This window comes from Mytilus trossulus, chromosome 2, assembly GCF_036588685.1.
Source record: "Mytilus trossulus isolate FHL-02 chromosome 2, PNRI_Mtr1.1.1.hap1, whole genome shotgun sequence".
Lineage (NCBI taxonomy): Eukaryota > Metazoa > Mollusca > Bivalvia > Mytilida > Mytilidae > Mytilus > Mytilus trossulus.
In genome coordinates, this window is record NC_086374.1 from 66,690,410 (window position 1) to 66,751,357 (window position 60,948).

At 32.5% G+C, this 60,948-nt stretch overlaps 3 protein-coding genes across 3 annotated transcripts in view; 2 read left to right on the top strand and 1 right to left on the bottom strand.

Moving 5' to 3' along the window:
* Window positions 1-8,309, top strand: part of LOC134705340 (galactosylgalactosylxylosylprotein 3-beta-glucuronosyltransferase 2-like) — a 10,103-nt gene extending 1,794 nt beyond the window's left edge. Inside the window, exons 2-5 of the mRNA XM_063564086.1 lie at window positions 1,597-2,063; window positions 6,837-6,923; window positions 7,402-7,605; window positions 8,220-8,309. Coding sequence (XP_063420156.1) covers window positions 1,597-2,063; window positions 6,837-6,923; window positions 7,402-7,605; window positions 8,220-8,288 — 827 coding nt within the window. The 3' untranslated portion in view covers window positions 8,289-8,309. The remainder of the gene's footprint in view (window positions 1-1,596; window positions 2,064-6,836; window positions 6,924-7,401; window positions 7,606-8,219) is intronic.
* Window positions 8,310-22,026: 13,717 nt separating this feature from the next.
* LOC134707832 (nuclear receptor subfamily 2 group E member 1-like) lies at window positions 22,027-38,231 on the bottom strand. The gene is made up of 7 exons (XM_063567908.1): window positions 37,999-38,231; window positions 32,698-32,940; window positions 28,426-28,534; window positions 25,080-25,456; window positions 23,412-23,786; window positions 22,966-23,136; window positions 22,027-22,400 (listed from the first exon to the last, which is right to left on the bottom strand). The coding sequence occupies exons 1-7, from the start codon at window positions 38,045-38,047 to the stop codon at window positions 22,159-22,161; spliced, it is 1,566 nt and encodes a 521-aa protein (XP_063423978.1). The 5' UTR covers window positions 38,048-38,231; the 3' UTR covers window positions 22,027-22,158.
* Window positions 38,232-48,614: 10,383 nt separating this feature from the next.
* Window positions 48,615-53,545, top strand: LOC134707833 (kelch-like protein 24). Its single transcript, XM_063567909.1, has 2 exons — window positions 48,615-48,681; window positions 51,540-53,545. Exon 2 carries the CDS (start codon window positions 51,586-51,588, stop codon window positions 53,377-53,379), a length of 1,794 nt encoding a protein of 597 aa, XP_063423979.1. The 5' UTR covers window positions 48,615-48,681; window positions 51,540-51,585; the 3' UTR covers window positions 53,380-53,545.
* The last annotated feature ends 7,403 nt before the right edge of the window (window positions 53,546-60,948 follow it).

The window sequence follows — 60,948 nt, forward strand, 5'->3', positions numbered from 1 at the left end:
CCGAATTAGACTATTTAACGGATTTGATATCACATAAGCAACACGACGGGTGCCACATGTAGAGCAGGATTTGCTTACCCTTCCGGAGCACCTGAGATCACCCCTACTTTTTGGTGGGGTTCGTGTTGTTTATTCTTTGGTTTTCTATGTTGTGTCATGTGTACCATTGTTTGTCTGTTTGTCTTTCTTTCATTTTTAGCCATGGCGTTGTCAGTTTGTTTTAGATTTATGAGATTGACTGTCCCTTTGGTATCTTTCTTCCCTCTTTTAAACATAACTAACATATAAAAGTAACAAAAAATTGGGCAAACATAGAAAATGTTAGAATTCTAAATTAAACTAAAAAGAAAAAAAAAACAAATACAACGACTATGATTGTAAAAAAGTTACCAAAAATAAAAACACATAGCTGCAAAATACTATCAGTCTTTTAAATGATAGTATTTTATCATGAGAAATATCTAAACAAAAATGTTGCATTGAAATAAAGACATTTTTTTAAGTATTGTCTAATGGGATGTCAGAGCGAATTTTCAGAATCTGTTCAAACAATTCTGTAAAAAAAAAAAGATTCGAAAAATTGCTTGAAGGACATTACTGACAAATTAAAAAAAATACCGTTTTGAAACGGTTTCACTTTTGGTATCCAAAATTATTACACTGTCGTCAAGAATGATAAATATTAATTAAGGGTCAGTTTTTGGAGTACAATATCGTGATTCAAATGATAATTTAACTTATTTATTTTTTTTGGGGGGGATGTGTTTATGAGAAGATTCAATTTACAAATATGAATTGAACTTTATACATAACAATTATCGTATCAGGGTGGTGTTTTTTTGGTTTTTTTTAAATCGAACACTTAATCATGCATTTAATTTTAGCCATATGTTCGTTCACCGTAATAGTGTTTTAAATTTTGAAACATTAAATAAATTTGCATGACGCTACATACCTTCATCGGCAATAATCATGGCCAAAACATAGTTGCCATACTGCTATATATCCAATGATTTCTTACCGATATAGTATGTGGTTCTTTTAATTTTTTTTATATTTTTATCAAAGGGTCAAAGATAATACTTTGTCAAAACATTAAGAGAATTAAACGAGCCAAATTAATTTTAGTCTAAGTGTTTGGTACCCCATTAACGCAAAAGTGATTGTGCTCACATGTTTCTTAGTATAATTGATCAGTAAACCCGATACTCAATAAACTCATCATAGATACCAACACTAAATTTTGTATATACGCCAGACGCGCGTTTCGTCTACAGAAGACTCATCAGTGACGCTCGAATCCAAAAATATTAAAAAAGCCAAATAAAGTACGAAGTTGAAGAGCATTGAGGACCAAAATTCTTAAAAGTTTTGCCAAATCCAGCTAAGGTTATCTATGCCTGAGGTAGAAAAGCCAATGTAACAGTTTTGTGACACGGATTTGTATCAGTTAAATCGGTGTATAACTGTTGAATAGCGATATGCTAATGTTGTCTATATTTATAAAGAAATTTGCCTTCGATCATTTGGTACTATATTTCATAATAAATAATGTCGTTTTGCCTTATGACTTCAAATGAACAAATTTATTTTCAGGAAGTCAACTTGTCAATTTGAATGTTTTACCAGCAAGGTTAAAAGAATACATGTATTTCATGGGTAGAAGACTAAAAGGGGCATATTTGTCGTCACTGAACATAGCAGATAATCACGATATTCCAATTATTTTCATAATCACACCCACATATTACAGACTTGTTCAAAAAGCCGAACTTACCCGTATGGCAAATACTCTTCGACTGGTCAAACAATTACACTGGATTATTGTAGAAGATTTTGAAGTTATCAACTTAAAAACGCAAGAATTTTTTCAATCAACTGGTGTATCATTTACCTATTTTGCTCAGAGCAAAAGAAACGAGACAAATAATCACCAATCAAAAGGTACTGATCAGAGAAATGCTGCTTTAGATTGGATTATGGTCAATCACAATCCAAGTATGCCGGCTGTGATATATTTTGCTGATGACGACAATGCGTATAGCCTCGAAATATTTGAGCAGGTAAGTGTAAAATAATTGTATATTAGACATAGAAAGATGTGGTATGAGTGCCTATGAGACAACTCTCAATCCAGGTCACAATTTATAAAAGTAAACTATTATAGGTCAAAGTACGGTTTTCACGTTAATTACATTAAGGATGTAGTTATAAGAAATAGAGTAGATAAATTAAAATACATTTAATTATGGACATACGACTTCCAAAACGAAATTGCATGTGCATTGGGAAAGACCTGAAAATGTTTTATTGTCGGTTACTGAAAAATAAATCCAAAATGATAATTATCAATTAATTGTAAAAAGGCTATAAGCTGATTTATTCATACAAACATTTAGATGCTTCATTTTCTATAGAATTATTTTTTTTCAAAAAGAGAGAGAGAAAAAAAGAAATTTGATTTGAAAATATTATATGAATTTAAATGGATTATAGGTTTTGTTAAAGATACCTTCCTGGAAGATATGTGTACAATTTACAATAGTATGTAAAAAAATGTTTTCCAACCGACATAAACAATAAAGTATAATAACTCCATTTAATGGATGGCTGTTCAATATTTGAAAAAAATGTATTATTTAAACATTTAATATTAAAAATTCACATCGACTATATTTTCACTCTTAAATATCTGCATGAAACATTTACCAAAAAAATCTCAATTGAAATTTTGATTAAGCATTGGCATGATAGTATACTTTTAATTTTAATGTCATGTAAATTCTGAAGTCAATGTTACAAAAGATAAAAAATGAAAAAAAAATCCGAGGAAAATTCAAAGATGATCTAATAGCAAAATCAAAAGCTTAAACACATAGTAAGCGAAATGATAACAACTGCTACATTCCTGACTTGGTACAGGTATTTTCTTATCTAGAAAATAGTGTATTTAATATGGTTTGTAGCAAGATAAAACATCTCACTTGTATAACAGTCGCATAACATTCCGTTCAATTGACATCCGTATCAACCCGGGAAACCAATGTGGTCCCAAGAGCTATGCTCGAGGGATTATATTGGTTGAGGGTTGATACGATGTGTGATATTGAAAAAGCCATATCATATACACTTTAATATATACATATACCTCAAGTAGATTTTTTTTATGTGACATGACGTCATACCGTTAAAAAGGTTTGAAATGACGTCATATAAATTATAGACATGACGTCATACAGATGAGGGTTTTGATGCTTTGCAACAGTGACTCCAATAGATGACGTGACTTCATACAGATTAAAGGTGTAATAAAGCTTTTGCAACCGTGCTGATATCGATATCATCACGTGTGGCTGATACAGCACGCTTGCCACTGATTGTATTTCACATACAATTTATCTGTATTTACTACTTAGTATATAATAAATGTACATGTTTGCGAACAAGTCAATATCTTTTATGTTATTTATAAATCACGTTATATAACGTTGAATGATATTTGCAAATTCTATTACTTTAAATGTATTATTATTACATTAATGGTTAACTTTAGATGAGAAATGAGAAATAAATGATATGTTCAAGAAAAAATGAACCACGCAAATGAATCATATATAAGGTAAAAAATGTAAAGTAGAGATAATAGGCTTTTCCAAGGTATATTAAGTAGCCGGGATTAGGTTGTAAGTTCAATCATATATTTTCTGGTATGTTCACTACAATAAGCCTACAAGACAAATGTCCAGACGTTAAGCAATGCAGTGTTTTATTGCAATACAAGTAAAATCGATATCATACTTCTGAAACAAAAAATCCTCCAATTGTGCCTTTGACGGAAGAACAAAAAATCCTTCAATTGAGCCTTTGACGAAAGAAAAATAAATCCTCCAATTGTGCCTTTGACGAAAGAACAAAAAATCCTCCAATTGTGCCTTTGACGAAAGAACAAAAAATCCTCCGATTGGGCTTTTGACGAAAGAACAAAAAATCCTCCAATTGTGCCTTTGACGAAAGAAGAAAAAAATCCTCCAATTGTGCCTTTGACGAAAGAACAAAAAATCCTCCAATTGTGCCTTTGACGAAAGAAAAAAAAATCCTCCAATTGTGCCTTTGACGAAAGATAAAAAAAAATCCTCCAATTGTGCTTTTGACGAAAGATATAAAAAAAAAATCCTCCAATTGTACCTTTGACGAAAGAACAAAAAATCCTCCAATTATTCCTGTGACGAAAGATAAAAAAAATCCTCCAATTGTGCTTTTGACGAAAGATAAAAAAAAATCCTCCAATTGTGCCTTTTGACGAAAGAACAAAAAATCCTCCAATTGTGCTTTTGACGAAAGATAAAAAAAATCCTCCAATTGTGGAAAGAAAAAAAAATCCTCCAATTGTGCCTTTTGACGAAAGAAAAAAAATCTTCCAATTGTGCCTTTGACGAAAGAAAAATAAATCCTCCAATTGTGCCTATGACGAAAGAAAACAAAATCCTCCAATTACTTTCTTACTTGATTTTTCATTCAATTGCCGACTGGGTATTATTGTAAAAACTATATTACCCAAATACAAAAGTGACTGGTTTCATTTTAAAGGTCCAACATGGAAATTGGTGAATTAACCAGTCGTATATAACTGTCATCCAATCGATGACGTGACTTCATACAGATTAAAGGTGTAATAAAGCTTTTGCAACCGTATTTGACGAAAGATATAAAAAAAAAATCCTCCAATTGTGCCTTTGACGAAAGAACAAAAAATCCTCCAATTATTCCTGTGACAAAGGATAAAAAAAATCCTCCAATTGTGCTTTTGACGAAAGATAAAAAAATCCTCCAATTATGCCTTTGACGAAAGAACAAACAAAAAACTCCAATTGTGCCTTTGACGAAAGAACAAAAAATCCTCCAATTGTGCCTTTTGACGAAAGAAAAAAAAATCTTCCAATTGTGCCTTTGACGAAAGAAAAATAAATCCTCCAATTGTGCCTATGACGAAAGAAAACTAAATCCTCCAATTACTTTCTTACTTGATTTTTCATTCAATTGCCGACTGGGTATTATTGTAAAAACTATATTACCCAAATACAAAAGTGACTGGTTTCATTTTAAAGGTCCAACAGTGAAATTGGTGAATTAACCAGTCGTATATAACTGTTTATCGCTATTATCTGTATTTTTCCTTTGATGTTTTTTGTGATAATTTTCATATCACTCGTGTAGAGTGAGAATGAAAATTATCGCTAGTTTCTAAGGTCCTTAGCAACAGCGTATTAATCTAATTCATGTGTTAGAGTGTCGGCCAATCAGAAAAGATTAGCCGGAACTATACAAAAAAATGTTATCGGATGACTGCGCTGAAATGTCAAAGATGATTTCTCGTTTTAATATTTTACCGTGAATTTCGCCGTTAAATAATTTATTGGAAGTTAATAAAAGTAATCAAATCATGTTTTTAACAGATACAAATGTCCTTTTTACATAAGTCTACTTCAAATCATCGCAGGTCTGTCTGCATGTACATTTCTTCATACATGTATATTTCTTCGTCTGCTTTGAAAATACATTATATATTCAACCGTTCACTTCATTTTGTTACGTAGAAACACCAAATTACAGCTTATCAACAGTGACAATGGTCATCGACATATTTGAACACGCCGGATGGTCAGATGAGACATCTTTTTTTCAAATGAATGAACTACCTGAGCGACTACATATTTATACCAAATAAGCCTACGCCAAAAAAATAGTACCACAGAAGAAAATGCATTATCATCGTATAAAATACTTTTTTTTACTGACATTGAAATTAAATGATATTCGAAAATACAAATAATAGCGATAAATAGATTATTTATGTTTTTTTAAACTCGATGCATTTTCTCATTCTCATCTCATCTCAGGGCTCCGCCCTTCGATGAGATGAGAATGAGAAAATGCATCTCGTTTAAAAAAACATAAATAATCTATAATTATCATCATGTTGTATTGCAATGTTTTGAGTAATATAACGTTGTATTAGTATTCACAAGAGATAAAAGGATAGTTGAAAATATCAAAATGAATATCATATTTTATTTAGCACATCTGTTACATTATGGAATTTCATATATCAAAAATATTTTAAATAATGGTACTACTGTACAGTTCAATTTTCTATTATGGTTATCAGTGAGGAAGCAATCATTTAACTTAAAAGGGGGTTGTGTATTGTACATGCTGATTTATCCGTATTAGGGCTGATTTGCTCATATCATTTAATGATAATAAGAAAAAGGCAAACATGCTTTTACGATGTTATCAAATAGTCCGTTATTGTGTATGTTGGGGTTTGTTCTATTTGCAGTTGTAAAAGTGTTTTTTTTTTGTTATTCATTGTTGTCCTTCTATAGTTAAAATGTTTCCCTCGGTTTGTATCCCTGAATTGTTTTTACTTTATCAATTCATGACTATGGAACGGTATACTACTGTTTCCGAGTAAACGAAGATTGTGTTTTTTTTTGTTAATTACAAAATGCTGATTGAAGGCTATCATATGTCACTTATCCGTTGGTCTGATAATCAGAAATACGCCGTTGTATTGTAAATAACCATAAGAAAACAGATGCAACTTTGGTACCTTGATGTGTCAAAATTTAGTTCTTCTGTGAAAAGATTTCAAGGGAATGTCTTCCCATTGTGTTAGCTGTACCCACCAAATAAGAAATGAATGACTATCGCACTAAAGATTGTCCTTTTTAAAGAACTATTGCCTAGTTTATATATATTTTTTTAATCAATACCGATAATAAACAATTGTAAAACGGTTTTAAATTTATCTAATCATTTTAATTCATTTGCAGATGCGATACACCAAAAAATTATCAATGTGGCCGGTAGGGTTATCAGGAGGAAGGACGTATGAAACACCTATTCTTAAAGATGGAAAAGTAAGGACTTTCAAAAGATGCAAATATATTCAGACATCAACTTTTTTTTGAGATTTTCGTTTTTGAGCAGACAACAAATGCTTTGGTTTGACAGATTGATCTAGATCATTATAAAAATAATTCCAAATACAATTATTATTATTTGTTTCAACAACGTTCAAATCACAGACAACCAAAGAGAAAAGAGAAGATGAAATTTATACAACTACACTATCTTCAGCGCAGATTTGAGAAACAACAAATTTGTGTTTGAAGTATTGTAAAAAAAAATTATCTGTGATGAGTTCATTTATAGAATGAAATTTTAGTCGTTACAGAATTAGTGACCTTATTAGAAAAAAAACATGGCATATAGAATGAGTTTTAAAAAATCAACAATCACATAATAAAAGGTGTGGCGAAATTTTCTAGTTGATATATTCAGTAAAATTTACAAAAAAGCAAATAACGTAAAACCCTGCTACTTATTTCTTTTCAGGTGATTAAATTTTTAGCTTGGAAAGCTGAGAAAAGAAAATTTCCAATTGACATGGCTGGATTTGCTTTAAATGCAAACGTGTTATGGACATACAAACCAATGAGATTCAGTACGGATGCAGATCCAGGAATGCTTGAGACAAAACTATTAGAAAGATGCTGTACGTGGGAAGAAATTGAACCACTTGCTGAAAATTGTACTAAGGTATTTTATCATCACATTCGGAGATAAATAATTCATTATACGAATTCAAATTATTATAAGTGTAACTCATATACGTAACTGTAACTTGAACTCGAACTTTATCCAAAACTCGAACGGTTTCTCGATTTTTTAACATGATTTTGAACTTGAACTCAAACTCGATCTCTAACTCGATATTAAGCCACACTCGGTGTGTTTTACCAATAGCGTCTGGGTCTTTGTTATACCGGATTTCTGTAATTCACAATTTGGAATTTGCGTTTTTGTCTTTTGTATTCTTTTTTGGCATTGCAAACTGAATTTATTGTGCCACAATACGTTAGTTTTTCACTTTTAACGAAAAACATGTTAATTTTCCTACAAATCTGATGGTTTTGTGTCAGACATGTATGTGCTACTAAAATAAAATGGTACTCGTCTGGGTTTTTGTAGGTTATTTTTTACACCTAATTCAAAAAGTTTCAAAATGTTGAAAATCTGTTGCGATAGTTGTACACATTTTTAGTACGTTAGGTGATAATTCCATGCTTCTCGAGAAAAATCAATAATGTTTCCTACCTATGTAACGTTTCTTGTAAATATTATGTTTTAATATATGATCATCTTTTCTTCAGATTATGGTATGGCATACCAGAACGGAGAAGCCAAAAGTCCGCATGTTCGACAACGTCTTAGAAGTATGATGATGATCAAAGTAAAAAGCATGGAAGTTTAAAAAAAAAAAAACCGCAATGAAAAAAACAGTCACAGTAGCAATGAAATTGCAAATAGTGGGACCTCATTTCTGAATAAAAGTTGTGATTAAACATTAAGAGAAAATAGATATATACTTTTACTGTTCAAAGTTGAAATAATCCTCAATATTGACAATTTTAATCAAAAGATGGAGAAAAACCTGGTTATTTTCATAAATTTAGGTGCACACATACATTGTTGAAAAGCAACATTCTCCTTAGCAAATGAGGAGTTGGGACTGTATACCGGTATTATAATGCTCATTTTATGTTTGTTTGTTATCCAAATGTTGTTGATGTTTTGTATTTTCTGATTGCATTATTGTATTATTACGAAAGCCGATAAGGGCCATTCAAAAAAAATAATTATGTCGTAATTACGACATAGCATGTCGTAATTTCGACATAACATGTCGTTATAACGACATCACTATGTCGTAATTTCGACATAACATGTCGTTAGAACGACATCGCTATGTCGTAATTTCGACATAACATGTCGTTATAACGACATCGCTATGTCGTAATTTCGACATATCATGTCGTAATAACGACATCACTAAGTCGTTATAACGACATCGCTATGTCGTAATAACGACATCGCTATATATAAAAGAATATGTATTATGATTGCCAAGAGACTAAATGACACAGATATTAACAACTATACGTCATCATAATGCCCCCAATAATTAGAAAAGCCCCCGTATAGTCAGCTATAAAGGAGGGAGGAAAGATACCAGAGGGAGAGTCCCCGAAATGCTGTGTGGCAGACAGTGTTATTATTCAATTATTAGCTCCCTTGGTAAAACTCCAAATTTCATATTTAATGTTTTCTGTTGTTAAATAATTTACATAAAGTTTAATAAGTATATATTTGTTAATTGCATAGCTTTTGCTATTTGAATTCATTGGTTTAAGATATTTATTTATATTGTAAAATTTAATATTTGCATCGTCGCAAAATCTTTGGTTACCTTCTATGAATACCTTCAGTGAGAAAGTTATATATTTTATAAAAAACAATAGAGGGTAATAAAATATCGATTGTCAAATGGCTAAATAGACAAAATAGGTAGATAATACTATGTGAATATGCGAGCCTAACTTGCCAGCTAAGCATCCCATCTCCCTCAGCGCATAGTACATGGCTTCTTGTAATAAGGGTGATTTAAAGTATCAATTGCTCTAATGCTACTTTCAAATGTTGGGCACAATATTCCTACAACACGATACACTTAAAATGCGACTTCGATTAATTTTTGCAAGTTTTATTCGGTTTTTTATATTGTTGGTTGATTCTGGCTCTGTTCGTTTTGTGATGACATCGGGCGGAGTCTTTAGCAACATGCACTATTTTTTTCCCGGCAGCAATCATTAACATCTTTCTCCAAATTTAATAACACGATTTGTTTTTATTATCATAAACTTTAGCACATTTAACGTTGGAAATTAGCGTCTTTAGGATTTTAGACGTTTTCAGACATTTGGAAAAATTGGCTACCGTTTTGTAATGTATGGAAGCATTTTATTCCTTTAAGACCCAAATATGTAGTTAATAAGGAAAGAATCTTGGCATTTTTTACTCTTCGTATATCTAACTTTTGTTTTGATCAATTATAAAAAAAAAATTACGCCTTAACTGCTTTGAAAAATGAAATATCAACTTGGACAAAATGGCTACCGTTTGAAAAACGACTGTGTACAGAAGATTTTATAGAATCAGCAATATTTGAACTCACATGAGGCAAATATTTGTACTTTTGTTAGATATTATTATTGTCTTACTATAATATGCAGTCGAGTCAAGTGAAATTTGGTAAAATAACGGCTTTAACGCTACAAAGAACCGACATATGTCGTTGTTCCTGTCTAGAATGAAGAAGATCAGAGAATAAGAAATAGGATCACTATACATAAGAGTTAAAACAGTTTTTCATAAATGTAACGTTGGATGGGGACATCCGTTTTTTTTCACATAGCTTTACTTTTTTTAATCCTCAAATATACTAGATATTCCTTAAGAGATGATCAAGACCTTTAAAAACATAATTCAAAACATTATATTGAATTTGTTTTAATATTGGTTCGTGTTTTCTTACATTTTTATTTTGTTTTGCGGATGAAATTTCGAAGATTCTGTTTTAAATCCTAGGGGTTGTAGGAACATAGCGCGTGCCCAACGTTTGAAAATAAAAATAGAGCTATCAATACTTCAATATACCCTTATACCAAGTAGCCATGTAGTTTGCGCTTATTTAAAGGGAGATGGAAAGCTTGGCTTGATTTGGTTGTACAAATTTCAGTCCTCTAATAATTCCGTATTTCAATCTTCTATCATGTGTGATTGCATAGCTAATCTACGACCGGTAACTTGTTAATCTAAACAAATTTTGTGAGACAGTATAGTCCTAGCACTACGGGCTATGTTAGTCTAATTTGGTATCTATAACATATATAAGTTTCTCACTGAAGGTATCCAAAGAAGGTAACCAAAGATTTTGCAACGATGCAAATATTAAACTTTACAATATAAATAAATATCTTTAACCAATGAATTCAAATAGCAAAAGCTATGCAATTAACAAATATATACTTATTAAGCTTCATGTAAATTATTTAACAATAGAAAACATTAAATATGAAATTTGGAGTTTTACCAAGGGAGCTAATAATTGAATAATAACACTGTCTGTCACACAGCATTTCGGGGACTCTCCCTCTGTTGCTTTCTTCCCTCTTTTATAGCTGACCATGCGGGGGCTTTTATAATTATCGGGGACATTATGATGATGTATAATTGTTAATTTCTTTGTCATTTAGTCTCTTGCCAATCATAATACATATTCTTTTAAATAGTTAAAACGACATAGTGATGTCGTTATTACGACATGATATGTCGAAATTACGACATAGCGATGTCGTTATAACGACATGTTATGTCGAAATTACGACATAGTGATGTCGTAATAACGACATGTTATGTCGAAATTACGACATGCTATGTCGTAATAACGACATAAAATATTACGGCTTCCGTATATTATTGGGTATTTTAAATAAAAAGTTATTTTATTTTTAAATCTGGCTTCTTGCATTTGTCATATATTCTCTGTTCATAACCGTCACTTACAGAACAGAAATAGATTGGTGCATAGTTTGATCGTTGTGTCCGTTTAATATTATTATCTGATTATAGTGTGTGCTGTTTTAGAAAATTATTGACATTTTCAACGAAGAAATGCTGTGTATATTGTATCCGGGAGTATACCTTAAATTGAAACTTTTAAAACGTTTCTATTTCATAGTGTCATAAATCTTCTGCATTCTAAAAAAAATTATCTAAACTTCTCCAATCAGACATCTATGTAAATAGAAGGTAATGGTGGATTTATATTAGTGCAGCTACAAACTAAAACAAAAGGATAACATCTACTAAAATAAAAGACATAAAGAGGTCAACATAGTAATTACTGTCTGCAACAGCAGACCAATTTCTACTTAATAATCCAGCTGTATATTGTTTCACGTTTAAATAAATGAATACATGTAATCGACTACAAATATGTACCACCAAAACTGTATTCTTTAAAGGACATAAGCCCTAAGATTCCTGACTTTCCCAACCCAACCCAAAGAAAAGTTTCTAGTCATGTTGATTCGGACTGGGGATGTTAATCTGATGTTCCGTGTTGAGATAACGTTACACATTCAATCCTCTTATAGAATTCTTACAAAAAGTTCTTACAAAGTGTCCATAGGTCTGACACTAAACTGCAGTCAAATTTAGCGAAAGGCCGTGCGACATAATCAGATAAACAAATTGTATTAGATCAACATGTTATGGACCGATCGTTATCGTTGATCAAATCACCACTTCGACCTCAAGTAAACCTTTTGTTTATATAGATTCCATTATGTTTAACATTATGAAATATAAATGAAATAGCTCGGATGTTGTTGGATAAACGCAAACAAGACAAAACTTAATAAATAGCCAAATTACATTAACATGAAATGGTATTGCACGATTTTGAGTAAAAAGAATGAGAATTAAACTGTTGTGAGCCAAGGCTCCGTGTTGAAGGCCGTACTTTGATCCATAATTGTTTACTTTACACTGTGTGACTTGATTGAAGCCTCATTGGCACTCATACAACATCGATCTTTTTAACAATTTGTTTGTCATCAGTCATATTGTGTCGTCAGTATATCATAGTCTCCTTCGGGTTTTCGGGATTCGACTTAAGAGATTGTATTTTTTTTCTAATTCAGTTTACTATTAAAAAAAATCAATAAATAATATGTAAATTGAGAGCAGGTGACTATGCTTTGTCTACATGTGAAAAAGAATTGACCGCAATAAATGGAACTGTACTATTCTAGAGGTAGCGTGAATCAGATGTGGATACTTAAAATTCCAAAGATCTTTTAGAGTACATACAATCTAACTCTCTTTCATCTTGTAACAGTATTAAAACATTTGACTTTTCTACTCTTTACACAAGTATTCCACATTCCAAATTAAAGGACAAATTAAAAGAGTTGGTATTACTTTGCTTCATAAAAAAGAATGGCCAACGTAGATACAAGTATCTTGTCTTAGGGAGGGATAAATCCTATTTTGTAAAGAATCATTCTGATTCAAATAAAAAATTCTCTGAAACCGATATTATCAAGATGATTGATTTCTTGATTGACAACATATTTGTTACGTTCGGAGGACGTGTTTTTCAACAGACTGTCGGCATCCCAATGGGAACAAACTGTGCCCCTCTACTTGCTGACTTGTTTCTTTATTATTATGAGGCTGACTTCATGCAGGAACTTCTTAGGAAGAAAGATAAGAAGTTAGCAATATCCTTTAACTCTACTTTCCGCTATATAGATGACGTTCTTTCACTAAACAATTCAAAATTTGGTGACTATGTGGATCGCATCTATCCCATCGAATTAGAGATAAAGGATACTACAGATACAGTTAAGTCGGCCTCATATCTTGACTTACATCTAGAAATTGACAATGAGGGTCGGTTGAAGACAAAACTTTACGACAAAAGAGATGATTTCAGCTTTCCAATTGTGAACTTTCCATTTCTAAGTAGCAACATTCCAGCAACACCTGCATACGGGGTATATATCTCCCAATTGATACGATATTCCCGTGCTTGCATTTCCTATCATGATTTTCTTGATACAGGGTTACTGCTCACAAGGAAGCTATTAAACCAAGAGTTCCAAATGGTGAAGTTGAAATCATCCCTTCGTAAATTTTACGGACGCCATCACGAGTTGGTTGACCGTTATGGAATAACCGTTACACAAATGATATCGGATATGTTCCTTACGTCGTAACTACAATCCCCTTCCCTTTCATGAATTTGACCTACCGAATTAGACTTTTTACCGGATTTGTAATCACATAAGCAACACGACGAGTGCCGCATGTGGAGCAGGATCTGCTTACCCTTCCGGAGCACCTGAGATCACCCCTAGTTTTTGGTGGGGTTCGTGTTGTTTATTCTTTAGTTTTCTATGTTGTGTCATGTGTACTATTGTTTTTCTGTTTGTCTTTTTCATTTTTATCCATGGCGTTGTCAGTTTGTTTTAGATTTACGAGTTTGACTGTCCCTTTGGTATCTTTGGTCCCTCTTTTATGTAACTCCGGCGATATTGGTTATGCATTTTCAATTCTTGATATATTTTCTTGTTTTCAGTTAAAAAATAAAGAACGGAAATATGAAATAAATGTTAACATATACCGAATATTATGTCAATAAACTCACTGTCATGTAAGGAAAACAATCAGTTTTAAAAAGTGTGTTTATTTATCGAAAATATCAATAAAAACCTGATCGAGTCCCTACTTATGAATGTATTTTTCCAATATTTGTCATTAATAATGATTACATAAGATCTATATTTACTGACATTGCATACATGTGTTTGCTTGATAACATTTCATTCATGATCTCACGATCCAATCGCAATACTTGACCTCCGTAACTTATTCTTGCGCTAACTTTTTCGATTCAGCGAATTACCGCCGTGCTTCTGTACAATGCTAGTCATATTAATATATGAATCACGACATATGGTATGATTGTCTACTTGATAACAGTCCACCAGAGTCCAAACACCCGACATGACAAAATTTAAAACAATCCAAACCAACGATTCAATCCAAATTAGGACATTTCTTTCACATAAGACAAATATCTTAACTACTCTGAAACTTACATTATCAAGATGCTTGATTTCTTGATTGACTACACCATTGTTCCGTTTGGAGGACGTATTTTTCAACTAACTGTCGGCATTCCGATGGAAATCAAGTGTACCCCTCTTCTTGCAGACTTGTTCTTTTATTATTATGAGAATGACTTCGTACAGGAACTTCTTAGGAAGAAAGATCAGAAGTAAGCAACATCCTTTAACTTTATTTTCCGCTATACAGATGATGTTCTCTCACTAAATAACTAAAAAATTGGAGACTATGTTGAACGCATATATTCCATCGAATTAAATATAATTGATGCATCAGATACAGTTAAGTCTGCCCCTTATATCTGGACTTACATCGATCGAGAAATTGACAATGTGGGTCTGTTGAAAACAAAAATTTTCGACAAAGGAGATGATTTCAGCTTCCCTATAGTGAACTTTCCATTTCCACGGGTGTTATTCGGTTTAAAGAGAAAAATGATCGTGAAAGAATATCTAACGGTTGTCAAGTATTGAGAGACGATCGTGAAAGCTCTGGTACCGGATTGTGAAAGATATTTAATCGAGAAGACATATGGAAGGTCATTTAATAATCTAATTCAATTAATTACACAGACAAAGTTCGAGTAAATAAAACTGTCTTGTCAAAATGGTTCAACATTATGGTCAGTATGTGAGAAAATCCAGTTTTAAAAGTATATAGTTTTTTCAAAACAACAAAAGCCAGATTGCTTCTCTTCATTTCAATAAATAAAAAATGTAAACAAACATGATTTTTTTCACAATTTCGAATAAAATAAAATCTTTTTATCCGAATAAATAAACTCATCATAGATACCAGGACTAGATTTAGTCTACAAAAGACTCATCAGTGATGCTCCACGAATCTAAAAAAGTTAAAAAGGTCAAATAAAGTACGAAGTTGAAGAGCATTGAGGACCAAAATTCCTTAAAGTTTCCTTTTGAAGATTGATTTAAATTTAAGACCACAATTAAAGAGGGACTATATATAAAGATACCAAAGGGACAGTCAAACTCATAGATCAAATATAAATTGACAACGCCATGGATGAAAAGAATAAGACAAACAGAAAAATTAATAATAGTACACAAGACACAACATAGAAAACTAAAGACTAGGCAGCTCGAATCCTCGAAGACTCATCAGTGACGCTCATATCAAAATAGTTGTAAATATTAATGATTTGCAACACCACAACTTATAATCTGTCTTATAGACGTATTTGGCACAACTTTTGGGAATTTTAGATCCTTAATGTTCTTCAACTTTGTACTTGTTTGGCTTTATAAATATTTTGATATGAGCGTCACTGATGAGTCTTATGTAGACGAAACGCGCGTCTGGCGTACTAATTCATAATTATGGTACCTTTGACTATCTCTAATAATGATTTATTGGTTCAAAGACCAAAAACATTTTTTTATAAACACTCTTTTAATTATTCTGCAACAAAAGTACTGCCGTTTGTAGTATTTAATATGGTGTACTTTTAAACCTTGATTTTCCACGTATACTGGTCATTATCTTGAACATTTTGATTAATTTTTCAATATTAGTCATTAATAATGAGTAAATAATTTACTGAGTTGCATACATGTGTTTTTTGCGAGAAAAAAAAATCATTTATGCTTTCACGATCCAATCGCAGTACTTGACCACCGTCACTAATTCTTCCGCGATCACATTTCTCGATTTACCGAATTACAGCCGTACTTCAGTATTATGCTAGCCATATTGATATATGAATCACGACATGCGTTATGATTGTCTATTATACAACGGTCCATCGAGGTCCAAACACCAGACATGACAAAATTTAAAACAATTCAAACCAACGATCTAATTCAGAAGGGGACATTTTCTTTCACATTCGACAGGTCTTTACAATACCTGACAACAATATTTGACAACCTAATAATTATATGACGTGATTGCTTGTGAGAGAGCTGTCTACTTATTTTATTATTATGATTTATATTATATTTCTTATGCTGAATTTTATCATTTTAGTCTCTTGTGGAGAGTTGTCTCATTGGTTATCATACCACATCTTCTTTTTTATATTTACTGCAGGGTTTGTTACTCGTGTTGTGTGGATTCAGTAGAAGGTGTCGACGTGCCTGTTGTGTATGCTCTTATATTTTTACAGTTAGGGTATTTTGCTTGTAAGAGAGCTGTCTACTAATTCTATTATCGCGATTAATGTTCTTTTTCTTATACTGAATTGTATCATGTTGGTCTCTTGTGGAGAGTTGTCTCATTGGCAATCATACCACATATTCTTTTTTTATTTATAATACGATTTTTATATCACGACCCTCCCATTTCAATTTTGATCACAGAACTTTTTAAAAATTCTTAAAAGTAGACAACATCAATATCTCTGTTCGCAAGAATATTTGAGTAATCTACAACAACAATAAAATATATATCAAATATAATTTGACGGTGGCGTTTTTTTATTTTATGAATGTTAAATTAGAAAGTAAAGTATTTGACACAATTGAAAAATGTAGCATTGTATGTTAAGACAGAACACATGGCACATGGTATAGTTTTATGTGATCAGTAATAAAACATGTTTCATGTAGCATGGATAATACTGCTATATTAAAAATACGTTAAAATAGAAAAGATGTGATCTAAGTAGCACTACGATAAAAAAAAAAAAATTAAACAAATCAACGGGGATGGGCAAACTTGTTATAACAAATTCTTTCCTGGGAAATGTCTTTTTTTACTTTTTAACAAATAAACTCATCATAGATAGTATATATAGTAAATTGTATTGTATTTACGCCAGACGCGAGTTTCGTCTTCAAAATACTCATCATTGACGCTCAAACCAAAGAATTTATAAAGGCTAAATAAAGAACTAAAGTTCAAAGGAATTGCAGATCCAATATTCAGAATGGTTTTGCCATATATAGCTAATGTATATTATCGCTGAGGTAGAAAATTCTAAGTATTAAAAAAAAATCAAAGTTTTATGTTATTCTATTAAAAGATGAATATTGGAAAGACGGCAAAAAACAATAAATGTCCCAAACGGTTTATAGTCATCCAATCGATTTCAGTTACTAATAGCACAACTATCCAATCCAACCAAGAACATGGATGCTAGTAAAATAAAAATGTATCCACTAGTATACAGCGCATTTAACAAAGTAGATTAAAGAATCTTGGTAAACAAGCTTGCAATGTCCTATTTATAAATTTCTTTTCAAAGAACAACTTGTTATATGTATAGTGGTTATAAAGATGTTCCTCATAAACGAAATAACTATGATAAAAAAGTGTCTATTCGTGTGATATCAGGATTGTAAAACCAGATGTTTCTTAGGTACGTGTTGCTCAGTCTTTGTTTTCTATGTTTTAATTCCTATTGCTTGTTTGTCTGTCTTTCTTTTTTAATCATTACATTGTCAGCTTTATTTCGAATTAAGTTTGAGTTTGAATGTTACTTTGGGATCTTTCACCTCCCTTTAAGAAAGGGAACACTTTCGTCAATATTGAACGGGCGTCTAAACAATATCTAACAACCTCATGAATATACAAAATAGGTAGTCCAAATTCTTTAATTGTCTCTAGTTTGCAATAATATTTGAGAAAAAGAGAGGCGATGATCCTGTTCCATATGTGGCAACCGTCGTGTTGCTCGTATTAGGACAAACCCGTTAGGCCACATTCGTTAAAAAGGAGACGGGGTTATAGAAACGACAGTATGAACATATCCGCTATCTATTGTAAAACGGGTATTCAATAACGAACAACCAACTAGTGATAGCATCTGTTAAATTTACGAAGGGATGATAGCAACTGTACCACCACTTTGATCTATTGGTTTAATAGCTTCATTGTAAGCAGCAACCCTTAATCAAGGAAATCACGATAGAAAATACAAGCCCCACCCCTGGAATATACTACCAAATTGGAGATATATACGCTGCTTAAATATTGATACTCGGAAATAGAAAGGTCGCAATTAGGAGTCTAAGATCAACTCTTTTGTCGTAAAGTTTTTTTTCAACCGATCTTCATTGTCAATTTCTAGATGTAAGCCCAGATAAGAGGCAGATTTAACTGTATATGTTGTTCCCCTCATATCAATTTCGATGGGATAGATGCGATTAATATAATTTAACCACATTTTGATTTTAATTTAAATGAGAAAACATCATGGGAATAGCGGAAAGTTAATTTAAAGGATACTGCTTACCGAGTAACCTTCACTCCAATAAATCAGATATAAGAAAAGGTTGGTGCCGAAAGTTAAGCACCAACTATTTATTTTTTTTGGCATCGAAACTTTTTTTCATTTAAAGAAAACATTCAAGTAGCAAATTTGATAGCAAATACCATACATCAAACAATAAACTTAAGTTTTGTCACTTATGCATTTACATTTTGCTTAACTTCTTGCGGACTTGATTTGACATAATTGAAAATGTAACATTGCAAATAAAAGTATAACACATGGTACCTTGTATTGTTTTTTTATACTATATCTAATGTGATCAGTGTAAATACAAGTTTTATGTAGCGTGAATCCTAATGCTTTATTAAAATAAAACATTAAAAGAGAAAAGTTGTGACGCTATTGTTATCTTCTTTTAACTATATTTTATTATTGGCATCAATACATTATTTTTGTCGGTTTATTCCATTTGGGGGACGTTGGTTAATCTGTTTACTTATAACGGGTTTATTTTTAAATACAATAACTGCTTTTATTTTAGTCGCAGACAGCAACTTTTTTACATCATTAATTTCTAAGACACGATAACAGGCTTGTCGTTTGTTTATGTAATATATACGTGTTTCTCGTTTCTCGTTTTGTTTATATAGATTAGACCGTTGGTTTTCCCGTTTGAATGGTTTTACACTAGAAATTTTGGGGCCCTGTATAGCTTGTTGTTCGGTGTGAGCCAAGGCTCCGTGTTGAAGGCCGTACTTTAACCTATAATGGTTTACTTTTTAAATTGTTATTTGGATGGAGAGTTGTCTCATTGGCACTCACACCACATCTTCCTATATCTATTTGTAATATTAATACGATTTACAATATATGTTTTTCAAGATTAAAAGAATGTGTTGTATAAATAAACTCATAAAAAGTAAAATCACAAAAATACTGAACTCCGAGGAAGATTCAAAACGAAAAATCCCTAATCAAAAATTAATGGCAAAATCAAAAGTACAAACACATCAAACGAATGGATAACAACTGTCATATACCTGACTTGGTATGTACAGTCATTTTCTTATGTAGAAAATTTTGGTGTTATAGCCAGTTAAACGTTTCACTTGTATGACAGTCGCATAAATAGATGCAATCATTAAAGTTTTGTTCAAATGAGGTTCTGTTGGCTGGGGTTGGGAGACCTTGTATTTGATCAAAACATGTTTTATTAGATTCTGTACATCTATGATATATTAAAAAATTCCAAGATTCAGAACACATAGTGTCTTTTGAATATCTTTCATATACCACTCCGGTCTTGTCTCGTATCATTTCCTACTACAGGAATATAGTAATCTTCTTTTCTTTGTATTATGTATTTGTAGTTTATAAATTCCTATCATGTTTTTGTCATAAACTATAAAAGAGGGACGAAAGACACCAAAGGGACAGTCAAACTCGTAAATCCAAAACAAACTGACAACGCCATGGCTAAAAATGAAAAAGACAAACAGAAAAACAATAGTAGACATGACACAACATAGAAAACTAAAGAATAAACAACACGAACCCCACCAAAAACTAGGGGTGATCTCAGGTGCTCCGGAAGGGTAAGCAGATCCTGCTCCACATGCGGCACCCGTCGTGTTGCTTATGTGATTTCAAATCCGGTAAATAGTCTAATTCGGTAGGTCAAATTCATGAAAGGGAAGGGGATTGTAGTTACGACGTAAGGAACATATCCGATATCATTTGTGAAACGGTTATTCCATAACGGTCAACCAACTCGTGATGGCGTCCGTAAAATTTACGAAGGGATGATTTCAACTTCACCATTTGGAACTCTTGGTTTAATAGCTTCCTTGTGAGCAGTAACCCTCTATCAAGAAAATCATGATAGGAAACGCAAGCACGGGAATATCGCATCAATTGGGAGATATATACCCCGTATGCAGGTGCTGCTGGAATGTTGCTACTTAGAAATGGAAAGTTCACAATTGGAAAGCTGAAATCATCTCTTTTGTCGTAAAGTTTTGTCTTCAACCGAAAAAATGTTTTGTGGTGTGTTTTTTTTATAGTCTTGCAATACTATAAATTATACTTAGATTATACGATGATTTGTTATGAAAACTTGTGTCAAATTCAAATTCCCTCTGGTACTCTACCTAATATAACATCATGTCACGAAGTTTGACCAATGTGCATAGCACTTTTACTGTTAAGGAAAAAAAAAACGTTCAAATGTATTTCAGTAGCCCTTTTCACAAAAAATCTCAAGTGTAAAATGTGTCGTAAGTCTAAGATATTCCTTAACAATTCAACGTAATATTTTTATCGTAAGATTAATTTTACACTAGATTTTGTGTGATCTATTTCATAAATTTACAATTTGTAAAAATTTACTAGAATTAAAGAGAGATAACTCTTTATATTCTCCACATAACGTATTTACAAATAATTTTGGATATAACCATCCTTAGATTTTTTTTCAAAATAGAATCTCTAAATAGGAAAATTGTCTGTCAGTTTTCCGGACTTCCGACTTTTGAATTTGCATATGAAATCGTCATTTAGTTTAACTTTTTTTCTCCAATTGGGTTCTCTTTATTCAAATCGATGTAAAAAAATGTATCTGTTTAACATGGGAGGGCTGTCAAAAAAAAATAGAAGAATGAATATCAGCACTCTTACAGAAAAGTATAAGTACATGCAGGTTGAAATTCATAAATAATTGATATCAGACTTGTTTAAGCAGCAGAGGTCATCAGATTCACTTTATTCTCATGAACATGGATCAATGGTTTAGAAACATTATAAACTTTAAGAATATAACAAATAGTCCTATTTAACGACTGCATAATCTATAATGGTTAAAAAATGGTCATGTATACCAGGACTTAATTTTTGTACGCTAAACGTGCATTTCGGTAACAAATAGACTCACCAAAGCGCTCTAATACAAAAAGTTAAATACACCAAAACAAGTACGAAATTGAAGAGAACAGTAAATAAATGATAACATTTTAGAAAAAAAAGTAGTTTGTTACTAAAGTTTATGACGAAAGTGATAGCAGGTTCTGAATGTAAAATATCGTAATTTAAGGATTAGGACTATTCTAGTTTAATAATTCTTGTCATAAAGACAGTCACAATGCAAGACTACTTTCATGTTTTTTACTGAGCAGTATATGCGGGAATGTTAAAGTAAAAGTATAAAGAAAATAAATAATGCTGTATAAATGATGAAATACCGAGAATTCTTTTTAGCAACTTTAATGATCGTTTTTAACGCAGACATATTTCATGGTCTGACAAAAATAAATAATGACAACACACGCACTAAACACAACATGAACGTTCAAAATCAACAAACAAAGTAAAGTTCATGTCTAACTTGACTTAAACATGTCACATAACAGTCTTTCTATCGGAATACTTCCGATTGTTCGACGGAAAAATACGTCTTCCACGGCACGTGGACTCAGAGTTCGTAGCACCGGAAGCAGTAACAACAGCTTTCCAAATCTAAACTTGTTAGGGGATTGGTTTGTCAAAATGTAGTCATTCAACATCAACTGCGCTTGGTCTTGTAGTAGTTCTATTTGAAAATAATCCCGTATACCACGGGCTTCTGAAAAGAATAAATATTATCTGTCATCTTTTCAGTTCTTATTGTTTATTCATTTAATTATCATAAAACGTTCACATTAATATAAAAAAGAAGATGTGGTATGATTGCCGATAAGACAACTATCCACAAAAGACCAAAATGACACAAACATTAACAACTATAGGTATTTAGTTGACATAATCACAAACATTTACATATTAACAGCTAACTATACAAAAGTAAAAAGACAGGTGATAGGACCAAGTTACATCCATGAAATTCAAAATGAGATGTTCTATGCTTATATAACTGCATACTTAAAATAATTGGTTCCCATTAAAAAAGTCTAAACAAACTTTAAAATTAAAACTACTAGTATGTAAATATTCAACGTCAAAAGCCAATGACTGAGAGGGGAAGGACAAAATATTAGCATACCCGCGATGCAATCAATTCTGTAATAAATGTATTTCTATAAATATTATCGTAGACTTTAGGTAAGACAAACACTTGTGTTTTAAAATTACTCGCAAAACAGTTAAAATGCATAAGTGAAATTCAATATCCAGAGAATTTGTGAACATACCCGGTTTGAATAAAACCAATGCCTTTAAGCATGCGTATTCTGTCGTGTCCACACGATTTGCGTTCAGTCTCGATATAATATCCTGGACTAATCTCAGCTGTGCTGCAATAAGGAAACTCCTGTCTCCAGTATTTGCGTCCAATGAATATCCATTGTTTGTCATAAGTGTCCCTACAAAATTATTTAAATAAATATACCTTTACTTTCTTCACGAAGGAATCTAATTCTTATCAATAACTATCATAATTATATTCTGCATATTGATACTAGTACTCATCAGATTTGCGTCACAATATAAAGCTTTAATATTGTCGATTAGAGAATCTGGCCACACTGACAGCAAATATTATTTGTAATGAATGATATTTTCTATAAGAATTGTTCTGAAGAATTAACGACTTCATCAATCATACTTTTAAAGACAGAAAAAATGCAATTTTACTTACCAATGTCAATAGGCAAAGACCATTGTGCTGCACTTAAAATAAATAATTCGCACCAAGATTCCTCAAGAAGTATAGCTTGATCCCTAAAGGGAAGTTGTAGGAATGATGGGATACTTCTTGCCCATTTCACACACATGAAAAGTAGTCTAGCCGCTGTTTCGTAAATGTTATCGTTGGCCAACAAAGCATTGTCTGACGTCATTGAAACTTGTGTATACTTTGGAACTGGCTGCTGCATGGATTGCTGATAGGCTGATGATGTTTGGGAGAACGGAAGTACCCTTGGCGCAAGTTTTGGTGACTCATCAGATGAACTTTTTGGACTTGTAGATGATGTGACGTTTGGACTGTTACTTTTATCAGATGCTGGAGAACCTGAAAGTGTTGAGAAATTAACTTTACATTATTAGAATCATAAACAAAATTTATGTTTTGAAGACTATTTAAGAACATCAAACTTTGCTTATAGACAATTAATAACAAAACTAAGAATTAGTGACCATAATTTAAATATAGAAAAAGGCAGACATACTAATATTCCTAGAGAGCAGAGATTATGCCTTAAATGTAAAACATTAGAAAACGAAAAACATTTTATATTAGATTGTAAATTAAATATGGAACTAAGAAATAACTTTTTGAACACTTTGGATTTAAATATATATTTCTGTAAAAGATTTATCTGATGAATAAAAGTTGATTTCTATGCTCAATCCATCAACACCATCACAAGTAAATAAATTGGGGTCCTACATCAAAAGGTCATTAGAATTGAGGACAGGGGACACTGAATATTTTCTGTAAATTAATGATTGCGTAGAGCCCAGGTGGTCGTGTGGTTTAGCGGGAAGGCTGCAGTGCAGGCGATTTGGTGTCACGATCTCACAGTAGCATGGGTTCGAATCCCAGCGAGCCGACTGGGAAGAACCAAAAATTTGTGAAAGCAAAATTTACAGATCTAACATTGTTGGGTTAATGTTTAGACGAGTTGTATATATATGTGTATATATATAAAAATATAGTTATATTGTTTATGATTTTGTATGTCACAAACTTAATGTTTAAAGTTTATATGGCAATAAATATTTGAATTTGAATTATTGTTATGTACCATTGTTAAGAACTAATATGATAAAAAAAAAAGCAGTGAGGTACATTCTGTAAAGGTCAATCTAAATAGGTCAATATATCTGTGAGATGGTGGCATTTTTAAACCCCCTTATTCCAGAGTATACTTGTTCCTTATCATTTTCTATAATATGTGACTGTTTACGGAGCTCAAAGATCGTACTATGGCGAAGACGGAACTAAGTTGAAAAACTTGTGTCTAATACATTTATTTGGAACAATAAAATATGTTTAAAATAAAGAATTTGTTTAATGAAGGCCTTTGTAATCAAAATTATTCAACGGAGTGACATAAAGTATCTCAATAAACACATGTCTTTTAAACGCTTCTATTAACGATCTTTATAAATTGGAGAGTTCTCACACAGTAGTATCAAAATTAAGCAATAGATCGGCATATTTTTTGTATTTTTCATGAAAAATAATAGTGAGGACCAGCAGATTTTTTCAAGGACAACCTGGGGAAAAAAGAATTTACAGAACTCTGTTTACACCAAGTAATGACCTTCAACTCATAACCTATATAGTGTGTATACTTACCATTTTCTGATGAGGAAGTAGAAGCCGGTTCCGGTGATGGCGTCGTTCTTTCACTTTTAGTGTCAGTCCTGTCAATTTTATCATTTGCGTTATCTGATGGCGTTGAACATCTGCTAGTGTGAACCATCGGTGGCTGCGTCGGAGAACTGTTGGTGGAGGCATTGCTGCTACCATCGCTGTTAAAGTGGCTGTATTTTGTACGAACATCGATGTTTACATTGCAAGAAGAAAAGTGAGACTGTAAAGCATGGTGTCGACGTTGATCGTGCTGATACTGGAGGGCGAATGCGGGAGGATAAACAGGGCTCGGTCTGTACGTTGGAAACTCTGGTACCCTCAAATTAGCATTAAATGGTGGATAATGGTGATATTGACGGCTGAAAAGAATAACATAAATTTTCATATAAAAAGTAATAATCTAAGGAACTTGCAACAACAATGTAGGGAATCACCCTTCTTTCAAAACAAGGGCTACAAAGCACCAGTCATGCAAAAACGTTTTGCTTTTTATCGAAATAACCCCTCCCCATCTAGGTTTATTCATAACTCAAGCTCATGATAAGATAAAAATAATGACAAAACTTACATGTAATAACGTTACAAATTAATAGTGTAAGGGATACAAATGAGAATTAAGTTAAACGTTTGGCTTCATTTACAAAACTGTTTGTAGACAAACGCAGCTGCCACATTCAAGCAAATACTAAACCCCTAACGGGAAGGATTGTGCCTGATGTTCATATGATGAAATCATAATCTTTCAGTCAGTTTAATTGAAGTCTGGAGCTGGCATGTCAGTTTACTGCTAGTAGTCTGTTGTTATTTATGTATTATTGTCATTTTGTTTATTTTCTTTTGTTACATCTTCTGACATCAGACTCGGACTTCTCTTGAACTGAATTTTAATGTGCGTATTGTTATGCGTTTACTTTTCTACATTGGTTAGAGGTATAGGGGGAGGGTTGATATCTCACAAACATGTTTAACCCCGCCGCATTTTTGCGCCTGTCCCAAGTCAGGAGCCTCTGGCCTTTGTTAGTCTTGTATTATTTTAATTTTAGTTTCTTGTGTACAATTTGGAAATTAGTATGGCGTTCATTATCACTGAACTAGTATATATTTGTTTAGGGACCAGCTGAAGGACGCCTCCGGGTGCGGGAATGTCTCGCTACATTGAAGACCTGTTGGTGACCTGCTGTTGTTTTTTTATTTGGTCGGGTTGTTGTCTCTTTGACACATTCCCCATTTCCATTCTCAATTTTAAATGTGTGTCATAACGTAGTTTTCAGTCATAATTTGATAGGCTATGCCCTAGTTTAGAACGGATAGAATATTTTACAATGGTAGAATTATGTAACAGTTTGCAGGTATTATATATAGTTATTTCTTTGTGTAATCATCTGATACATGTAAATTATAAGTAATAGGTCTGACAAAAGGCATTTTCAAATGGTGATCATAAAGCTATCAAATTGAAAACCCGAGCTATAAACATGATGAAACTGAAGTGTTGAATGAGTTGAATAATTTGCAATTTGTCGACATTTTTAATTTTCTCTACACCATGTATTAGCATGTACCAACAACATACTTCTAATTGAATATTGAAAGGCTGGTGAATATAGCATTTAGGGAGCTACCATTTGATTTTTATGGGGGGCTAGGATGAAATTTTAAAAAAATAGGCAGGACAGGAGTTTTGAGTAAAAAAAAAAGGCAGGATGAGACATTTGCAAAAAAAAAAAGTCAGGATGACAATTTATGTAAAAAATGTCAGGATAAACTAACAAAAAAAAATGCAGGACCAGTTAGGGTGAAAACAAAAAGGCAGGACAGAGATTACAACTGAAAAAAAAAGCAGGACAAAATTTTTCATCCCCCGCCCCATAAAAATCAAATGGTAGCTCCCTTATATTTTCATAGATGCAGTCTAATAAAAATATGAAAACATTATTAATAAACATATATGTATCCTACAATCAGCCAACTATTGTAGAAGTAACGTTAATTACCATTAACCATGTGATGGGCAATCTGGTACAAAAAAAGCAGGAAGTCCAACAGTAAATTGTAGAACGGAACATAATTATGAAACTCAGAAAAAATAAACTCAAACTACTATCCAATAGATGCTATATACCCTTTGATCGGCTATACTTCTTAAGGAATTAGTAGTGGTTTGGGCAAATGCATTGATTCTGGAAATGCAATTCAATTATATGTCTACACAGATATAAGAAGATGTTATATCAGTGCCAATGAGAGTTACTCTCCATTCACAAGTCACAATTTATAAAAGTAAAAAATTATAGGTCAAAGTATGGTCTTCTAACAGGGAGCCTCGGCTCACACGGAACAGCAAGATATAAAGGCCACCAAAAATTACAAAATGTACAACCATATGTGTACATAAAATTGAGGATGGAAATGGGGAATGTATCAAAGAGACAACAACCCGTCGGACCATAGAAAAAAACAACAGAAGAAGGTCACCAACAGGTCTTCAATGTAATGAGAAATTCCCGCGACCGGAGTCGTCCTTCAGCTGGCCCCTTAACAAATAAATACTAGTTTAGTGATAATGAACGCCATACTAATTTCCAAATTGTACACAAGAAACTAAAATTAAAATAGTACAAGACTAACAAAGGCCAGAGGCTCCTGACTTGGGACAGGCGCAAAAATGCGTCGGTGTTAAACATGTTTATGAGATCTCAACCCTCCCCCTATACCTCTAGCCAATGTAGAAAAGTAAACGCATAACAATACGTACATTTAAAATTCAATTCAAGAGAAGTTCGAGTCTGATGTCAGAAGATGTTACCAAAGAAAATAAACAAAATGACAATTATACATAAATAACAGCAGACTACTAGCAGTTAACTGACATGCCAGCTCCAGACTTCAATTAAACTAATTGAAAGATTATGATTTCATCATATGAATATCAGGCACAATCCTTCCCGTTAGGGGTTTAGTATCATACCATCATAACATATATGAGAAGAACATAACCCGTGTCATGCCAACAACTGTTTTTTTTAATAAATCATGTGTTTAGTTCCGATGCAAAGACCCTATAAATGAATCAATATTAACATGTATACATGTTGTGATAATGATATGTTGTTTTTTGTATATCATGGGTTTTTTTTCAGATAATGAAGCTGATAATGATAAATTGAATATATTTTATAACCAACATTATACGGGAGATAACTCTAAAATATCAAATGACTTTTACAAATCGGTACAAATATATCTTAGGGATTGCATCATAATAATGTTTTGAATGTTTATTTTCATTTCAAACATTTTTTTTAAATGTATTTCAATAGTAACACACCTTTCAAAGAACTCATCGAAATCATATGGATACCCAGTTTTATGGCTGTGATCCTCTAAATTTTCCCTTTTATACTGGAAACATCTTGGAGATCGTTCATGCTGAACAGCTAAAACAAAAAAGAAAAATAGTTCACACAAAGTTGTAAAAAATAGTCACCCTTCTATTAAAATTGAGAATGGAAATGGGGAATATGTCAAGGAGACATCAACTCGACCAAAGAACAGACAACAGCGAAAATGAACGTCACATTAAACTCCGAAACAAACAATGTTTAACCCTCAGCGTAAGGTAACAGCATTGATGTAAAAAAAAAATAAGGAGATGTTATATGATTGCCAATGTGACAACTATTCACCATAGACCAAATGATGAGGATGATGATTGTGAACAATCAGGTCATGGCATAACACAACCTTGTCATCCATAATATAAGCGAACCTCGTGTCGTACAGAAAGCTATAGATGATCATAGATAGGTCCAGGGAAAAAATGTGAAAAAAGAAGCATTTTGATCGGGATTATCATTCAGAACATGTTCAGGGATCTGTGTGAGGTGTCCTTCATTTTTGGTATTTTGTTATTTTATTCTTTATGCCATAATTCTCTATTCTTTATAAATGTTACCTATTATTCTCAATTCTTTATATATAAGAACCCTATTATTGTGTTGGTTTTTTTTTTTTTTTTTTTTTTTTTTTTCATTTCCGTTTTTTCTCTATTCTTTTTTTATGGGCCCTGTATTCTGTCGGTTATTCTCTATATTCGTAAACGTTATCCACTTCTCATTGATGTGAAAACGTTTACCTTATTCAGTCCAATGATAACTAACAAAACTCTATGTTGGCCGAAACAAATTTGAAGATTTGTTTATCAATTTTGAAGTAGATTTGTATTACTTTCAAGTACATAAAATCGAGAAAGTTTTCAACTTGTTTCAAGATTCAAACGGCACGCGACTATCACAATGACAGACGCGTGGTTTCAGCTTTGTCGGTACAAGTGTTTGCATAGAGCATGACAGATCACCAATTAACAAGCTTTTTCTGTCAAAAGAGGGTACTTGAAAATATCGTTGACAAACTATGTATATGATGTTAATCCGTTATTCATGATGAAGGGGTAATCTTGTGTCCGACAAATGATCGTTATTTAAAATCATCAAGAGGATTATATGAAAAGTACAGGTTATCAATTATTATAATAAAAAAAGTATTGTCAATCTGAACAAGATCGAAAAATGTATAATCTAGATCAGGAATTCCAATTAAACACGAAAATCGATGAATATAAAAACAACTTGCATATATCAGTTAGGGAGGAGTAAACCAAAGTATATTGTTTATAGTTACAATAACGGTGGAATTGCGTTCGTGCTATGTACATACTTTTAAACTCTCTCGTCCTGCTCGTCCGAATTTAAAGAATGTTTACTCTAACTTCAAATAATATAACAAGATAAACAGGACAGATAGTAAATGAGAAAAATCCATTTCAAACGAAATGAAATATATATGAAATCTATACTTCCATGTTCACCAACAAAAATGTATAGAGAGAGCAAAAAACTAATACGTGCAAGTTCTGGCAGTTCCTTTTTAGTAGCATGCAAAATTATTAAAATCTTCACAATAAGTCGGTTTGCTTATTTGTTTTTACAGGTTTTGTCGAAAATGGAAGTGGCCGCACGTGTGAACAGTTTTATTTTCAAAATACATGTTGTATTTGATGATAATGTATAACATATATAAAGGTTGAGACTGAATATGAAATCGGCCACTTAAATTTTTGATAATTTATAATAAACCGCAAAGATAAGTTTTACTAGTACACACCCGTGATATCGCGGGTCCGTGACTGAATAAAAGTATATAACTATGCGCAAGACTTATTTTTGTATAAGTATTGTCATCTGATAAAGTCATGTCGATTATAAGATAGTTATCACAGTTTTCTTTGCTTTCAAATTTTTCTGTTTGAACCCGTCTAACTGGAACTTATCAATTATTGGTAATATTAATTATTTGGAAAACAAAAGGTCCTGGGATGGTATTTTTTTAATCAGCAGCATTGTCCTATATTAGTTATAAATAAAGTTGAATTCTTTGATTCGCTGTTTTACGTCATACCCGCTAACAAATTGAAAACTGTACCTATATGCCTTATTTTTAGTATTGGTATTGGTATCTTGTAAAGTCTTACTGATTAAAATACTACAATAGGTAACAATTTGACAATTTAGTAGTGTCAACCCTGTGATTATGACCCGTGTATATAGCATATCCTGAATACATCGTCTGGTGGTGCGCCTGTCAAATACGGAACGTACAGATAAGGGTAATAGGTAACAGATGAATATACTATTGGTATCGGTATCGGACTCGACCCGGAACTTCTTAATTATTGGCAATATTAATTACGTGGAAAACAAAAGGGCCTGGAGTGGTGTAATTTTTAATCTACACCTTTGTACTATATCAGTTATATATAAAGTTGAATTCTTAGATTCGTCGTTTTTACGTGATGACGGCTGACAAATTGGACCTCGTAATTTTAGTATTATAGATGGCATTTTTGAGGCTTTTTATATTTGATATAAGTAATAAGATGTATTACGAGTGCCAATGAGACAACTCTCAATTCAAGTTGAGGTTGAATTTAAGAGTCTTTAAGTACCAAATAAATCAGTTGAAATCTTTCCCACAAACTAATTGAATTGACTGAATTAGACACTAAAGTCTTAAAAATGAAAAAAAAATCATTCGTTAGATGAACTTCAAATGTAAGGCCAAACTATAAGCCCTACCAGACATCCTTCAAGGTAGGAGGGATTAATTTCTTTTACAACCATTTTCCTTGCACGACTGAAGCATCAAACTTTCAATTCAGACCGTGCCAGTCAAAAACGTTAGATTTTTTCAGAGAAGGAAAGTGTTGGTACGGGTCAGTATTAATAGATTTGTACACTAATTTAACAAAAAGCTCAATGCTTCGATTTCAGATCAGTTTCTTCATCAAGAACAGAATGTTCATTTCAGTTTCCGATTGTAAGAGCAAAGTAAACTCTTCATTTGATCACGACTGCATTTAATATCTAAAGAACTATTTAACTAATTACTGTAATGACTAGTTTGGAAATCTGTTCACCTGTAATTTTCTCACAACGTGTTTGCATTGTAATAGAGCAGGATTGGGAAGGTGCATGGTTTATTGAACGTGTTTGTAATACGATCTAGTACCAGATCACAACATGTTTACTTAATAAAAATATGATAGTATGTCTTCTGAGTTGGTAAGATTTGAAAACCACTCATCAGAAAATGAATCTCTTAATTTGTCGTATTACAACGAACCATATATAAACTGTTTAAATTATATTTAAACTTGCATGAGGTGGCACTGCAACCCGGCTGAATGAAGACAAATTAGCTAATTTTAGCCTATATTTATATTAAGCGATCTCAAGAAAACAGTTATCTTACAACAAAAAATCAGAAATGACATTGAAATGTCAACAACATAAAAGAATCTTTAACATATAGCCAAATAATCCGTATCATATGACTATATGCTGAAAATTTTCAAGATATTTTGTAATTTAACTATCAAACTGGGGCTCCAAAATCTCCGTGTTAAACACCAATTTTAAAAGGACAAAACAACTTATTATATAAATAAGATTAAGAAAGGAAATGAGGAATATGTCAAAGAGACTACAACCCGACCAAAGGGCAGAAAACAACCCGACCAAAGAGCAGACATCTGTCGCATGCAACCAATGGGTCTTCAACGCAGCGAGAAAATACCGCAGGCCCCTAAATAAAATTGTGTTTTAATTCAGTGAAAAAGAAAGTCACACTAAACTCCAAAACATATATCAGTCACTGACCGCGTGCCAGGAGATCGCTAAGCTCTGTAATCCTGAATATGCATAACATATAAGCCACTGGACATTAAGCAAACAACGACACATTAATCAATCAGAATAAAGGTGGTCTTGTTAGTAAGTCAGATTGGTTTTGTGGGTTTTTTAACATTACAAAATAAAAACGAAATCATTTTAATCATTGGTGACTGATAAGTTATTATTTCATTTCAAAATAATATTTATATAATTAAATGGAGTATATATGTGTTTACTCGAGGTAAATGTGCCGTGCAACCGTACAAAGAATTTTACGCACACATGTATTGGTAACGAATTACATAAAAAAAAAAAATCTGGATACCAAAAAGTGTAATTGCTCTTGAATTTTTAATTTGTTTACTTACCATCCTTATTCATCTTAACTTCAAGACATTTCTTGAAACGACAAGCCTGACACTGGTTTCTCCTAGCAACATCTACAATGCATTGGCTATTCTCTTTACAAACATAATCAAGATTTCGTCGAATGCTTCTCTTGAAGAAACCACGACAGCCATCACAACTCAAGACGCCATAATGTTTACCGGAAGCCTTGTCGCCGCATACGCGACACAGAGATTCGGGTTTCCTGCTCAAATGTCCATTGTCTAGAAAAAGAAAATAATAATATATCAAACTTTATATGTTTTATTAGAGAAATTGTACTTTATCCGACCACGCCTGGACCATATTAATGTGTCGAAAAAAATCATTCTACTTCATACGAGATCAAAACACAAATGAACAGTTTTCAGGCCCTATGCTCCTTTTGGTACACTATTCTCACTGGGAGGCAACTAATATTTTTTTTTCGCGTGCTTGCTGGATAAATACAATTTTAAGAATAGTAAATAATCAAAGAATCTGAAAAATAATGGAATGAAGAAGTAAAACGAATAGCTGTGGTAAATTAAAGAATAAAGTAAAACAATACCGATTATAAAAATGTGATTAAAGAATTGCTCTATGTACTGACTATAGAAAGTCTCTAATTCAAAAATACTTTGATTTAATAATTCTCTGAATTTTATAACAAATAGGCGTAATCTGAAAAGTAATACCTCGTTCATGCGTACCTGTAATTCGAACTGAATCCGAATCGAATGCGAATCGAATTCGCTTATCTCGTTCACATACTCTTTTTTTTATTCGAATAAGAAATACGTTTTTGTTAAAACGAATTAAAAGTTAATGTCGTGTGGATGTTATTAAGCGAATTTCACGCGCGCATTGTAATTCGAAATTAAAATTGACGTTAGGACGTAAATAGTTTCGAATGTGAATTAAACTAATTCGAATTTGTTAATGCGAATCGAATTCGAATTACTTGTGAACTCAGCATTAATTGATATCTCCAAATATCAATAGCCATTGTATGTTCTATCAGGAACATATATATACTGTTCCCAGGTTCTATGACGTTTTTAACATAAGAAACTATTATCATTCAAAATGATTTGAAAATGTAAAACAAACAAAATATATCAAATCTAAACAATAGTTTACGACTAACATAAAAAGTTCCAAACCCTTAGTCGGATTATCTAAATTCAAGTTTCGACAAATAATTATTAATAATTTCATAGACAGAGAACACTTAATGATCGTTACATAGAAATAACCAATATTACACACAATTCGACTCCTTAATCTCTTGTTAATATAATCTGATTAACGAAAAAGAATGTATGACTTTTGGTATGTAGCTGTAATATTTCATATCAGTGGTTTAATATCAACCCAACATTGATTTTTTTTTATAATATTAAAGGGGCACTAGCTGCCAACTATGTTCACCTATTTGATTCAAATTCTAATATTCTATTTATAACAATGTAAAACATTTTCCCAAACTATCAAAAGTATAAAATAAACCATTTACAGGACATGGTCTCAATAAGATGAAGCTTCGTTTCGTAATAATTTTAGCCAAGACGCCATCTACCTAATTAACTATCGAGTTGACCTTCTATGACCATATAAGCGATGTAAACATAAACACAGATAAAAATAGATTAAGCAACTCGTGCAATTGGTTTTTGTATAGGTCTGTTAAATGTTTTATAAATTATAAATTTATGTTTATCATCGTTTTTCCTTTATAAGAAAACCAGTCGAGTTAAGCAAATGTGCTAAAATCCTTTGAAACCAGGAAAAAAATCAGATTTGTGTTTATACCGTTTTTATATAGAAAATATGACTGCTCAAAAGGCTACAACAACTTTTTGCATAACATTTTTCATGCTATAACTTGCTCTTGGAACAACTATATACTACTACTGCTTCCTGTACATTATATACACTTTAAAATGTAATCCGATTTATAAAGTCTGATTCCATTACCAAATATTGTAAGGTATAGAAAGAGATTACCTATGATCGAGGATCATACCAAAGGTGTGAAACGATTAGATGCGCCATGTTGACTTTTTCTTGAAATTTTGCCTCATAGGGTGACGGACTGACTGATTAAGAAACAAATGCAGTGCCCTGAACATGGATCTTTATCACGCAAATATTAAAACTAACGCAATGTGTCAATGTGGTTATTTATACGAAAATGCCCAACATTATTTCCTCTCGCGTAAAAATTATACAGTGCAAAGGAATACCTTATTTTTTGAACTTAGAAAAGAAAATATACCTACCGACTTTGAAAATTTAATGTACGGCAATGCTTTGTTTACTATTAACATAAACAGGCTAATTTTTATAAAAGTGTAGAATTATATTAAAGAGACCAATCGCTTTTCATAGTTTATAGACATTATGGTTAAATATATACCAATAACAATGTAATTACTTTTTGTTGACTTCGAATGAAATTGTTCATTTTTTCCTAAGACATGGATCATCAATTTGATTTTAGTATATAATTCATCAGTTGACAACAACAATTTAACTTATTTGTTTAAAATACAGTAAAAACTTTCCTTTCGAGGGAATATTTATTCCAAGATTAAAACAACCTACCAGGTAGGTCTATCATAAAAATTTACGGTCAACTCGACTTTTAGAAATAGATGAGCCATGTCGTTTAAATTCTCGTTAATTTCATGTCTTCATATTAATATTGTTTATGATGTTATTATTATGTATTTCATTTTTGTTCGGATATTTATTATTTGTATGTAATGGAGAAGACGTTCTAAGTTGCAAAACTTGTGTCTAATCCTATTGTTAATGTTTTTGGACAATAAAAAATGTTTAAACTAACAATGAGCATAGCCCATACCGCATAGTCAACTATATAAGTAGATATAGGAAGATGTGGTGTGAGTGCCAATGAGACAATCCCAATCAAAATAACAATTTAAAAAGTAAACCATTATAGGTTAAAGTACGGCCTTCAACACGGAGCCTTGGCTCACACCGAACAACAAGCTATAAAGGGCCCCAAAATTACTAGTGTAAAACCATTCAAACGGGAAAACCAACGGTCTAATCTATATAAACAAAACGAGAAACGAGGAACACGTATATATTACATAAACAAACGACAACTACTGTACATCAGATTCCTGACGTAGGACAGGTGCAAACATTTGCAGCGGGATTAAACGTTTTAATGGATCCAAACCTTCTCCCTTTTTCTGAAACAATAGCATAACATCACAACATAGAAAACATACGATAAAATATCAATTGGCAGACTTAACTCAATCAAAAAACGTATGATTACACAATGAACGAATAAATTTGATCTGCGATATCTGAATACAAATGCACAGTTAACTAAATATTAGAGACAAACATTCATGACCAAAAAGCTAACAAACAAATTCAAACACACTGAGAAATATTTAACCAATCAATGTTCACTTTAGAAAAAAACGGTTTTTTTATAATCTTGAAGTTTATACAAATGTTGTAAGAATAAGTGAAAAATTGAAGATATTACAAATAATCAAAGCTGGTGTACAGACAAGATCCATATAAATAAAAAATAACAAAAAAGCATTATAAACTAGTATCAACAGGTCGAATTAATATAAGGCCCTGATATGACAATGTAAAACAATTCAAACGAGAAAACTAACGGCCTTATTTATATTAAAAAAAATGAACAAAAACCAAATAGGTAACAAATAAACAAACGACAACCCCTGAATTACAGGCTCCTGACTCAGTGGACAGGCACATACGTAACTTATATGCATTAATTCATTGGCCAAATATTTTTCCTAGTTCTCAATGTTTCCCTTTCATCAAATTCGATATATCAATATCACGAATTACGTGTATAGCGAAGTTATACTACTAGTTCCAAGAACTTGTAACCAATTTCACCTGTATGATGCGTATATATATATATACATAAGTTGTACCCACGGAACAAAGTTCCGTATATATAGAATATTGTTTTTTATCCTCTGTCTGTCCGTCTGTCTTAGAAACATATCTAGTTTTCCAAGTAAAAATGTGGGGACGTGCAGTATGTTTATTATGACACAAGAAACAAATGATTATAATAATTGTTAAACAAGAATACGGATAATTTCTCTGGCGGGATTTTCCCCCGTGCAGTTAACTGAGTTTGTCTCAATTGATTACTCGGAATTGACACCACAATAGAGTTGTCCGTTTCATTCGACCGTTGACCGCAATTACATGCTTGATTGATTTACGGTCTTTGTATATCAATCATGGTCCAATTTTCCCTTCTTTTGTTTACATATAAACAAAACAATCAAATGATTATTAATTCCGTGTAAAACACATTCTCGTTATTTCACGGACGAATATAGTTGCAATTACTAGACTTTTCTTTACATTTTTTCTTGAAACTAAGGAACAAAACAATTAAATTCAGAAAACTAGTTTGTAAGTCGAGGTAGCAACCTTCAATTTAAAGAAAATATAAAGAAGTCCATAAGTCATGGCACTGTACAACAAAGAGGTCTACAATAGATATAGGAAGATGTGGTGTGAGTGCCAATGAGACAACTCTCCATCCAAATAACAATTTAAAAAGTAAACCATTATAGGTTAAAGTACGGCCTTCAACACGGAGCCTTGGCTCACACCGAACAACAAGCTATAAAGGGCCCCAAAATTACTAGTGTAAAACCATTCAAACGGGAACACCAACGGTCTAATCTATACAAGTTTAGATACCGCATGTAAAACAAAGAGGTAAAATAGACTAAAAATAAATATGAAAAACACATAGAGGTTCACAAGTAATGATAATATGTTTAAAATAACTTAGAACCTGAAGACTTATGGTGGTGTATCATAACAAGGTCTACGAGTTAGTATGTACAGTGTAATAACGGAGTTCTGAGACTAAGCATCTTTAGTGAATTTACTGCATGTGAAGTTGCCAAAAAATGTAGCTTTATAATTGTAAAGTCAATACAAAAGGAATATATCATAATGGTACTGTCGCAAATAAGCCATGCTTTCTTAAATATATTTTAGTATACGAAGACAGCCGTTTCTAAAAGTAGCAATTCCAACAAATACAACAAAGTTGTATATTTTCCCGCAACAACATGATGAATTAGTTTTACAACATATATACTTTTTTTTTTACTTATGATACTATAAAACAAAAAATATTGTCATGGTATCCTATATGTAAAATGTAGAAGTACATTTCATTTATAGGTATATATAAATAAAACCCGAAAATATATATACGAAATAATAATTTTACTCACTTGAATTAAAGCTATGAAGTTCCGGTGGAGGCGGCAAAGTGGCGCTCATAATGTGGCAACAAATAAAATTTATCCTCTCTTCCAGGCACCATGGAGCAGTTGAGAAATCAGTGTCATTAGATGAGTTGGTGTCACACTATTATCTTTAGAGTTCAGGTGTGCGTGTGTGTGGAGACAATCGGTTGTGACTTGTCACGTGCTGCTTGAGCAGAAGATGACTCGAGAGCGAACGGTGATTGGTTAATCTTTGGGAAAACTATGAAGAGGGATGTGTCCACTGGATATTTTTTTAATCTGAGCTCTTAGAGGTATTGACAGATAATTAGCGTTTATTCATTTTTAAATATTTTTATGCAATAATTTTACTATATTACATGATTATTGACAAATAAACTACTTAATGTATTTAATATTTGAGCGAATAATAGATGACGGCTTAATCCTTCGACTTCTATGTGTTGTATTCGTTTTTATAAAAAGGATTATCCCTCATTGTGGATCAGCTTAATTGGTCAACTTTCTGTTATAACACATATTTTTGGAGTATTTGTTGCCTAGCATGGACGTACATTAGTACATAAAAGATGCATGCCGCGTTGTGTTTTTTGTGTGTTTTTTTTTTTTATTCAATCACTTTCCACAACCGACTCGTGTGCCTATGCTTTAGTCAATTTAAACTCATAACATATTTGATAATTGTTAACATTTTATGTTTTAATTTAAACGTTTTAACCAAACGTTGCGTTTCATGAATGTGAAACTTTGGAAGTGATTTTAAAATACTATCGTTCTACTAAAAAAAATGTTTACGATAATATTTAAATAATATTTATTTAATATTTTCATTTAAAAATACTATTCGGAAGGTCCAAAGTTTTTTTATAAATTAAGATATGCTTTTATAAGTTGAAAAACAAATTCTTAATAAAAAATATAAGAAAAAGGCATGGAAATTAAAAAAACAACGCATTTTTATTGGTAAACTAGAAAAAGACCAAAAAAAGTGAACTTTCTGTTGTTTGAATTACTTATGCATCTTAGGTTTAATTTTATGATTATTTTTTAAAAATAGCAATATATATGTTGTGTACTGATTGAAATGTTTAAAAATTTATAATTTGAACAGATTTTTGTACAAGTTATCAGTGTTTTATGAACCACTTAACACAAATGGATACTGCAAACAGTTTTTTGTTTCGCATACAATTTCTTCATATTTCCATGACTGTACATGATACAGTTTAATACTGAACAATTACATCGATACAAAAAAAAATTACAAGAACACAGACTTGATTTTGGTATAAGGAGAGAAATGGAAATAGAATTTAAACCTTTAAGATATCCTTATTTCCTGTTTTAAAACAAGGAGAATAGCACTAATTTTTGGGTTGAAATATGTAAATTTAAATTAAACTTAAAGACAGTAAATTGATACATTTTAGGAGATAAACTTTTAGTACCTGGTGCAAAAAGGTATTTTTTACAAATAATTTGCACAAACTTGCATCTTGTACACAACATATATATTATATATACATTGAAAATTATAATGAACGATAAGTTTCACTTTTGTATACTTTAAGGTTTGAGTATTAAATCCAATTAATATAATGGATTTTATGAGATTGCTGAAAATTTTAAAATCGATTTTTGTTTGGCAACTTTCAATATTTGACTCAGAACTGAATAACTGAATAATATGATATACCGGTGTTATATAGTCATTCTTCCCCCATGCCAGTTTTTCCCCCGAGGGAAAGACTGGCATGAGCCAATCTTTCCCCCGGGGAAATTTTGGATCATTGTCATTCTTCCCTGCGGAAAGTTGACAATACGTATACATATAGTAACTTTTCCCCCATGCCAATCTTTCCCCCATCATAGATTTCACTATGTTTATATAGAGTCTGGAAATTAAACCGAACAGTGTCAGAATTAGATTTATTTATAAATATACAAATTTGTTGTTCAGTTACATTTACGCAAATCTGTCTACAGGTTTATCAATCTGTCTATGAGTCAACAAGTCTATCTTTCTGTTCAACAGTCTTTCTTTATGTCCCCTAGTCTTTTTACATTTTTAAATGACTGTCTATATGTCCGCATGCAAGGAAAAAACTACTGACTGACCAGAAGTGGTTAAAGTAATTGTATTTATTTGAATGATACCAAGGGTCCACGAAAGAGAATGGATGTGATCAGAATGTGCTTCGTGTGAATAAATATATAACATGTATGTAGATATAGGAAGATGTGATATGAGTGACAATGAGACAACTCCCCATCCAAATAACAATTTATAAAAGTAAACCACAATAGGCCTTCAACACGGAGTCTTGGCTCATACCGAACAACAAGCTATAAAGGGCCCCAAAATTACTAGTGTAAAACCATTCAAACGGGAAAACCAAATGTCTAAGTTATATAAAAAAAAAACGAGAAACGAGAAACACGTATAAATTACATAAACAAACGACAACTACTGTTCATAAGATTTCTGACTTAGGACAGGTGCAAACATTTGCAGCGGGGTTAAACGTTTTAATGGTACAAAACCTTCTCCCTTTTTCTGAAACAATAGTTTAACATCACAACATAGAAAAACACATATAAATAAATATCAAATGTATATTCACACGATGAAGCTTTGGTAACTATAAGCTGAAAAAAGTAACTATCATTTAAAAAATCTTATCGTGACGTCGCCGACGTTATATTACAAGGCGGAAAATTTAGCTTATTATGCTACTTACGGGGGAAAAATTGGCCTGATCCTAGTTTTCCCCTTATAACGCTGAGGGGGAAAAGTAGGATCATGCCAATTTTTCCGGGGGGAAATATTGGATCGATCCAGTGTTTCCCCCCGGAAATTTTGGCATGGGGGAAGAATGGCTATAGGACACCGGACATGGCCAACTTTTAAAATTGATAGTTTTTGTCGAGCCTATCTCACTTTTGTCGCGAAAGCGAGACATAGCGATCCTATATTCCGTTGTCGACGTAGTCCATGTCGGCGGCATCGTCCAAAAATATTCACTCTGTGGTTAAAGTTTTTGAAATATAAATAACTTTCTAAAACTATCCTGTATCTTTACCAAACTTGGACAGAATCCTGTTTATCATCATAAGATAGAATCCAGAAGCATATTTTGTATAAAAAAAATCCTGTTTATCCGTATTTTACCTATAAATGGACTTAGTTTTATTCTTTCAGTTAACATTACATATATACAGTCTGCAGTTAAAAAGGTTTATGAAACATTTATTAGATTCATAAACCATCCTGGATTTTTACCATACTTGGACAGAAGCTTCTTACGATCAAAAGATGGTGTCTTGATGAACATTTTTATTTTTTTCTTCATTTTCGTCGGGCCTGTGACTATTGTCGCAAATGAGAGTCATAGTGATTATAAATTCCGTCGTTGTCGAGCAGCCAAATGGTATCACACAGAAAACATGGACAACAGCTAAAGTAGGCGGAATCATTACGAATTTTAGTGAAGCATGTTTATAAATGCAAAGGTTACACGTTCTCTTGGTGAGTATAGCAGTATTGTCCCCTTTTTAAAAATAATTTCCCGACATATTTATTACATTATCTGATGATACCGATTTTCATACACTAACAATGTTTCATAAAAAGTTGCCTTTATCAGGAACACATAAGATGGGAGATTTTTTTTTTTATGATTTCTATGAATTATTTGGATATTTAAAAAAAGAGAATATATTCATACTAAATATTCTTTTTCATTTGCACTAGCTATGCTATACGATCCTATCCGACCCCTTCTCTAACGAAGATTGACTTGAAATACTCAATTGGAAAAAAAATCGATTTATGATACAAATTGTTATTCTCAAATTTATCTCCGAGATTTTTGTCGAGAAATGAATGCTTTTTTTATGATTAAAATTCGTGGGGGGGGGGGGGGGGGGGTATGGATTTTTTTCCAGACAAACTTTTTTTTCGCGATAAGTCGAAAACAATTTTTTTTTCTTTCAATTTTAGCATTACATATAGTGGCAGCTGAGAGTGAAACAAATAAAAAAAAAATTCTCAGGGTCAAGAACAAATTATTTTTTTCCAAAAAATCCATAGCCCCCACCCCCCCCCCCCAAAAAAAATCAAATGGTTACTGCCGAAGAGCCCGACTTGTCGAGTGGATATTTTTTCGTATTTTTGCCAGTCTTGAATTATGTTTCTGTACCTAGAAATGGAATTCTTCTTTTGGATTCCAAATTTTTATGTTCTGTTTTTCCTGAACAAATATTATTGTCAAAAATCGATAGCTGACCACTTAATTCCTAACACTAGTCTGGAAAGCTTATAATCAAAACTTTTCAGACAAGCTTTGGTCACACAAATTCTAATTGATTCGTTTGTTGTTGCCGGCTTGTTAAAAGATTATGGTCACACTTTTCATAAAAATTGTAACATGACAAGTCCCACTCGAATCATCAGATATGTGTCTGGATCAAAGTATGTTTGTCAAAATTAGCTTCGTTAATTCACAATAAAGAAATGCACTCCCAAATCAAAGGTTCCAAAGTTTGTATAACTTGGTCGATTGAAAGTCGACAATTTAGATGAGTTACGAAAATAGTGGTTTCTTTGAGATGAAAAAAAATGTAGGATTTGTTTTTCCAACTTTATCCTTTACAAATACGTTTTTCAGTCGTTTGGACATTGCATATAAAGTCTTTTTTCAAACTTGATTTACATTTCTTACCTTTGGTTTTAATGGAAATTTATCGAATTGGGAATCATACTACATCTTCTGATTGTATATTCACAAAGAGTAAACCAGTGGCGGATCCAGAGGGTAGGGGTGTAGTTCGCCCCCTATTGTTCGCCATTTTTTTTTTTTTTTATATTTTCATGATTTAACAATTTATACAAATTTTTCTCATTAAATCGTCCAAAACTTTATATGTAATTCGTTTTATTGAATAACGCCTCCGTACACAAGCAAGTATACCCTTTAGCGGAAATTTCGATTATACTTTAACACGGCAGATATTTTTTTGCCTCAGTTTTCTTATTGTTATAGATATTGTATTGGTTGTACTGTATTTGATTTACAAATGGTCTGCAGTAAAGAAGAAGCCCTTGTTTTGATTACCAAGACCTACGGATACATAAAGCTGTCCTCTTTTACGTGCAGAAACGGATAATTCCGTATTTTTCGTTTACTGCCTATTATTTAAACTATGAAAGAATAACCAATTAGCCATAAATGATTTTTTGACTGTTAATAAAATGCCTCAAACTATCACTTGGTCATGGATATGAGTGTTTTACTTCTTTTCTTTAGTCACGTTGTTCCGCGGGAAGTATGCGAGATTATAATAATGTCGGTACTTCAGAATATGTTATAATCAAGACAATCTAAAAATAAATTCAAATAGAAAAATAGCAACCCCTTTTTTTTAAATGTACGTCGACCTAGAACATGAGGAAGAAAAGATAAATTAGTCACCTAAAGGATATTTTATTCGAGTGTTATCACGATTAACAATCGTCTATATTTTCCTTTTACTTAAATTCATTTCCTCCGTACACTGAACGAAACCAGTTTTAAAATTTATAATAATATATATATTTTGAAGTGTTCATTTTAATTTCATTTCCTCATGATAATATTGGAATTCAGTTTTATGGTAATTATTTATTTTTTTCTCAATTGTTCGAATATCGTAAGTTGCATTTTTTTTTGTGCGTTATCCAACTGTTTTCGTTTATTTGACTGTTTCACTAGCTTGCTATTCAATTTTTCATCTCACAATACTATTTTTCTTTAGTGTAAACATTTGTTATACGGTTTGTCGAGTCTCGGTCAGTTGAACATATTTTTGCAGCTGACTACATTGTATATCAGTTTGTGGGAGACGTACAATGATTTTTTTATTATTTTTTCAAATTGTATTCAATTCATTAAATCCACAGTTGTAGGTAAAAGAAAGCCGTAATTTTTGTGTTTCTTCAAAGCCATAAAAAAAAGTATCACCGAATGCGAGTCACACAATAGAGGCCACTATATGAGCTGTTAATCTTTCCGAAGCTCTTGGTTTCACCAAGGAGGTTATATGAGACCTTCTCATGTAACCTCCTTGATTTCACCTATATATCAGTTTGTTTTGATTTAATGGAAGGAATGTAAGGTGTACATGTCCAACTGACAGGTGTCCTCTGTCCTTGACCTCATTTTCATGGTTCAGTGGTTATAGTTAATTTTTTGTGTTTTGGTCTGTTTATCTTATACTGTATGCTATATGTCCACTATATTTGGTGTATGGAATGATTGTAAGGTGTACATGTTTAGCTGGCAGGTGTCATCTGACCTTGGCCTCATTTACATGGTTTAATGGTCAATGTTAAGTTTTTCAGTTTTGGTCTTATTTTCTTTTACTTAATGCAATAGGTCAACTATATTTGGTGTATGGAAATATTTTATGATCTGTATGTCGGTCGTGCAAGTTCTTGAACTCATTTTCACGGTTCATTGCTCAGTGTTAAGTTTTTGTGTTTTGGTCTGTTTTTCTTAAACTATAAGCAATAGGTCAACTATATTTGTTGTATGGAAGAATTGCTAGCTGTACATGTCTGTATGGCATGGTTTAATCTTACCTTGACCTCATTTTCATGGTTCATTGGTCAATGTTTAGTTTATGTGACAGTTTTATATTTAGGCCTATCAACATAATATCAATGATTAGTAAAGAAGACGAGACAATCCAGTGTGTGCACTCTTGTTTTTCAACGTATGATATTTCTAATCACCACGCATTAATGACTCTTATAAATGCATTTTAAAAGTTATAACAGCACAACCTGGAGAAACTGGACTGGCCGAAACTTTCGGAACGCTAGCGTGCATTCGTATGCAGGTTTTATTCTGCACATTCTTAAGGTTTCTTTATAGTATATATGTTGTGGTATTTTCTATCGACTTTTCGTCGATTTTTGGGTCGAGTTCACGGTTTAATTTACTTCGAATTATGCACCCTTTTTTCCTAACCCTGTTAGTAGCTGTTGTCTTCGTTGTATCCCCTTCATTTAAAATCCACTCATAAGTCCTAAGTTATTATTAATGACTTGAATCGTCTACATTGATCAAATGTTTAGCTGCCGCTCAAAGTGCATCCTATGAAAAAATATCTCATCATTGGGTTGTTGCTAATACGCTTATTCGATTGGTTTATATAAGTATTCTGCGATAATTATAATTAAAACTAGATATATACATCTAGAACGTAAGTTTCTTGACCCTCTACACGTAAAATATCACTACCAGAAGCACCAAATGACATTTTCAATGGCAATACAAGCATTACAAAGGGGAACACCTCTTATTATAGTAGGAAGTTTATCAGCGCAAAGATTCAAAAAGCTTTCAAAGAAATGAGATAGTATACACCGTAAGGACATCATATAACTGTTACAGGGATATAATTGCGCAATACAAAAGGTGGCAAATATAGGGTTAAGTGTTCAAACAGTCACCTGATTGAATAAATCAATAGCATTTGATCACCATGATAGTGCGATAAAGAGCATGTCCCATTTATCATTTGAATTATAGTGACCACAAACAATACACCTGTTAGATTTATTTTTAAGCATACCATCGATGTTATACAACTATTTGTAAAATTAGCCCAATAATCTTGTTTTATAATTATATAAGAATTTTTAATTTTTAATGTAAGACATGCTTTTATTACTGCACAGTTCTCATGAGTTTTGTCCTGTCACACCTAATGTAGCTGTGTCACTTTGTGTCGAATAAAGCTAGTTCTATTCCTAATATTTTGGAAAATGAGTCTTAAAAAGTATATGTTGTAAAAAATTCTTACCAAGATACTTGTGTGAAGTCTTTTTCTTTCATGAAATTAAGACCTGGGGCCTGTTTATCGAAGCTCTCTTAGGATTAGGACGTGTCCTAAGACCAACTTAGGACACATCTTAGTCCTAAATGGGTTTATCAAACATGTCGCAACTTAGGAAAATCCTAGGAATTGTCCTAACTTTAGGATACCAATTTAGGTGTCTTAAGATGGATTATGATGTTCCTAACTTTAGGATACATTAGAATTTCGTCTTTTGTTCATTTTCACGCGTATTATTTTTTAAAGCAGTAGTAAAAATAGTTGGAATTCTCCGTAATGATATGAATAATGCACGACATTTGCATTTGCCCTGTTAAAGAATGAAAATGTGACACTTCGAATTCAACTCACTCAAAAACATGTTATGATTTTTACGTTTAAAATATCTTGTTTACAGTTAGTTTGTTACTTTTTTTATGTTTGTGTCAAACAGTTTAAATGTAAAATTATTTTACAAAAAAAGATCTAGTACCTTTTATTTAAAACTACATATTAGTTATTAGATTCTAATTAACCATATTTGAAATAAAATTATTGATAAAATATGATATCATAATTTTTTTTTTCATATTCGGTTTGTATTTTCTTTTCCGCTAATACTTATGACATCAGTTAGGACGTCCTAGCTAAGATATTTCTAAGATAGCTTCGATGTGCATGCTCAGACGTGTCGTAAGTCGGTCCTAACTTTATCCTAACTTCTGTCCTAAGAAATTCTTAAGACCGATCTTAGGACAGTTTCGATAAACAGGCCCCTGGTTTATAATTATTTATTCTTGTATTCGGGCTTTTCCGTTTTCCCTTTTTTATTTTGATTACTTAAACCTTGAAGTCTAATAAAAACTTGTCAGAAGCTACAAAAATCACTGTATATCGCTATCTTGTTTTGTTTAGTAGCAGTACACAATCGGTCTAGTTCTTTGACTTAATATGTAAATTTTGAGAGATGTTCAAATTTATGTTTTATGAATGTTTATTTGTAAAAAAGAAAATAAGTGATTTATGGCATAATTTATAATGTTAAGATAAATACCAAATATTTGTGTATTAAAAAAATATTTTTTAGGGGAGATAAGTTTTTAATAACTGAAATGATAGGGAAATTTCATTCTCTAACCATGGAAGTATTATATTGACAATATAATACTTCCATGCTCTAACATAGCAAGAAAACAAGTTCGAAGACACCATGTGATTTTTATTTTATTAAAGCATATCATAACATATCTTCCCTTATTTTATTTAAAAATTCTATCTGATAGATTTCCTTTTATTCCCAAAAATGAACAATCTATGCAAATTTTGACAACTTTGCACCACTTCTAGCTTGAAAAATAAAACGGTGACCAATATTTTTATTATATATTTCTGAAAAAAGTATGGTCACATCTACATATTTGGCAAAGTTTAATAAAATTATATCAGAGATAATCTATATCGATGATTCACCTGAACTCTACTGACTATTCAATTTCACGTTTTACCAATCATGCCTCAGAGTGGTCGAAAGTTTACAGTTATTCAGTTCCCCTATAAAAGCAGGAAGGATAGGTTTTTTTTTTTTAAATACTTAATTTATATTTGTGTATTGTCTGTTTTATATTGTGTATATACTCTGTATGTACTGTATATTTATGTATTGCAAGTAGTGAGACTTTAATAAAATATTGAATCTGAATCTACTTAATCCGATTTGACATTGCATGTTGAAAAAAACAGTCATGTCGTGGCCTTCTAAATCTGAATATACGGACCGGGTATTAGTTTTTATCATTGTTGGAAGGCTGTGCGATTGCCTATAATTACTAAATCATCCACTTCATTTAAACTTAATGCCCAAAAAGGCGCAAGGGCAGTATAGCCAGTCAATGTCGTTAAAAACTTCCATTTGTTGCATTTAAACTTTGGTGCATGGACATTTGTCGCATTGGCAATTACTTTATTTACAGACAAGTATGGAGGATGTCACATGTAATAACATGTCAATGAACTGTCCAATATACCAAAAATATCTAGATAATATTTGTTGAAACGAGGATATATCAACAAGAAATAATTAAGTTATTGTTAGAGAAAAATCAGTCTAGGTAAACATGTGTCCGGGCAGACACATATTGCTAGTATGAATTGATAACAGGGGCTTTTACAACATTAGATTTTTTGCATCATTCAAATGTTTCATATTTTTATAATTTAGTTATTTTCAGAAGAATTCGAATTTAAAATAATAGGAATTGCACTAAATAATCATGAAAAAACGCCATAACAAATATTTTTTTTAGAAAAGTAAGTAGCTGGAAATGTATTTGACTTATTTTACTACTGCGAAAATTTATCCTGGGACTTATTTTTCAAGTAAAATGTTGGTCATGAGCTTGATTACCTAGGGAAAAAATCCGTCGGATAGACAAATTTGACTGTTACATAATTTCTTTTGGTTTTGGAACTATTATCGAACTTTTTGAAATGAAAAAAAATGTAATAATAAATATTTTTTATTCACTGTTTTCTTATTTTTTTATTTTTTTTTTATATATAACAGCTGTATATGAGCCACGATGATGTTTCCAATTACATTGTAATCAATAATAGTTTTACACCTAATTTTTTAGTCAGGATATGTTTTTATGAATATCGATTGGAATGTAATAGATCACACCGTTAGTTATCGATTTTATACACCTTTGAACCTCTGGTTTAAATGTTTTTTCCAAATTATTGTTTTGAGTTGTCTACCTTTGGTCACAATCCATCTTACTTCCTTGTGTACACAACATTATTATGGTAATATTAATTTTATAAATTGTTCATGTTATACTTGAAAAATAATGTTATGCAAGCTTAACAAGCATGTAATTCTTTTGAAGTTAAAATCCGCATATTGTCACTGCACTGCGAGTGTTATTTTATATAAGAATTCATTGTTTTGTGTAATTTGTAAATCACAGGTAAGTATAACAGTAAGTTTTGTTTCAACATGAATATGCATGGCTCAAAGATCGTAGATAAAATGTTCAAGATGATATTATCGTGTTTTCATTTTTAAGATTATGCATGAAATCTTTTTGACGACACTATATTGAGCTGTATTTGTTCCGCAAATTTACAAAATTGGTAAGTAAATATAAATGTAAATTCAGGGGAGATAAATCTGCCATGACACTTCCAAGAACTCGTTCAAACAAATTAAAAATAACTCGGTTATCTTGGAGAAAATTCAGTTAATTTTAGAAGTTTGTGTTACCTTTTCTAACATGTTCATTTTCTTGCAATAAAACTTTTTTTAACAGAAAAAATAACACAAAAGGAGAAAATAAGATAATGCTGTATTATTAAAACATCCTCATGCATAATCTTAAAAATGAAAAAATCCTATTTTGTTCTAGACCTACATACTTTTAAGATTGATTTTACGGGCTAATTACAGGTAACACATAAATGTGTCAACTACCGGACATGTTATTTTGATTCGTAGTCGATCATACTGCGAGTCTTTGCTCTAACTTCTAAATGCAATGCGCTAAACGGAGAAGCACGACGATGCGAACATGAGACCACTGGCATTCACGTGGGGTTTTTTTACGCCAATAAGTCAATACTAGTAAACCAAGTTCTAAAAGTTTGACCCGAAAAATATGTGCATTACTGTATAAACATTTTGTTTTGCTGAAGAAAGATAAGCTTTTACAGTCAAAACGGCCTATTAGAATAGAAAGATCGCCCATTGTAGTATTTAATAATGAATTTGGACTTGTGCATAAAATTGAGAATGGAAATGGGGAATGTGTCAAAGAGACAACAACCCGACCATAGAAATATGTTTAAAAGTTTTATGGGGGTCTCTTGATGCAATGTTCACATGGTTATTTGCAGGACAAACACATCTAAATTAAATCGTCACAATTTATATATATTTTTAATTTTCTCTAGTATAGATCTTGTGGCATTATGGTTCTATACTTGTGTTAAAATAAAATGTAATGTATTGCTTTTGAATAAATTGTTGATTATTTTCCACTTTTTTTCTCATTATTACTTCTCCATTGTCTGTTTCTGCTTTTACTGCTTTACATTCAGTTTTCAATATCGTGTCTTGATGTCATCCAAGACTAAATCACGTGAAATTATTACATGCTAGTGTGAAGCTTTATAATTTATTGATTGTCTGATGTCAATTCCCAGTTGCCGATATTACAAGCAAATCAAGCCGGAAAGTCGTCAATAATTTATCGAATTCAATCATTCCAACCACGCCCTTTTTGTATCTACAATATGTTAAATACGTGCAGGAAAGATAAGTTTATTTTGTTTTTCATAGACAAATTTCCCATATTTCAGATTAACATTTATATTGTTTTTCTTGGTTTTAGAACAATGTTTAAAGGGTACTATCCGGATATTGATCAGACCAAAACTATAACGTGTATAAACAGGGTTATTTTATAAACTTCCTGTTTTAAACTGAATGCTAAATTTGGATCATTGATTTAGAAGAACATTTCCGATTTTTAAAAAAAATAGGAAATTGAAATGAAATGAAATAATGTACAGAAATCATCTTCACAGAATGTATGTAAAGTATTCATTATTAAACTTATTAAAGAAATTATGAGGTCATAAACCTTTTATAACAGCAAATTTTTATTACACAATGTCTTTATTTTCTTGAAAGTACCTCACCGAAACACTGCATGGCTAATGTGCTGATTATTAGGACTAACCGTTTTTTAAAGTCCATCAGCAGAGCAATAGACCCAGTGGTAGTATAATATTAACGGCAACAATATATCCGCTCGGGATGTTTGTTAAGTGGTGTTCAAGGTCAAAATATTTAAAATTTGAAATTGTAAAACAAAGGAAGAGCTTATAAACCTAAAAGAACAAATTGTATAGGCAAGGCTGGACATGAATTAGAGCTTTGCATGATATTTTTTTCAAGTGATACCCAATTGTGACTCGTTATAAAACTTATAAATATCGGCAGCTGTTCCTCCGACAAGATTTTATGTAGAAGAACATTACATCATGAGTTAGAGTTAACATAAGTATGCAGACTGCCGTGGGAATTTTATTTATCCTCCTCTAATCGAACAACGATCACAATTACCGTCGAATATACATTCTTAAAGATGGTTTCATTGCTATAATTTAGTAAAATATAGTAAACTAGGAAGAGAATGGTAAAAGTTAAGCCACCTGACATTTTTGAAATATCTGTCAAGTTAAATTTTGTATGGTATTTATAAAGTTTAGCGATAAACTTTGATTTATTTTATATCCGTAAATGGAAATATCCCGTTATATATTTCGCACGTCCGAAAGGAATAAATACGATGGTTTATATTATACATGCAGCATTAATTTAGTCAAGACATACGGCCAATCAGATTATCCCAACTTTGGTGATATCGAGTAACGTGTTTTTGTATCTGGTTTTGAGTTGTTTGTTTAAACAGAGACATATATACATATATGTGTATATATGTCTCTGGTTTAAATAAGATTGTTTTAATAGAATCCTATGCAGTTTGTATATTGCATGCCTATACTCATTTACAAAATAACTCGCTATTGGGTCATCCTTTGCGGCTACGTTTTCTTTTATTTATTTTAAAAAAAAATCGTCTACTTTTATTTTACAGAATAGATTTTGATTAGTTTGAGTTGTATCCAAATAGATTTATCACAATGGCTGAGGGAGATGACAAGACGGACAAAAAGAAAAACAGTTTTTCGTCTACGCTTCGAAATTTGGCCGACATGGGTTTAAGTGGCGAAATGGCCGATCTTGAAGTGATTGTGGAAGGCAAATCTTTTCCATGTCATAGGTTAATTCTATCAGCAGTTTCTCCACATTTTCGAGCAATGTTTAATTCAGGAATGGTCGAGGCTCAGAAGGGTCGATTAGAGTTACCTGACATAACTAAGGAAGTTTTTGAGATCATGCGAACATTTATTTATACTGGAAATGTTGAAGTGGATAAAATCACAGAGGACAACATCGTTGATCTTCTCCAAGCATCTGCGCTTTATGAATTACAAGATATGCAAGACGAGTGTGAAAAAGTTCTTGGAAAAGAAATAGGCAATGATAATTGTTTACCTTTATTTAAAATGTCACGAATGTACAATTGTAAGTTATTATTTGACAAGTGTAGACCTTTTATTATGGAAGGTTTTAATGGTTTGTGGAAAGCTGATGAATTTACTACCCTTCACATAGAAGATCTTGAAAGTATTGTCCGTGATGACGAATTAGTCCCAGTTGATGAGGAACAAATTTGTGAAGCTATTCTTATGTGGATAAAAAAGAATCCAGAGGAAAGAAAGAAAGAAATAGGTCGATTATTTCGACATGTTCGTTTTATCAATATAAGTCCGGAGTATTTAATCAAAGAGTTATATAGCGAAGATCTTTTAACGAATGACCCCGAGTGCAAAAGATTTCTGGATGAGGCTCGAGATTTTCATTTGCTTCCGGCAAGACAGCACGAGTATACAACCGAAAGATTTCACCTTCGAGACAGTGACGATTACGAGGAGGTGATTTTGATTTTAACAGAATTCGACATGGAACGTTCTGGGTCATTTTATCAAGATGGGAAATGTTTATGGGCTTTTAGCTTACAACAGAGCCGATGGTTCACATTATCACCCGTTCCGCACCCACTAAACCCAGGAGTGAATGTTGGTATGGTATCGTATAGAACAGATGTATTCATTACAGGTGGTAATGAAACGAAAACCTCGAAGAACATTATCAGATACGATTCCGAAAAGAACGAGTTTACGCCAATTCCAGAGGCAGTGTTGAAAAAGGGCCGATTTAGCCATATGATGGTTGCGGTCCGCGAATCTTTATTTGTCATGGGGGGTAAAATCGAAAAGGTAAGGAAGGATGGCACATATCAAGTTGTTCCGACTATTGAAGAGCTACCAGTTCATGGAAAAAGGTGGCGGGTAATTGGGGAACTAAAAACAGCCGTACATTCCGCAAGCACAGTTGTTGTTGGTGAAAAGGTTTTTGTTTTTGGTGGAATACTAGAAGACGGATCTTTCCATAATCGTGTGCAAGTTTTCAATGTCCGTCTTCGTGAAACTGAAAATGTTTGTGACATTGACAAAAGTATGACTCAACCTTTTAAAGTCATCCACTTTAACGGAAAGGTTGTTATATTCACGGCTAAAGGGGAAATGCACGATTTTGATCCTATTGAAATGAAATTTAAAATGATGAAACAGATTAAATCGACGTATCTGCCAATTGCAGCTGTTTCACATTATAGGGGATGCATAATACTTCTAACCGGGAAACCCGACAACCCAAATTGTTATAATAAAATGTTCAGGATGGACGTTAGTGTAAACCCATTTAGAATGGATATCATCACGCCTAAATCAAGCATCAAGCCAAAGCCAATTCATTCATGTCAGAGGGGAAGGGTTAACAAGCAATTCATGTACCATACCTATTTTCAATAAGCGGGAAAGTGTATTTGTGTGTGAAACGGTGATTTTTTTTGTATAGACAGAAAATTAATTTTAGTAAAAGATTGTTTATAATATATTGTTTTTCACAGCAGTTAAACTGTAACTATTAAAATTTGTAAATACAAGTGTTTTTGAAGTAAAGCTTTGATATTTTTAAGTTTCAGCTGTATGAAGTTCCATCAATAAAATCGCCTAACAAGGTCTGCACATGCATGTAAGTAAATGCGATATCTATGCCATGTCTTGATACACCACGGATAACCAGGGGTATAGAAATAATATCAACACCTTGTTATGGACGTCATTTGTCTAACACCACAGGGAGATAACTCTGTAAAATCAGCTTAATGTTATAATCAGGTTGTATTGTTATGGAAAGTTCAAGTTCAAGTTCTCAATGATCAAAATAAGTGTTTGTCAAACTGCTGTATATCCAATTAAAATTTTCCAAGAAAATGTTTGGTTCAAGCTTGAAATTTTTATTTTTTGGTCATAGGGTCAAAGTGAAAATTAAACGAGCCAAATTCATTTTAGTCAAGATGTTTGGTACCACCTTAATGTATAATACGCAGTCACGTTCAGTACTTCGGACAAAAATCGGCCGATGCATTTTTTTTGCGTACTTTATTTAAAACTCAGAGAAGCCGAATTTCACCAATCTCTATATACACTACCCTTTTTTTCAAAGTAGACGTCTCAATTCCATTGTCCTTTTTCAATTTCCTTCGTCCTTTTTCGTGGTAAATTTTGTTGATAAGTTGCTCTATTCCAGAATATCATTAGAAAATGTTGGCCATTGGGCGTTACATTAATAAAAGTTTGTTTTATATATTGACCCAATAAAGGAAGACTTTAACTTTCGGTGAATATGATTCCCAAATCTAGTTCTTTGGGCTACAATCCATTCGCATTGTCCGTTCGTCCATATTTCCGTCACAGTGATCGCATGCTACTGAGCAGAATCCCTTGTATTTTGTTCAACATGCGTGAGTTGTAGTATTTGAGTACTTGTCAGACACCTAGCTGCCTATCGATGGCCGATACTTTGAATGCTGAAAAAAATGTTTTTTTTTTCTTTTTTCGACGTTATATTTATCTCGTCTCTGTCCGAATTTCACGGAGTTCGTCGTCAGTTAACTCTTCTTATAAGAATATTCTCCTCTTGAACCTGCTCAATCAGTATTGAAACCAAAGTATGCCTGCTTCGTCTTTAATTGGATGTCAACAACAACGTTTGTTATCATTTTTGTAAAAAACTGTCCATCTATTCTTAAGTTATTGACCCTCAAATGTTGAGTTATAACTGGATGTGCATGTTAAAAACTCCATCGAAGGTAGCTCTATAAAAGTGTAAATGCAAATATTATGACCACGGAATAAAGAATTTAACACTGGAGAAAAATCTAACAACTTGCTTTGGAGTAGATGTCCCTTAGATATTAATTTGTTTTTCAATTATTAACAGTTATTGACTGGTATCATGAGAGTTATAGGAAATAGAATAGGTAAACAGTGTAAAAATACAAAAAGAATCCTGTCCAGTGCCATCAGCCCTGAAAATTTCACACTCCTTTTTGGGGAGTTACTGCCCCTGAAGTTTTTTATTTTGGTTGTCGAGAAGAATGACTTCAGATTAAGTGAATAGCTTATGATAACATTAACGGTATCTATTTCGATACACCATGTATATAATAATCGTATTTCCACAAATATTGTCACTTCAGTGACGCTTCAGGCCAAAACACATTGGAATATCCAAAAATATTGAAGAGCGGATAAAACAAAATATGGACCTAAAGTGAAGTCAAAATCGGACAAGGAATCAAAAATTTGCACGAGGAAGATATATTACTTTAAAAATTTCTACTAAACAATATCCGTATGTTCTTGCCAGTTTATATATCGAAGTACTCATGGCTTACTAGGCTGGAAGAAACCCTAGGGGACTAACTGTCCACCAGGAGAGATGTCGACCCAGTGGTAATAATAACATAGACGGCATATCAATTTTGTTGCACCAAATGCGTATTTCGCTAAATAATGTCTGTTTATCATGCTCCAGGCCAAACATTTTTTGGAATATTAAAGATATAAAACAAATGTAACGTGTGACCTCATTTCGGATACAATAGCTTTGATTGCGAGAGGCTGTATGCCTAGCAAATCAACGCAAACATCATTGTCTGCCTCTAATTTGCGAAGACTTTAATTACTTTTAACGGCAATACAATTCGAATATATACATGTTCACGCTTATTATTATAGACATTGTATTATAAACACATAGACAACCTTTTGATGAAACAAAAAATACCGTTGGAGACTCTCTCCTCGATGAAATACTCCCGAGTGATGTATGTCAAATGGTAGTGGACAACATAACATGGATATAACTTTAAATAACTGAACATAAAGAAAACATAGATTTTAATAAAGAACTACATGTAGATATGGACAATGCTGCCCCTTTCTGCTCTGTCATATGCACGAGTATAGTTTTACATATTTTAGATTTGCCAAACAGTGATGTTGGCATACAACTTGAAATTGTAATGCTGTCTGTAAGACACAAATGATGACCCCGCCTGACCATAGGAAAGTATAGATTTAACACTTTTTACATGGAGATTGTAATTGTATAGGAGGAGATAGCCGGACAAACCATGGTCTCTATATGCAGCTAGTACCAAAAGTCCACTTACCTGTCATTTTCACCCTGATATTTGGGGAAAAAAATCAAAATCATGTGGACATGCGCACCTTCTTAAACTGTAGGAGTAGATAGCCGAACAAAGAATGTATCCTTATCCGGACGGACGAACAAAAGAACGAACGAACGAACGGACGGACGACAGGGGTAAATTAACATGCCCCCGATATTTTGTCTCGGGGGGGGGGGGGGGGGGAGAGGATCTTAAACAGAAGAAAACATAAAATTAGAAACAGTTTCGTAATACCGGTCTACAGCAGTTCCTAGAAACAAATAAGGTCGAAAAGATTTTTTGAGGGCCATTAGGGGGTGAGGAAAACATTCGATACGCGTTGAAGACCAGAGGAAAGAATATAATCACCGGAACGTCTGAACATAATTGAAATAATGACCACACCAAGAACTATTGCGGGAAAATTAAAAAAAAAAAATGGACCACACCAAATATAAACAGCAGTTACTGTCATTTCCTAGATTAAGATATTTCAATTTTACACGTGAAACTACTAACAAACAAAATGGACAGAATGGACGATTTTCGTTCCTGATTGTTTTTTTCTCATTTTTTATAGAAACAGTGATGTTCCTTATCGTATACCTTATCTAAATGTGTTTATATATCACAACTCTTTCCATTTGTCCCTCTCTGTTGTAACGTTTTGGATTTCATTAAACGTAATCTATGTATAACATTTACTGCTAAATTATTAGGTCAAACATTTCTTTACCAAAAATTACGGTACTTTTAACTAAACTTCTTCCATAGATATTTGGTTTGGAACTTTGGCTGTAACCTTAGAATACATTTTTCCAACGGGCTAGCATATCCTAATTTTTACGGTGAATGTTGTTTTAATATTGAGCCAGTAACTTAAGATCACTTAAGATAGATCCGTGTAAACTTATCGATCTTTTAAATAAACTTATTCTAACAGGTTACCAATTTTGTTTTTATCTATATACTTAGTGATTTTGTTGTCATTAAACTAAAACCCAACTAAAGGATCATTTACGGTTCTACAATAAGGCCACCCATATGGTTACAAGAGCGCAATTAGTTTACATTTTACCGGCAAGTTTTTACCCCAAGATGGTACTCAGAATAGAATCCTATACGGCTTCTGATTGGTTGATACAGGATTGGAATTACATTTAATCGAAAGCTTATCCAATTAGGTTTAAAAATTGCCGAAAATCATATTCACATTTTACGAAGTATAGAAAATATCTTCAATATCTGCACGTCGGAGCCATTAAAAATATGCCTTTTTCAGTAAGCGAAAAAAGTAGACGAATTTTTTCAACTGCATTTTAGGTCAATTTGAGCCGCATGACCCTATATATTTTTTTGGTTGTAATGCAACACTGGCATTTCTAGTAACAGGAACTGCCACCCATTTTCCCCTAGTTTGTGTAGTCCTCGAGAAAAAAAATACGGAACACTAGTGGTATCCTATGGAAAATGCATTACGAATAATTGCGCTCTTGTAACCATATAGTTTTGCATCGCACAATATCATTATTTTCTCCGACTGGCGTCTTTATATACAATCCATTCGATGTTGGGTTTGTACTGATTGATATTTTTATCTTGCATTCAATGCGTAAACCGTTGTAATATATTTATTATTTCCTCCCATGCCCTTTTCATAGCCCAAATAGGTGGATTTTGCTTTAACAATTTGTTTACTCAATGCTTGTCCGTCAAAGAAACCTTTTCTCGTATTTCAAAATTTGTTTCGTACGGACATTTTTGTTTGTTACGTATTTTTTAAATTTAATTCAAACTAACATTGTAATTAAACCCAAGGTGTTATAAAAGTATGCATTGTTCAATCAATACATGAAAACAATCAAAACAAACACAAAATTTTGCACGGATCAGTTCACGAGCTCACGCATAAAAAACATTTGTAAAAGAACGGTTTCCATTTAAGATTTTTAAATGCATATGACTTTGACTAAGGAAATTCCGAATAAAATCTAAGTTTAATGAAAACTTAAGTGAAGATGTTTTAATCATACGGGCCCTGGAATTAAATCTAATCCAATAATTAAAAATAAACCACTGAACGAAATAAAAACAAGCAACGATACATTGCATTAACAGATGCCTAGAGTTCGGCAGACTTTAACATGAATTTAAGTTATTCCTCTTTGTACCGAAGTACGACTAAATAAAACGAAGTCAATAAAAATATGGACGCAAATTATGATATACTGTAAATAGTGTTAGCAAACTTTGTGTTAATTATTTGTTGTACTGTTTTCTTACAGTGCCTGTAAATGAAACTGTGGCTTGCTGTTAGCTTGTTTTAAGGCAAAATGTCTGTCCCTTTCAAATACACCCTCATATTTCAGTGGCAGTTCAAATTGTCTCGGCCATCATCACATGCTTGACCTACCTATATATTGTATTTGTTAATAATTTATTCTCGTCCTGAATAAATGAAGTATTTGCCACTGGACTTTATGCAATCAGCAATTAATCAATCAATGTATATGGAGTATACATAAAAAGTAAAATTACAAAAATACTGAACTGCGAGGAAAATTCAAAAGGAAAGTCCCTAATCAAATGGCAAAATCAACAGCTCAAACATAAAACGAATGGATGACAACTGTCATAATCCTGACTTGGTACAGGCATTTTGCTATGTAGAAAATGGTGAATTGAACTTAGTTTTATTGCTAGCTGAACCTCTAATTTGTATGTCAGCCGATACGATATACAAGAGCTTGTGTTTCCTACTATGTTTCTCTTGGTAGAGGTTTGCTGCTTGCAAAGAATCTATCAAACCAAGGGCCTCATTCCCTATGTCTAGACACTATATCAAATGGCGTCATTTAGGCGTTTCTGCAGAGCGTCATTTATATGAATACGCACTATTCTGTCTAGGCAGTTAAAATGAAGCCGGGAAAGGTTCATTGCAATAAGGTCTGCTGAATCAAAATAAACACAGATTTAAAAAAAAAACACACACACACGTAAGGAAATAAACTCATCATAGATACCAGGACTACATTTAGTATATACGCCAGTCGCGCGTTTCGTCTACAAAAGACTCATCAGTGACGCTCGAATCCAAAAAAGTTAAAAGGCCAAATAGACCCTTAATAGGCACAGGGAAACAGAGGGGATGGGCTATGGATAATTTCTTATGGACAAAAGTTTTCACGCAATTCTAAAACACCTTTATAGATTAGAATCCGAGGTACTATGGTCTTATAGATTTTGAACAATTATATAAATACTTATTTGTAAAAAAAACAACATCAGTGCTAAAAAGATAGAGAAAGAGTATTTCTAATAGTCTGAAAACTCGCACAGACACATACACATATTGGGCAGAAAACAATTTTAACAATAAAGTCAAGAATTACATGTACAAACATAGAACAAGCACATATAGTTTGTAGTTGTGGAAGGATACGCAAGCATGAGAAAGGACTCAAGATTCATTGCACAAAGATTGGCTTTTTAAAGGCACCAATTCTTGAAAGATGCAAAGGACAACCTGATGAGATGAAACACACCAGTGTCCAACACCTTTATGTTCAAGAGGAGAAAGTCACGGAAGAAGACAATGATCATGATCAGTTATGAATGAATGTGAATAGTCAAAAGGAAGAATAGAAAAAACAAGGAAAAGAGGAAGACCAACCAACACCGCAAATTAAGTGACCAACAGCAGCTTGTACTTGAAGAAAGAATGGATAAATTTTGATGAAGAAGCATCAACAGTGTTACATTCAGTAGCATTTACAGGAGATATAGACAGAAAGATAAAAGCGATGAATAACGTAATATATGCAATGGGGAAAGACAGGTTTGGAATTGAAGATCAGAAAAAAGGTAAAAGTTAAGACCATGAAAGAGAACAGAAGAGTAAGTGCAATTGCCTAACTGACAAGAGAACAACGCAACTAAACAAAGTGCTACAAGAAAACAGAGGTACATGAACGAGAGGCTTTGATGAACTAAAAGATGTCAACAAGAGAGAATACAAACGATGAGGAGAGCAGAGAACTCAAGAAAGAACATAAGGGAAAGAGCACGAACAAAATCTCAATTTACATCTACTCCATTTGGCTTTGTAAAGAAACTGCTTGGATATAAAAGATCAGGCCGGTTTGATTGCCCAAGAGAAGAGGTTGGACATTATCTGAGAAACACTCACAGCGATCCTGACAGAGAAAGAAATCTTAGAGACCAACACAGATTGGTAAGTCCAGATAAGCCAACAGTAGAGTTTGATATGTTGGAACACAAATGTCATGAGGTGATGTAAACTTTAAAGAAGGAGAGAGCAGCATCAGCACCAGGAACAAACGGTATGAAATACAGAGTATATAAGAAGAAAATTCTAAAGAGCTGAAACAATATCACTTCTCAACGTTGAGGTTTGTCTGGCAATCTTGGCAAAACAGGTTTCAACATATGCTGGAGAACAACTATACTGATAACTCAGTTCAAAAAGGTGGAGTACCAGGAGTACAGGGTGCCTCGAACATACAAGCGTATTAACAAAGATTATCCAGAAAGCGAACAAGAGAACAAAGGCGATTTGACTTCTTTGCACGTTGTTAGACCTGGCGAACGCAAAAGTATACCACACAAGCTATAAACTTAACTCTAAAGAAAAACCACATACCTGGTAAGGTTAGAGAAATGCTTCATAAATCAGCACTATTTCAACAACTTTGTAATGAGGTAAACAGTTGCAGACTACACAAAAGCTTGGCAAAAGGCTAAACGTTTGCATTGTTACAGGATGCACCATATATGTAGTCCTATTCTCAGCAGCAATGCATCTATACTAGTAAAATCAGCAGAGAACATGAAATGT

Coding starts and splice junctions, on each gene's coding strand:
- LOC134707832 (XM_063567908.1), bottom strand. CDS start 38,047: ATGAGCGCCACTTTGCCGCCTCCACCGGAACTTCATAGCTTTAATTCA. Junction 28,535..32,697: donor AGTTAAGATGAATAAGGATG/GTAAGTAAACAA, acceptor TTTTTGTTTTAG/CTGTTCAGCATGAACGATCT. Junction 23,787..25,079: donor TACTTCCTCATCAGAAAATG/GTAAGTATACAC, acceptor CAACACTTTCAG/GTTCTCCAGCATCTGATAAA.
- LOC134707833 (XM_063567909.1), top strand. CDS start 51,586: ATGGCTGAGGGAGATGACAAGACGGACAAAAAGAAAAACAGTTTTTCG.